Below are 72,089 nucleotides of genomic sequence, written 5' to 3'. Positions count from 1 at the left end.
TGCCTCCTCCGCATTTGGTTGAGTTGCGGTGGCAACTTGATCAGTTGCTAGATTCTGGATTGCTAAGGCCAAGCAAGGCACTGTATGGGGCGCCTGTGCTGTTCCAGAAAAAGCAAGATGGATCCCTTCGAATGTGCGTAGATTATCGTGCCCTCAATAAGGTAACCATCAAAAATAAGTATCTGGTGCCTAACGTTGAAGATTTGTTTGATCGCTTGGGGAAGGCACGATACTTTTCAAAGATGGATTTGCGGTCAGGATATTATCAAGTCAGAATAGCCGAGGGGGATGAACCAAAGACTATCTGTGTGACTCGGTATGGGTCTTTTGAGTTCCTTGTAATGCCCTTTGGGCTAACAAATGCTCCTGCAACTTTCTGCACTCTAATGAACAATGTCTTTCGGGAGTACCTTGATTTGTCTGTAGTAGTGTATCTTGATGATATTGTGGTTTATAGCCAATCTCTTGAGATGCATAAGATGCACTTGAAAATGTAACTGCGGGAGAATGAACTCTATCTCAAGCGGGAGAAATGTGAGTTCGCAAGGAAGGAAATTCACTTTCTTTGGCACATTATCGGAGAAGGCGCAATAAAGATGGATCCGCAGAAGATTCAGGCCATTACGGACTAGCCAAAACCAAAGAAGGTCTCGGAGCTGCGGTCGTTCCTTGGCCTTACGAACTATTATCGTAAGTTCGTGAAGAGTTACTCTAAAAAGACAGTGGCGCTTACTGAGTTGCTCAGAAAAGACAAGGCCTGTGATTGGTCTGCTGAATGCCAGAAGGCATTCACTAAGTTGAAGAGGGTGGTAACATCAGAACCCATCCTTCGTCTGCCGGATTTTAGGAAGGCATTTAAGGTCCATACCGATGCATCAGACTTTGCAATAGGAGGGGTGTTGGTCCAGGAGGGACACCCAGTTGCCTTTGAAAGTCAGAAACTCAATGATACAGAGAGAATGTACTTTGTTCATGAGAAGGAGATGACGATGGTGGTACCTTGCCTACGAACATGGATGCACTACTTGTTGGGCTCCAAGTTCATAGTTCAGACAGACAATGTTGCTACAAGTTGCTTTGCGAATCAAAAAAAGTTGACGCCTAAACAGGCTAGGTGGCAAGACTTCTTGGCAGAGTTCGACTTTGAGTTACAGTATAAGCCAGGGAAAGAAAACTTGGTTGCTGATGCCTTAAGCCGCAAGGAAGAACCTGAGGTGGTTGTTGCTTCAATCACGCAAGTATCTAGAGATATCTTGCAGAGTTTAAAGGAAGAAACCCAAAAGGATCCAGTCACTGTCCGCTTGTTGAAGCAAGTGAAAGAGGGGGGTGACAAGGCAGTTTTGGATAGAGGATGGTGTTCTTTATGCTAAAGGAAGGTGACCCTCTGTGCCTAACGGTGGCGGCTTGCATAAGTTGTTGCTAAAGGAGGCACATGATACCCCATGGGCGGGGCATCCCGGACAGGAGCGCACGATGGCTCTCCTATCATCCAGTTATTACTGGCCGAGGATGGAAGAAGACATTGACTTATATGTTAGAACTTGTCTTGTATGTCAGCACGACAAGACGGAGAGGAGAAAGGTTGTTGGGTTGCTGGAGCCCCTACCAACGCCGACCAAACCATGGGAAAGATATCGATGGATTTCATCTCTGGATTGCCCAAGGTGGAAGGGTTTACATCGATTATGGTCGTGGTGGACATGTTTTCAAAGTATGCAATGTTCATTCCTGCTCCAAAGGAATGCACAACGGAGATTACTGCATAATTGTTTTTGAAACAGATTGTGAAGTATTGGGGATTGTTGCTGAACATTATGAGTGATCGTGATGTACGATTCACAGGGAAGTTTTGGACCACCTTGTTTGAGTTGATGAGCTCTACGCTTAACTTCTTGACAAGCAATCATCCACAAACAGATGGTCAGACGAAACACGTTAATGCTTTGTTGGAGGAATATCTCAGGCATTATGTGCTGACCAACCAGCAAAACTGGGTGGATTTGCTGGATATTGCTCAATTCTGCTACAATCTGCAACAGACCTTAACGACAGGTCAGAGTCCCTTCGAGTTGGCAACGGGGCAACAACCCTTCACTTCACATGAGGTAGTGAAGCAGAAGGACCAAGGTCGCTGTCCTGCGACATACCAGTTCGCATGAACGCGACATGAGAGGATAGAAGAGGCGCATGATTGTTTGGAAAGAGCCAAGCGGCAGATGAAAAAGTGGGCAGACGAGAAGCGTCGACCACTTGAGTTCCAAGTTGGGGTTAGAGTATGGCTGGAACTCACTCCCCAGATTTGGAAAAAGATCTTAAGAAAGACAGCACAAAAGGGGTTCATTCCTCGATATGACGGACCTTTTAAGGTAGCCAAACGGATTGGATGCTCGGCTTATAAGCTGGAACTTCTAGAAAGGATTAAGGTACATCCAGTGTTCAATGTTAGTTTTCTCAAGGAGTACCATGAAGACTTGGAGGAACTCTCACGGATGGTGCCATGGCGTGCTCCACCAAATATACGAACACAGTTTCAGAAGCAAGCTGAGTTCATCATGGACCGAAGGGTGGAGGGCCAAAGCAAGAAGAACCGGAGAACCTACTTTCTAGTCAAATGGAAAGGATTGCTGATAGATGAAGCAACGTGGGAGAATGACACTACTTTATGGCAATTTGAGGATTTGATCCAAGCCTACTTAAAGAAGATGAACCCGACGAGGACGTTAGATTCATCTGGTGGGGAAGGCCTGTTAGACCCTCAATAATCTAGGCGGCACACGCGGCATGTGCGGCGCACGGGGCATGAGCGGCGCACGTGGCATGCGCAGCGCGTTGCGGGCACGACAGGCGCGGCGTGCATAACACATATTACGAGGCGGCATGAGGCACGACATTCGAATGACTGGTGGCGTGCGGCGAGGAGGCGCCTGCACTCTCCAAGATGTGCGACCCAAGTGACTGTTGGTGGCAATGGGTGAGAAGGCACTTGTGTTCGTTAAGGGGTGCAACCTAAAGGATGCGATGATTGACATGTGCCTTGAAAGTTTTAAAGATGTAACGCATGGGCATTGCAAGGCATGCAAGCCAGACCAGTGTGATTGTATTTTATGTGAATAATACAAGTGTTGGTATTCTTTGCATTCAGCTTGTGTCAAAGAAAATCTTCCGTTGCTGTGAGGCTGAACGAGGTCGTGGTGATCTCGTGCTGGCGCAAGGCTAACTTCAAAGGTGAAGTTTGAGCTTGTGACACTTGCCATGGTGTCTAACCTAGTGCCGTGTGAAGCTCAAAAATGAAAGTGCTGAAAAAGCATTTTAAGTGTATTAACATGCTTCTTGATTCTTGTCTCTATCGGGTGCCTTTAAAGAGAAACATTACTCATCTGAGCAATTTGGAAAGACAGTGCTTGACAAAGTTGACTATCAGGGTGAATTAAGAGTACCTTTGATAAAGCTGGCTGTCAAAAAAAAAAATAACCAGAGAGAGAGACCTTATCTACAAACGCCTGGATTTCCCCATTTTGTGGAATTTTCTCTTTGTGCGTATGAGAATTTGCAGTTCAACAATACTTCCATTGATGAAAGTTCATTTGTTCGTTCTGATGTTACCACTGGTAAGATGTTACATGACCACACGTTCATAAGCTGCTGACTCACACTCTTCCCACTATTGATGATATATCATTTATTTTTTTATTATGTTTGAACCATCAGATTGATGCTCATTTGTATTTTAGTCAGTGACACTATCATAGTTACTAAAAGTTTCTTGCTATATGGGAAATCTCATTTTCTTGGAAGCTCGCTTTGGATGTGAAAAACTCCCCACTTTCCTGAAAGAATAAGAGAAAGCTTTGAGAAACCAGTTTTCAAAATATGAGAAACTGGATTCCATTTAGTGGGAATCCCGCTTTCTCATCGTTTCCCAAATCGATTCTCTTTCACTTCATTAAAGTTTCCCTCTTGCTTCTTGTTACTTTCCACTCACTTTTCCCTCACTTTTTATGTTTTTCATTTTAGAAAATTATAATTTTTTTATAACAAGCTTTCATGTTATTTTATATTGTTTTATGTTTGCTTCTACCTGCGCTTCATATTGCTGGGTTTGCTTTTCATTTTTTATGCACTTACATAATTGCTGCATAACCGTATCCAACTTCGCTTCATGCTACTTTATAACACTTGCTTCTCACTTCCACTTCATGCATCGCTTCTCGTGTCCATTTCATTTCCTGGTAACTATGGTTAGGACTAGTAATTACCTTTTTCTGGATGCTATTTTAATCTGCCATTGCATCTTTAGCTAGTTGATACTAACAGTTGGGACTAATTACTTTTTCTGCATGCTGCTCTTTAATTGTCATTGCACCTTTATCATAAAATGTTGCATATGTTTTCACACTCTCTGCTCTATATGTTTTCCTTAAATCTTATTCCACACACAATAGCAACAACCATGTTTTAGTTAACAATGTAAAATTTAAGAACACAATCTCAGAAGTGCACAAATACGTACACACAATTGTAGAGTGATTCGGTCCAAATATGGCCTATGTCCACTATAGGGCTCTCTCACTCTCTCTGGGTTTCACGCTCCCATAGAGGAAGTCCCTTCTTTTATATAAAACCTGAAGTGTTAACACATTTTTTGGTGTTCCTTCACATACGAGATGCCCAATTACAATATGACTCATCTTCTTTACTAATTTGTTTACATTCATTTAAAGTCTTTTTATTGAATGATGAGTCATTTTCCTTCTTTGTCTTCGGACTCCTTATGAAAAAAAAGTTCTTGTTCTTCGTAGAATCTCTTATATAAAATATGAATCATATTCTCAACGTGAGGCCCAGTAAGATTCTTTTCAACATGTGAGCAATGCTTATGGGAGCCCTCTCTGTTGTGTTGATCTGGGTCTGGACTTGAATTTGTCTTCATACGCCTCTTCAAGTCAATCTCTCTAAGATTGAGCTTGTCTCAAAAGTACTGAAATTTTGGTGGAAGCAATGCTTTGGTAATGATGTCTGATATCGAATCTTAGAATCAAATAAACCATACTTTTAAATCACCTTGAACAACCTTTTCTCTATCAAAGTGGTAATCAATTTCTATGTGTTTCATTATGGCATGAATCATTGGATTAACAATTAAATAAGTAGCTCTTAAATTATCACACCAAAGAATTGGAGCTTAATTTGACTTGAATCCTAGATCTTGTAAGAGTTGTTCAAGCCACATTGACTCAGAGGTCACACCAACTATGGCTTTATATTTGGCTTCTGTACTAGATCGTGTCTAAGTTTGTTGTTTAGGGAATCTCCATAACAGTAAATTAGATCCCAGATAAGTTAGATATCTACTAGTGGATTTTTTATCATATGGACAAACTACCCAATCTATATATATATAAGAAAACCTTGCAAGCCTTCTGATTGTGCGATTTGGAGCCCATAATTAAGAGTCCCTTTGAGATACGGTAGGTGTGACATCCCAGATTTTCTAACCCAAAAATTTACCAAAATTTATATATATTTTGAATTTATGTAATGGAAGGATGATGTTTTCGACCTTGGGGTTAAACAAATTCTAAGTGGGTCACAGGTGAGAATCATCGACAAAAAAATCAAAAGTTCTAAAACAAAAAACACTTATATTCATATTAGATCTTATAATACAAGAATATATAGTTTGTAGAATACTTAAAATCAAAACAATATATGAACAAAATATCCTAAGTTGGCCCCTGATATTTGGAAATCTGGTTCAAGATGTTGCCACTACCTCACACCATCCACTTTTAGCAATAGATCACCTGAAATTCCCTTTAAAAGGCCAAGACTTGTGAAAGTCTGATAGGTAATTATACCAATTCCAAATAAATGCATCAACCAATCACCTGAAATTCTCTTTGAAGAATCAGACTTATGAAAGCCGGACAGGTAATTATACCAATTTCAGGTAAATACATAATATTAAAATATATTATATCAATTTAGGTATCACAATTCAAAACATAGTTATTGTCATTCAAATACCATAATTAAAGCAGAGTTTTGTAAACCAGATATCACAATTAAGGCATGATTATGTAACTCATATGTCACAATTCATCAAGTAGATATTCATAAACTACTTCAGCGGAAAGCACATGTTTCAAGGATATTCATACAGTGGTAAACACAAAAAGAATTATATTGCAGTTATCAAGGCATTTTTCAAGAAAATCAGTATAAGAAAGTCTTTGTTTCAATATTTACTTCCATTGTGGGTACTCACAGGAGTAACTCTGTGTCATAGTCGAGATTGCACGGGGGTTATTTTAGTACCTTATACGACTGACCTGCCACAAAAACCATCAGAAATAGTATAATGATTGAGAGATATTTTCCTAGAGCATGTTTTAGTAAAGATGCATCATCTCCTTCTACAAAAGTTGTGAAAACTACTCTCCTAAGATAAATTATGGTAGATTCAGTCTCTTACCTCCAATGACCAGGGACATTGAGTTATTGCCACTCATAGAACATATTTCATTAACAATAATGTTGATCGTGTACCACTTACCCTTTCTAAGGTAAACAAAGTTCTGAATGGGTAACATGGATCTTTCTTTATTAAAAGAAACATATTATTATGTGTGCCTCCTATGGCATTTCATGACATTAATAGCCCGCATACTCCTTCTGGGTAGCCAAATATTTTATGAGATGATTCTATGTACTCACCCATTCAATATTGCTCTGACACTTATGAACACTTTGCATGTGAAGACATATCGTATTGCTCTTATGGGCACTTCAACTGTGAAGGCATATCTCTTTGAGTATATGTGCATGCATGTATCATTCATCATTCAAGATTACTTTATCGCTTTTAGGCTTTAAGAGTACTTCGCCTATAAAGGCAGATCCCTTTGTATTATGAGTACTTTGCCTATGAAGGCGGGTTTCTTTGCCCTTACCAGTACTTTGCCTGTGAAGGCGGATTCTTAACATCACATCTTTCATGCATACGAGCGAACATAGTTAAATTCATGCTTTGCAATACAAATCACATGTTATACACAACATGGTACTCAATTGCACCATAGGGGTTCCTCGAACCTGGACTCTGTCTTGAGTCAATTTTTTTTCATGCATGCACATCATAATTTATGAGCTTTTATGTATTTACGTATAAAGATGGCCCATAAGGTTTCGCAAACCCTAACTCTATGGTTGAGCTAAACATTTATGTGAGTATGAAATAACACCTATGAAGCTTGTTAACAATTGCATACAAATCATAATTTTATGTAGGCTATTGCATGCGAGCATCAAATAATACATGCAAGCGATCATTCTATTCATACTCAACTTCCAGGAAAAAGAACATGCTGCACTAAATTTCATTCACTTATATTATCCAAAAATAAAGCCAAATATGCATGAGTTGACTTTTGCATGACAAGGGTCAACCTTGACCATTTACTGAATTCAAACATATAAGCAGGGTCCACTCATTATTCTAGGGGTCGACCCTTGCTTCACAACATGGAATCTGAAACATGACGGGTAGACTCTTGCATAGGCAGGTCGCCCCTTACAGCTCACTGTATAAGCAGGGGTCGACTCATTATTCCAAGGAAGGATTCGACCCTTGCTTTTATCAAAACAGTGGCTGCAAAATGGCAAGGGTCGACTCTCTGTAGCGCATGAGTCGACCCTTCCAGATTACAAAAAATTATGAACATTACATGCATAGGTCAACTTATCAGAGCAAGAATTGACCCTGACAGTTTACAAAAAAAGTATTCTTAGCAGGGGTCGACCCTTGTACATAATACTCAAGAGTCAACTGTTGCGAGATAGAATGAAACCTTTTTAAAAAAGATCAGGAGTCTACTCATTGCAAATAAGAATCGACCTATTTAGATTTTTGAATAGAAACTTAACAACAGGGGTCGACTCTTGTAAAGCATGAGTCTACCCTCAAACGAGAGAATCTAATTTAATTCTTTAATTCACATATGTAAATCAGTTTAAACATATTTCGTAAAATAACACACAAAGTTTACTAGCATTTGGCATAAAATCCTACCTCTAGTAGGCATGCATTTGTCGACGATTCGAACGTTATGTGAAGGTGTTGTGCTAATGATGGTGCTGTGTAGTTGCAGTGAGTGACAGAAATCCGACAAGGATGAGCGGGGGGTAAAAGGGCGATCGATGAATGGTGGTTGTGAGGGTGCAGTGTTGACAGTGGTAAAATACAACAAGGTAGTGGCATCAAGAGAGAGGAGTGGTGGTAGTATGAGAGGCAGGTGACTACGTGGGATGGTGACAAACAGGGTGGTTTGGCAATGGTGGAGATGAGGGTACTCGGGAGGTGTAGGAGGCACTCGGCTGGTAAACACGGGTGAGGTAAAGAGGGAGTAGAGTGGTGCAGTGCGGGTGAGTAGCATGCAAAGAAGGCGTCAGCTGGTGGTGGTATTTGAGGGTGGATGAAAGTGGTGAGGGTGGTGGTCTGTCAAGCTTAAGAAGCAAGAGGGAGAAGAAGTCGGGTGAAGGGGGAGAGATGAACTGACGAGAGAGAGACCAGTCGAGAGTGAAGAGTGGTGTAATAGAGCAAGAGAGAACAGCCAAGAGAATGTATTCTCAATGGAAGGCTTGCCCTATTTATAAGGGTGGGGCTTGAGAGGGTTGTGTATGTTCGCCCCCGATGATTCACTGAATCCCACGTCTGTGTTCGGGGCTTTGAATGAGCACCACGTATACAAGCACATGGGGCTCGTATTCCCGTGTATGTTGACATAACTTTGCATCGGACTCTGGTGTTGTTGCAAAGACTTAAGTACCCTTTCTTGCTATTCTTCTCATAAAGTGATGGTTTGAGAAAATGACAAAAATGCCCTTCATTCAAAAAAGAAAAAACAAACAGTTCAAAAAAAGGACAAACATGTCCTCCATCCAGAAAGTCGAGGATGATGTTGACTCTTCAAAGTCTTCTTCTTTTTCTGTTCAAAAAAAGGACAAACATGTCTTCTTCTTCTTTCTCCGTAAAACACTGTAAAACCCTCTCTCTCTCTAGAGAAGAAATCAAGGGAAACAAAGAGTTCTTCCTGGAGAAGGCCATGAACAACAACCCTCTCACTCTCTCTCTCTTCTCTCTCTACTTCTGTGCACATCCAACAGACGATCCTACATTACTCCATCGTCATCTTCTTCTTCTTCCTTCTTCGTAAAACACTGTAAAACCCTCTCTCTCTCTAGATAAGAAATCAAGGGAGGTAAAGGGTTCCTCCTGGAGAAGGCCATGAACACCAACCCTCTCACTCTCTCTCCCTTCTCTCTCTACTTATGTGCCTGATTTAGAGTTTTTGCCCTTACAGGAGGGGGGTCCGGGGGTTCATCCCAGCGTGGGTAGCATCATTCAACTAAATGAGTTGTAGATCCTGATTCAGAGTTTTTACCCTTATAGGAGAGGGGTCTGGGGGCTCCTCCCAACGTGGGTAGCATCATTCAACTTGAAGAGTTGTGGAGTCTGATTCAAAGTTTTTACCCATTCATATTTTAAGGCATTAGATCTCATGTTTGAACATCCACGCATGTGCAGTTTGCTTTCATCATATTCAGTTGCTTTCTAGATTATACTTTGAATTCTTGTGCATTTTAGATCTATCGATTTGTATGTAACCAGAGCTCATTTTAATTTTAAATTTTTACTGCAACTTCATGCATATGTCTTCATGCTCTTCACCAAAAATCAGATCATTCTGAGTTTGTTTGACCCACTTTAAAAATCGAGATTCAAAACCTGTTATTTTGCACCGTCAGGATTTTAGCAGAATCAGGACCAACTTGCAGAAGTGATTTCTCCCTAACCAGAGATGATCTTTCTGATCCGTAAAAAGGGTTCTTTTCTAAATTGAATCTAGTTTGCTCATACTAAATATTAGCGATTTCTATGGTGTTTTCATACCAGTTTCGGGTCAAAAACCATAACCCTATCACCCTATGTCATTTTAATGGCTCAGATTTTGATCCATTTTGTTTGAATTTTATTTTCCTAATGAAAGATCATTTTTCAATTCTGTAAAACGGGTTCTCTTTTTTTATGTGTCTAGTTCATCCCTGTAAATTTTCAGAATTTTTCATGGTCAATTACTATTTTATTTTGATTAAATACCAGAACCTTGTATCCAGATTTTATAAATGTTCTGATTTTAGCCCTCATATAATGACGGTTGTAGCACTTCTTCAATAAATCGTTATTTGATTGAAAATATTCTTCAGCAAATTATTGTTATGATTTTTTTGAGTCTCTAATGAGTCTTTATTATGATTTGTAGTATTTTTGGGTCTCCAACGAGCCTCACAATGATTTATAGTGTTGTTCGATCTTTTAACTATGATTTATAGTGCTTTGGGGTCTCTAACGAGCCCCACAACGATTTGTAGTGTTTTTTGGTCTTTTAACTATGATTTATAGTATTTTTGGGTCTCTAACGAGACCCAGAGTGATTTATAGTGTTGTTGGACCTCGCAATAGCGATTTGTAGTGTTTCTCGCTAAACACTACAGCGATTTGTGATACAAATTGCTATCAGAATCATGACCAACTTGTCAGGGTCATATCTCCCTAACCAGAGATCGGATTTCAAATCCGTAAAAAGTGGTGTCTTCGTTATGAAGTCTAGTTTATTCCTGTAAATTTTCAGCGATTTCTACGGTCATTTGATATCCCATTTGGATCTAAAACTAGACCCCTACCAGTCTGCCTTATTTGAGTGACATAGGTTTTTATTTCATTTTGTAAGAGTCATATCTCCCCAACGGAAGATCATTTTTCAAATCCGTAAAAAGGGTTTTCTTCCTCTATGTGTCTAGTTTATATCTGAAAAGTTTTATAACTTTTTATGCTCATTTGATATTTCGAACCTGTTAAAAACCAAGACATGTTATAAAATGTTATAAAACTTAAAAAGTTTGAAACTTCCTCTATGTGTCTCGATTTTTAACAGGTTTGAAATATCAAATGAGCATAAAAAGTTATAAAACTTTCTAGATATAAACTAGACACATAGAGGAAGAAAACCCTTTTTATGGATTTGGAAAATGATCTTCCGTTGGGGAGATATGACTCTTACAAAATGAAATAAAAACCTATGACACTCAAATAAGGCAGACTGATAGGGGTCTGGTTTTAGATCCAAATGAGATACAAATGATTATAGAAATCGCTGAAAATTTATAGGAATAAACTAGACTTCATAACGAAGACACCACTTTTTACGGATTTGAAATCCGATCTCTGGTTAGGGAGATATGACCCTAACAAGTTGGTCCTGATTCGGATAGCGATTTGTATCACAAATCGCTGTAGTGTTTAGCGATTTGTAGTGTTTCTCGCTAAACACTACAGCGATTTGTGATACAAATCGTTATCCGAATCATGACCAACTTGTCAGGATCATATCTCCCTAACCAGAGATTGGATTTCAAATCCGTAAAAAATAGTGTCTTCGTTATGAAGTCTAGTTTATTCCTGTAAATTTTTAGCGATTTCTATGGTCATTTGATACCCCAATTGGATCTAAAACCAGAACCCTATCAGTCTGCCTTATTTGAGTGACATAGGTTTTTATTTCATTTTGTAAGAGTCATATCTCCCCAACAGAAGATCATTTTTCAAATCCGTAAAAAGGGTTTTCTTCCTCTATGTGTCTAGTTTATATCTGGAAAGTTTTATAACTTTTTATGCTCATTTGATATTTCGAACCTGTTAAAAACCGAGACATGTTATAAAATGTTATAAAACTTAAAAAGTTTGAAACTTCCTCTATGTGTCTCGATTTTTAACAGGTTTGAAATATCAAATGAGCATAAAAAGTTATAAAACTTTTCAGATATAAACTAGACACATAGAGGAAGAAACCCCTTTTTACGGATTTGGAAAATGATCTTCCGTTGGGGAGATATGACTCTTACAAAATGAAATAAAAACCTATGTCACTCAAATAAGGCAGACTGATAGGGGTCTGGTTTTAGATCCAAATGAGGTATCAAATGATCATAGAAATCGCTGAAAATTTACAGGAATAAACTAGACTTCATAACAAAGACACCACTTTTTACGGATTTGAAATCCGATCTCTGGTTAGGGAGATATGACCCTGACAAGCTGGTCCTGATTCGGATAGCGATTTGTATCACAAATCGCTGTAGTGTTTAGCGATTTGTAGTGTTTCTCGCTAAACACTACAGCGATTTGTGATACAAATCGCTATCCGAATCAGGACCAACTTGTCAGGGTCATATCTCCCTAACCAGAGATCGGATTTCAAATCCGTAAAAAGTGGTGTCTTCGTTATGAAGTCTAGTTTATTCCTATAAATTTTCAGCGATTTCTATAATCATTTGTATCTCATTTGGATCTAAAACCAGACCCCTATCAGTCTGCCTTATTTGAGTGACATAGGTTTTTATTTCATTTTGTAAGAGTCATATCTCCCCAACGGAAGATCATTTTCCAAATCCATAAAAAGGGTTTTCTTCCTCTATGTGTCTAGTTTATATCTAGAAAGTTTTATAACTTTTTATGCTCATTTGATATTTCAAAATTGTTAAAAATCGAGACACATAGAGGAAGTTTCAAACTTTTTAAGTTTTATAACATTTTATAACATGTCTTGGTTTTTAACATGTTCGAAATATCAAATGAGCATAAAAAGTTATAAAACTTTTCAGATATAAACTAGACACATAGAGGAAGAAAACCCTTTTTACGGATTTGAAAAATGATCTTCCGTTGGGGAGATATGACTCTTACAAAATGAAATAAAAACCTATGTCACTCAAATAAGGCAGACTGGTAGGGGTCTAGTTTTAGATCCAAATGGGATATCAAATGACCATAGAAATCGCTGAAAATTTACAGGAATAAACTAGACTTCATAACGAAGACACCACTTTTTACGGATTTGAAATCCGATCTCTGGTTAGGGAGATATGACCCTGACAAGTTGGTCATGATTCAGATAGCAATTTGTATCACAAATCGCTGTAGTGTTTAGCGAGAAACACTACAAATCGCTATTGCGAGGTCCAACAACACTATAAATCACTCTGGGTCTCGTTAGAGACCCAAAAATACTATAAATCATAGTTAAAAGACCGAAAAACACTACAAATCGTTGTGGGGCTCGTTGGAGACCCCAAAGCACTATAAATCATAGTTAAAAGATCGAACAACACTATAAATCATTGTGAGGCTCGTTGGAGACCCAAAAATACTACAAATCATAATAAAGACTCATTAGAGACTCAAAAAAATCATAACAATAATTTGCTGAAGAATATTTCCAATCAAATAACGATTTATTGAAGAAGTGCTACAACCGTCATGATATGGGGGCCAAAATCAGAACATTTATAAAATCTGGATACAAGGTTCTGGTATTTAATCAAAATAAAATAGTAATTGACCATGAAAAATTTTGAAAATTTACAGGGATGAACTATACACATAAACCAAGAGAACCCGTTTTACAGAATTGAAAAATGATCTTGCATTAGGAAAATAAAATTCAAACAAAATGGATCAAAATCTGAGCCGTTAAAATGATACAGGGTGACAGGGTTATGGTTTTTGACCCGAAACTGGTACTAAAACACCATAGAAATCGCTGAAATTTGGTATGAACAAACTAGATTTAATTTAAAAAACAACCTTTTTTACGGATTGGAAAAATCATCTCTGGTTAGGGAGAAATCACTTTCGCAAGTTGGTTCTGATTCTGCTAAAATCCTTACGGTGCAAAATAATAGGTTTTGAATCTCGATTTTTAAAGTAGGTCAAACAAACTCAGAATGATCTGATTTTTGGTGGAGAGCATGAAGACATATGCATGAAGTTGCAGTAAAAAATTCAAATTAAAATGAGCTCTGGTTATATACAAATCGATAGATCTAAAATGCACAAGAATTCAAAGTATAATCTAGAAAGCAACTGAATATGATGAAAGCAAACTGCACATGCGTGGATGTTCAAAAATGAGATCTAATGCCTTAAAATATGAATGGATAAAAACTTTGAATCAGACTCCACAACTCTTCAAGTTGAATGATGCTACCCACGCTGGGAGGAGCCCCCAAACCCCCCTCCTGTAAGGGCAAAAACTCTAAATCAGGTTCCACAACTCATCAAGTTGAACGATGCTACAGTTAGTGTGCAGGTCAGTCGGTGTTTGATGGAGAAATGTTGGATCGTTTGTTGGATGTGCACAGAAGTAGAGAGAGAAGGGAGAGAGAGTGATATAAGGTTTTACCCCTCTCTTGTAAGGGTAAAAACTCTGAATCAGGATCTACAACTCATTTAGTTGAATGATGATACCCACGCTGGGAGGAGCCCCCAAACCCTCCTCCTGTAAGGGTAAAAACTCTGAATCAGGCTTCACAAGAGTCAATGTATAGGTCAGTCGGTGCTTAATGGAGCAATGTATGATCTTCTAATGGATGTGCACAGAAGCAGAAATAGAAGGGAGAGAGAGAGTGAGAGGGTTGATGTTCATGGCCTCCTCCAGGGGAGATTTCTTTCTCGGATAATCCTGCAGTGCAGAGACTGGGTCTTAAATAATCATCTTCGGGGCACTTAAGTCTTTACAACCACTCCTTTTCAAGAACCGTCATTTTTTTTTGCACCAATGGAGGAGAGGGTACTTAAGTCTTTGCAATCTTATCAAACTCCAACGCTAATTAATGCTGACAAACATGGGGATACGAGACGCACATGCTTACATACGTGGTGCTCTTTGGGACCCTCGATCATGAGATGTAGCTAACTGCCCTGTTCGGGGGGGGGAACATATAACTTGCTTTGGTGGGGCTTTGGTGGGGCTTCGGTGGGTTGCCACAGCTGCTCCATAGATAATTTACCAACATGCCCTTGGTATGTTGGTAAATAACCTAATTGCCTAATGTTCCCAAAAATGCCCCTAACACTATTTTAAAACACCATGGTATCCCTTGTACCATTTTACCCTTACTTTTTTTTTTTAATTATAAACCTATCCTACTATTTAAATAATCCTATTACTAAAGTGAGTTGGGTTTGGATCTAATTGATCCAAATCCAAATATATATATATATATATACAATATAGGTATATAGTTAGGATATCCGTTTTAGATCCAAATTGATCCAAACCCCTTTTATTTTAAGTATTTATTCTTAGTATGTGTTTAATTCTCTTTATGTTGAGGATCCGAAAGGTGGATCCATTCAAATCCAAGTGGCATAGTTTTTCTAGTTTGCATCCTGAATTCAATCGATTTTCCCATTTGGATTGGAACCTAAAAGTAAATTAAATAACTTAGGTTTCTTTCTACATTCATAACTAATTATCATCTCCAGAATTCAAGTATATATATATATATATATATATATATTTTTATTATCAGGGTGACTACTTCATTATAAAAAGAAATTCCTCGTTTATATATTAAAAAAGTACATAAATTTATGGTTGTTATTGTAGGATACGCTTCACACGAGTCCAATGATTTTGTGTGGGCTCATGCATGAATTGGCAAGTTTTGTTGACAGAAAAAGCAATATTTGGTTGGGTAAATGTTGCATACTGAAGGCCCCCACAATACTTCTGTACTGAGTAGGATTGTCCAAAAGTTCTACATCAAAATTGGACAACTGTACGTTTGTAGCAGGTGTAACTACACTTTTACAGTCTATCATGCTTGCTTTCAATAACAAATATGTAATATGCTTCCTCTTGGTCATGACAATATTTGACGAGTCATGAATCACTTGAACACCCGGAAAATAGTGTAGAGATCCCAAGTCCTTTATTGAGAATTCTTGACCAAATGCCTGGATGACTTTTTTGACTTCTTGGTGAGAGCTTTCTGTTATAGTTATGTCCTCTACATATCAAGATATGTATTTGTACATCATGGGCATGGCGGATGCACAACGATGAGTCAATACCAGATTCAATAAACTTTTGTTTTTCCAAGTATATTTTTAACCTTTCAAACCATGCATGTGGAGCCTATTTTAACTCATACAAGGGTCGATTGAGTTTGCATACATGATGGGGTTTGTGCTTGTCTTCAAATCATGAAGGTTGTTTCATATAGGTTTTTTCTTTCAGAAAACTATGAAGAAATACATTTTTCACATCTAACTGATGAGTATGCCAACCACAACTAACAATAATAGACATAACGGTCCTGGTAGAAGTGAGTTTAATAACAAGACTAAAGGTTTTAAAATAATCTAAACATTTTTGCTGATTGTACCCCTTGACAACTAGTCTGACCTTATATCTGACAATAGACCATATGATGTTTAATCTTATATATCCATTTGCAACCAACCAAGTTATGAGCACTTGTAGGTGGCAAGGGTCCATGTTTGGTTTACATGCAAGGCATCTATTTCTTTTTTCATATCATATTTTCACCTTAGATCCTGAACATTCTGGTCAAACGTGTATGGTTCATTTTCTTCTTGTAATACATCAGACAAGAATCCTGCATATATAGGATATTTCATAGCTAAAAATAGTTGTGACTTTAACGTTCCATCCTGAGACCTGGTTACCATGTGACGGGTTCTAACAAGACTCTATGTAATAGGATTTTCCTCAGTAACTTGGTGACTTGGGCTAGGATTTAATTCATAACTAGGCACATCCTGAAACTCTGTAGAAGACGTGGATAATTCTGAGTCAGAATTCAAATTCTCTTGGTTTTCATGGGAGATATCTAATTGTTGAGGGGGACTATAGCACAATCTAGGTAGAACAACACAAGAATTTATTTTACCGGGGATGTCCATGAGTAACTCTAACTGAATTGATGTTTAATTGAACCCAAGAGGCTATTTTTTTTGTCTTGGATAGGTACTCTACCTTTTGTTCCAACATACAAAAAATTTGACTCATAAAAAGCATGTTTGTAATTGGTATCATACCCAATGAACACACGCTTTGGACCTTGGAGATGGTCACATTTTTACAAACACTCGTATGGGGGTTTTGTTGCCCAGATTTGATCTTGAGAGTCCATTAATCAAATATAAGCAGTATGAAAAGCATCGACCCAGTACTTATTATCCAAAGACACATGCACTAAGAGACTCATCCTAGTCTCATGGATATGCCTATGTTTAAGTTCAACAATGTCATTTTGTTGAGGTGTATGAGAACAAGTGAACCACTTCTTTATCCCATGTTTATTTAACAATTTAGAGAAGATGCCACTTACAAATTCACCATTGCCATCACTATGAAAATTTTAATTTTTTTTTCTCAACTGATTCTCAACTATGGCTTTGAAAATTTCAAAACATGACAGTGCATCAATTTTTTTAAGCAATAGAAAAATCCATGAAAAATAAGAGAAATTCTCTACCAGAAGCAAGTATTACACATATCCTTCTCTATAAGGAGAGAGAGAGTAGGCTCCCATAGGTCGACATGAACAATTTTCAATTACGAGTTGACAGAAAATTCTGCTATTTCAAAAGAAAGTTTATGGATCTTATTTATAATGCAACTTGAGCATTAATAATCATCACATGACTTATGTTTATCATATGAAACCAACCCATTATTTTCAAGCCAATTTAAAGTTTTAAAATTAACATGAGTCATTCGACAATGCCAAACATCCTTAAAAAACTTATGCGGGCTATGAGCAAAATTGGCTTCACCTACAACAACTCTATTATTCTCCTTCTTACTCTGAGTCAGTTAGGGGTATAATCCTCCTCTACTCGATCTACTTAAAAGAATAGTCTCGTTCCTCCGTTCATTAATGTAGAAACCATCATTATTGAATTTAAAAGCATAATTATTATCAAGAGAATCTAAAAACTAACAACATATTTTTCTTTATGGATGGAACATGTAAAACATCTAGAACCTCAAACTGATTAATATGAGAAGGTAAAACAATATTACATATGCTTGATATTGGGAGCACACTATTACCTACCACAACTCCATCACGCCCTTGATATTTTGACTTACTTCCCATAGACTGATCATCAGAAGCCATATGGTGAGTAGCTCCCGTGAAGAGTTCTGGCTTGACCCTGATTATTTTGATAATTTTGAAAGAAGGGGTTAAAATGGTGAACCCCTCTTCCACGACCTCTACGGCCATCACAACCTCTTTGAGTAAACAAAGTGGTCGTAGACGTTTCAGGTTGTTGGAGAGGTTTAGGATTCAACATATGCAATATCTTCTCTTGATTCAATAAGAGATCAAAAATTTCACTGAATCTGGGAAGCTTATTTAGCGAAGCAGGTTATATGTCCCCCCCCCCCCCGAACAGGGCAGTTAGCTACATCTCATGATCGGGGTCCCAAAGAGCACCACGTATATAAGCATGTGCGTCTCGTATCCCCATGTTTGTCAGCATTAATTAGCGTTAGAGTTTGATGCGATTGCAAAGACTTAAGTACCCTCTCCTCCATTGGTGCAAAAAAAATGACGGTTCTTGAAAAGGAGTGGTTGTAAAGACTTAAGTGCCCCGAAGATGATTATTTAAGACCCAGTCTCTGCACTGCAGGATTATCCGAGAAAGAAATCTCCCCTGGAGGAGGCCATGAACATCAACCCTCTTACTCTCTCTCTCTCTCCCTTCTATTTCTGCTTCTGTGCACATCCATTAGAAGATCATACATTGCTCCATCAAACACCGACTGACCTGCACATTGATTGTTGTGGAGCCTGATTCAAAGTTTTTACCCTTACAGGAGGAGGGTTTGGGGGCTCATCCCAGCGTGGGTAGCATCATTCAACTCTCACTCTCTCTCTCCCTTCTATTTCTGCTTCTGTGCACATCCATTAGAAGATCATACATTGCTCCATCAAGCATCGACTGACCTGCACATTTACTGTTGTGGAGCCTGATTCAGAGTTTTTACCCTTACAGGAGAAGGGTCTGGGGGCTCCTCTCAGCGTGGGTAGCATCATTCAACTTGAAGAGTTGTGGAGTCTGATTTAGAGTTTTTACCCTTACAGAAAGGGAGGTCTGAGAGCTCCTCCCAGTGTGGGTAGCATCATTCAACTTGAAGAGTTATGGAGTCTGATTCAGAGCTTTTACCCTTACAGAAGGGGGGTCTGAGGGCTCCTCTCAGCGTGTTCATGACCTTTTGCCCTTACAGGAGGGGGGTTCGGGGGCTCATCAACCCTCTCTCGCTCTCTCTCCCTTCTATTTCTGCTTCTGTGCACATCCATCAGAAGATCCTACATTGCTCCATCAAGCACCGACTGACCTGCACATTGACTGTTGTGGGTCCTTACTGATGAGCTGCCTCTAAATTTATTCGACTCTGGGTCCTTACTGCACTTGAAGTTGAGTCGTTGTATTTTTTGTTATTCGGTGGGTGGTGAGGCCCTCCTCTACTCTCTCAAGACTCTTAGCTTGGGCAATCTTTTTTTTGATGATTGTGGTTGTAATATATCATTGAAGTTAAAATGGGGAATGAAATGACAATAGAAATCGCTGAAAATTTACAGAAATAAATGCCCTCCTTCTAGAAAACTGAATCGTCGGTTTCTCTTCCTCGGACGGACATAAATGTCCTCCTTCTAGAAAACTGAATCGTCGGTTCGTAAAAATGACAAAACTGTCCTTCATCGATATCGCGGGAAAACGTTCCGCAGGTGGTTGTAATGTATCGTTGAAGTTAAAATGGGGAATGAAATGACAATAGAAATTGTTAAAAATTTACAGAAATAAATGCCCTCCTTCTAGAAAACTGAATCGTCGGTTCCTCTTTCTCGGACGGACATAAACGCCCTCCTTCTAGAAAACTGAATCGTCGGTTCGTGAAAATGACAAAACTGCCCTCCATCGATATCGCGGGAAAACGTTCCGCAGGTGGTTGTAAGGTATCGTTGAAGTTAAAATGGAGAATGAAATGACAATAGAAATCGCTGAAAATTTACAAAAATAAATGCCCTCCTTCTAGAAAACTGAATCGTCAGTTCGTGAAAATGACAAAACTGCCCTCCATCGATATCGCGGGAAAACGTTCCGCAGAGTTTGCGTATGTATCAAGCGTTATGTTGTATGATACAAATAGTTCAAAAAAATCCTTTCTCGCTCTAAGCACTCTACCGGAGATTCTTTGCTTTCATCTCGAGTTATCGGAGCATCCTTTCCTTTTTACCAGAGCATCTGTTTCCGTCTTACGCGCAGTCGCAACATCGTTGTCACCTTCTGTTGCGTATTAGTTGTTACTGTTGCTTACTCTACAGTTGGAATATCTAAATTCCCATCGTTTCGGTGAGTTTCGTGTAAGTTTTCTTTCTTCAATCTGAAGATTGGTTCTTATACAAGGATTTTTATTATGAACCCAAATATTCCGACGATTTTTAATGATGATGATCATGTATTGTGTTGTGCAGGTTAGCAATGTCTGCGCCTCATCAGATTAGAGATACCCCGTCGTTCTATGGGTTGTCTATTAGAGAAGTGATCCGCCAGTCCCATCTATCTAAAGTTTTTGAAAGATACCGAAATATACTTAAGATTGAGAACGATGAAGACAGGGAAAAAGCCTTGGAATTGTATTTTGTGGAGGATTATCCATCAGATATCGAGGCTGCGGACCAAAGGAAGAACTCTGAAGAACGAAAGATGCAAAACAAGGATGACGAAGAGAAGGCAAAGGCCAGAAATATTGATGAGAATATAAATAGAAGGCGGAGGATTAACGCACAACAGATGGAAAAGAGGAAGAAGAAGGCGGAGGAGTGGGAAAGGGATGTTAGCAATATGATGGTGGAGGCTCATAGGAGAAACTTGGAGAGTAGAGCAATGCGACACAAGGCAAGGCTACTGAAGGAGGCAGAGGAGAGGCGAAGGCAAATGAATAAGGAGGAGGAAGAGAAGGAACAGAATATTCCTCAGTTTGAGGAAGAAAAGGAAAGGCGAAGGAGGGAGTTGGAGTTCGAGGAAGCTAAGGAAATGCAAAGGCAGCAGAAGGAGAATGAGGAAAAGAAGGAAAGGCAACGGAAGGAGAAGGAGGAGGAGGTAGAGAAGGAAAAAGAAAAGAAGAAGCAGGAGGAAGAATTGCAGGAAAGAAGGAAACAATAACTGCAAGAGAAAGAAAGGCGGCAGAAGGAGAAGGAGGAAGAAAAGGAAAGGGAAAGGAAGAAGCAGGTGGAAGAACTGCGGCAAAGAAGGAAACAAGAAATCGAAGAGAAAGAAAGGCGGCTGAAGGAGAAAGAGGAGGAAGAAAAGGAAAGGGAAAGGGAAAGGGAAAGGGAAAGGAAGAAGCAGGAGGAAGAGGCGAAAAGGGAGAGACAAAGGAAGCAGAAGGAGGAGGAGATAAAGGAGAGAGAAAGGAAGGAGAAGGAGGAGGATGCGAAAAAGGAGAGAGAAAGGATGCAGAAGGAGAAAAGGGAGAGAGAAAGGAAGGAGAAGGAGGAGGAGAAAAGGCAGAGAGAAAGGAAGGAGAAGGAGGAGGAGAAAAGGCAGAGAGAAAGGAAACAGAAGGAGGAGGAGGAGAAAAGGGAGAGAGAAAGGAAGGAGAAGGAGGAGGAGGAGAAAAGGGAGAGAGAAAGGAAGGAGAAGGAGAAGGAGGAGGAGAAACGCGAGAGAGAAAGGAATCAGAAGGAGCAAGCGGAAAAGGAGAGAGAAAGGAAGCAGAAGGAGGATGAGGAGAATAGGGACAGAGAAAGGAAGCAGAAGGAGGATGAGAAAAGGAATGCGAGAGAAAGGAAGGCGAGAGAAAGGCATGCGACGGTGGAGCCGGTAGAGATGGAGATTGAAAGGCAGTTGGAGGCAGTGGACCCACCAGAAAGTCCCAGGTTGTAGGGAGAACAGCAGAAAATAGCGACCAATGTAAATATATTCGTCCTGTCTGCGAAGATTTAATAATATGTTTAGCGATTACTATGTTAGGTATTGATATTTATAGCGATTACTGCGATAGTATGTCTGCAACTGATATTTTTATAGCGGTTAGTAGAATAGTATTTATAAGTACAAATGGAAGTAATTTATAATTTGTAGGAATAATATATTATTTTGTGTTATAGGGAGGTCACAGGAGAAGTAGAGCACCAGGTGAAAAGCTCGGAGATCGCTGTCAATGGCCTGTAGTTCTGTCTTGGTATGGTCAACTGAGTGCATATCAGAAGGACCGACTACGAAATATGCACTTCGGTGGCCTTTTGGACCAGCAATATTTTGAAACTTGCTGGAATACCATGACTCACCTGGTAAATAAGTGGAATGATAAGACTAACACATTCCAGTTTGATTCTTTTGAGATCACCATGACTCTAGAAGATATGGCGAGGATCACTGGCCTTAAGTGCGATGGCAATGCTGTCCTATTACGGCATTCAAACTATAACGCAAGGAAAAACTGCACTGCCCTTCTAGGAATGTCGATGAACGAATGGAGTCAATGTATTTCTGGTGGAAGCAATTCCACATCAATGAAGGTCTTAGTTTTTCGTAATAAATGGGAAGGCCACTCCGCTACTTGTGCATCTGAAACAGCTGACCAAGAGTTGCGCGGCTTCCTTCTATATTTTTTTGCTCTTATATTATTTTCCGATTGTTCTGGTTCGAGAATAAGTTCCATGTGGCTGCAGTACCTGGCAGACTTAGACGAAGTCGACAACTATGCCTGGGGTGCCGCTATGCTCGCACACCTGTACAGTCAACTCCACCGTGCGAGTAATGGTACGAAAACAGTTGGCGGATTTTGGCCATTTGTTCAGGTATTTGTTGATTACATACTTAGTATTTGTAGACAAATCTCATTGCAGTCTGTAGCGTTGCTAATAATATTTTTTTTGTTAGGCCTGGGCGTTGGAACATATTATCCCATTGCGTCCACGGTGTGGCCCTCCGATTTGTGGTTTTCCAAAAATCGGTTGCTGGGCCAGAATAAATGTCGCAGTTTATAATGCTAAGTCCATTTTAGATGGGCTGCAATTAAACGAGGTAAACGTTCTAAAATTGTTTATAATCGCGTCAGTATTTACCATTGAGTATTGTAAATCGTTGTAATGTTCAGCATTCTTAAGTATACATCGCTGCAGGATTGTCTTCCGTAGTGCATATCGTTGTTGCCATATCATGCGTAAATAAATTTAATATATTTGTCATTCGTTATTAAAAAGAATTACCAATGTACAGGTTTTGTGGAGACCTTATGGAGATGGGGGCGATGATGAAGACGTTGTTGCGGAGGCTGCCAGATTGTCTGACCGCGATTTGTGGTTATTCTACAATTTTGAAGCCGAGTCGCAGCAAGGTAGTCGAGTTCTCCTACAATCTGGCTTGGGGCAGTCTATCCCAAATAAGCTTTGGTGAGAAGGAAGATGAATATTGGTGGGGGCAGGCACGTGAATTGGAGCGATCGCTACAGGGACGAATTATTAAATTGGAACTCAGGTGGTTTCCCTGCCGTACCGTATGATCATGAAGGACGACAATTTGATCCCTTCTATTTCGAAAGCTATTGGGAACCAATGCGGCAAAATCGGAAGATTGAGAAAATTGTCAACCCATGCCTCCCAACTGTCCCTTCTCATGTTGTAGCCCAGCCTCTACAACCAAAATGTCGTCTCGCTCTGGTTAATACGACTAGTCCATCAGTAACAAATCACGAGGAACACCGAACACTTGCTCCAAAAGAGAAGACTGTCTCTGCCGCAAGGTTCGAACTTATTGAGAGGGAGAATAAGAAATTAAGGACAGAAGTAAGCACTATGGGCAATCAATTGAATGTAGTGGTGGACATGATGATCAGTCTTCTTAGGCAAGGTTTCGCAATGAAGAGGCCACCCAGGATAGACAGTCCACCAATAAAAAGTGAGAGACAAGTCTATGAAATTTCATCAGATTCGTCCAGTGACTCGGAATAAATCCTAGATTTTCATTTTTATCACGCTATACATTTGTTGTAATTGTATAATGAGTTGCGGTAACGTGAAATTCTTTTACTGTTTAATTCTTTATTATTACATCTTCTCGACTTTGGGTCTCGGTAATAAATAAACTTTAAACGAAAATAGATGTTTCTTCAGAAATCGTGGCATTGCCTAACCTCTTTGGCATCGCTAAGATATAGCATTTCTGTTTAGCAATCGCTGTATTTGTCTTCGCCTCGAAAGAATAGCGCACAAAGTATTGGCGATCTAAGCCATGAACAATAATTTAACGAGTTCTGACGGCACAAAGGTTTGTATCCATATACGATAATCGTGAAAAGGTATTTGTGTTAAATAATCAATAGATAAGGAAAGGATTTGTTGCCATCGCTGGATACTTCGTGCTTTGAGTCGGAGAGCGATCTGTGGCATCACAGCATAGTGATTTGTGGGTATTGTTCGAATGTCAAATCACACGTGGAAAACGTATTTTTGAATATTTAAAACTTAATGAGCGGCATGGAAAGACGTATTTTTGAATACTTCGAACGCAAGCATTTAATTTGGCGTCGGTTATCAAAAAAAGGCGGCATGCGAAAAGCCGTATTTATATTTTTTTTAAACGCAATCAATTAATTAGCTTCGTGCTTTGAGTCAGAGAGCGATCTGTGGCATCGCAGCATAGTGATTTGTGGGTATTGTTCGAATGTCTAATCACATGTGAAAAACATATTTTTGAATATTTAAAACTTAATGAGCGGCATGGAAAGACGTATTTTTGAATACTTCGAACACAAGCATTTAATTTGGCGGCGGTTATCAAAAAAAGGCGGCATGCGAAAAGCCGTATTTATATTTTTTTTAAACGCAATCAATTAATTAGCGGGCTGTTTTCAAAAAATGGCTGCACGTTAAAGGATTTTACCTTTGTAGCTGAGGATGGCGTTTCAGTATCTCCGTTGCAAAGGTGCCATCGATATCTCTGTCCAGGCATGGCGCCGAAGAAGGGGACAATCAGAGCAGTACGACCAGCCATGGCGGACAAGAAGAGGACGAGTGGAGCAATACGACCCGACACGATGCCAAAGACGATGGAAGCACTACGACCGGGCACGGCGGCAACGGAGAGGACGATGGTAGCAAAACGACCAGGCACGGCGCCAGAGGAGTGGACGAGGGGAGAAAAACGACCAGGCACGGAGCAAACGGATAGGAGGATGGGAGCTAAACGACCAGGCACGTTTCCAATGGAGTGGACGATGGGAGCAAAACGGCCACGCACGGCTCTGAACAAGAAGACAACCACATCCACAGTACCAAGACTAGCGCTTAAGAGGTATATTTTTTGAAACGCCTGAGCGGTTTAGTGAACATTTGGCTTTTCATGTCGTATTTGGACTAGTGTTGTTTACTGTAGACAATAATTTCAATGTCCAATCCTGAATACCATGCTCATGGTGCACTCAGTGCAACATCCACAGTCTCGGGTGGGCGGCAACGCCCTGACGAGTTCGTATATGACATCGAGCAGATGCAAGATGAATTTGCAGATGGGAACACTATCAGTAATTTTGTAAGTATTTGTCCACTATCAATTTCTAGGTCATCGGTTTGCATGTTCTGAAGTTCGTAACTTTGTGCAACCAGACAATGTATGATTTTGTCAATTACATTCAGAGCAACCCAACGAGCAATACAGTACGCATCATCAGCCCGTATTTCATGGTATGTTTGTGCCGCTGTTGTTCTGTTTGCTTTCATGACGTACTCACGTTTCTTGGTGGTTAAACCTTGCTATTTCGTGCAACAGATGTACATCCGGCGAAAGCCATACGGCATAGGATTCGAAGATGCACTACCTTGTTGGAACATCGATGATGAGTGCATAGACATTTCGAAATTTGGAAAAGTAAGTGAACAAACCTCTTATCCAAGGTTTATTCGTAACATCCCCATCACGATAAGTCTCTGGAACGAAAAATGATTTTATCGATTCGCAGATTTTACTTCCTACACTCTGGCAACATCCAGACCATTGGGTCCTATACGAGATGAATTTTCAGCTAAAACAACTATGGTGCTACAACTCATTGGACTGCCACAGTGGCGTAGAACGCGATGCTATGCATTTGGTAAGCTTGTATCCAAAGGTAAAGTAGCTATTCGAGGTGGACCGGACTGTAATATATTATCCCTTTTTCACAGGCGGGATTCCTTAACGGGCAAATGGGTGTCGACATTGGTGAGTGGATGTTGCTCTGTGCTGACGATGCTCCGTTACAAAGTAATGGGGTCGATTATGGCATATTCGTAATGAAGCATATTGAAGCAATACACAATGGAGAAGAACCTTGTTTCCACGCTGTATGAGCTTCGTATCCGATGTTATTGGGTATTCCTGTTATATATTGGTTTCACATTACCTGTTTTGTTGCAGGAACATATGCCGGTAATACGCGACGAAATATGCGGAAAATTGATTGAGTTTAAAACGAACGGCAGACAGAATAGTATAAAGTGAAACCTATCGATTGCTCTGTCTGTACAACCTAACGAGGCCCTCCATCACCGTTCTCGCCGTCCTCCTCGACAGCAACCCAGTCGGTGCAATCGCGCTGAGGGTGGCCAGCAGGAGCTCCGCCAAGTCCTCTTCCTCTCCCTAGCGAGGTCTAAGCGGATTTGTCGTTCCGGTGACGGGTGTTCATCTCGTTCCGTTGACGGGTGTTCTATGAAAAGTAAATTGTATTCAGAAATAGTTTTGTGTTGTATACGCATAACCAATGCTGGTAAAGTTGTTCTTAAGCAATGAAGAATATTGTACGGCGAAAGATATTTCTAAATATCGCATTACGTGAACTTATCAATAAAAAAGGTGTGTTCTTAGAAATCGCTGTATTGATAAACCGACGGTAATGTACACCTAAGGCAATTTCTTTAGACGTACTTGTGGATTTATTTGAGACCCAAAGATTCGGTCCAATCGCATTGACTACCATTCAGAATAGCCCTCTGGCATGACATTGTTTTCATTAATGCGGAGTGCTTTTTTATTTAAGATTTGCTTTTGGTTTAATGAAACTGACGTATATACTCGAAAACTGACGGAGGGTGATAGGACGTTTCATTAATATTTGAATGACACAACACACAGTTCCACTTTGCTTCGCGAATAAGGAACCGACATAATCGACAATTCCTGCATAAACGACTTATTCTTGAATCAAGTGCATAGGCGGCTTCGACGCAGTTGTCGTATCCGTCTATACCTTTTTCATAGGTCTGTAAGATCATAATTGAAGAAACCGTCGTTTAAAATTCAAGCAATTTTCAAATGCTGGCACAGGTTTTCATGGTCGTAGCAGTGTAGTTTGACGTTAGACCACCAAGCGTATCGCTTTGTACTATTCGTAAAATACGAACGCGACATTAAAGCGATGTTTAAGCATACAACATTTCATAGCGATGTTGAATATTATCATTTCGAACATTAGAAGTCTTTGTTCATTGCACACATCGCAGTCTCACCCTGCGACTGTCAATCACGCGGGTTGAGCGCACATCTTTTATCAATTACAAGCCTTTTAGATCCTCGCCTCCGTCAGTTTCTCCTCCGAAATTAGAAAGGACGTCAACTTTTTGCAGAGTTCTTCGCGGAATCCGGGTATATCAACCTGCAAAAACAGATTGTAAACTAGAAGCAATAGACATGCCCTTAATTCCCAATAACAGAGGCCAAGAAATGGCATACAGCGTCGAAACAGGGTTCTGCACCATTGTATATCGCTTCAATGTACTTCATTACAAATATGTCGCAATCAACGCCATTATCTTGTAAAGGAGCATGGTATGCCGTGCGATAGATCCACTCGCTGACATCGACTCCCAAAATGGCTATGAGGAAACCAATCTGAGAATAATGCGACCGAAAGTAAATTCATGACCCCAGTACACTACACGATACTCATATAGATGGAATCTTACGAGATGGGAAATGTCTAGCCGTAAACCACTGTCAACTTCCAACGAATTGTAACACCATAGTTGTTTTTCGCGTAAATCCATCACGTATAAGACCCAATGCTTTTCAGACTGCCAGAGTGTAGGAATCAGTATCTGCAAATAGATCGAAAAAATGTTGTTACCACTGTCACGCTGTAATATTGCACTGTAGGTTTGTTTGCTTACCTTTTCACTTGTCATAAGGTCTCTGCAGTGATTACCGTTAAGCCAATAAGGTTTGCCGTCTTGAAATCCACTGGAGTATGGCAAACGGCGTAATATAGTCTGCAAACCGAAAGAAACATTGCTAACACCAACGTTAACATACGAATCAATTGGACTAAATCAATAATGAAAAGCAACATAAAATACAACCGATATACCATGAAATATGGGCTGACGACGCTCACAGTCTGGCTTGGTGCGTTGCTTTTAATATAATTTACGAAATCGGATATAGTCTGTTTGCAGCAAATATGGTGTTGTATTGATCATACGTACACATGGCTTATGTTTATAGACAACTACTACTAGTTTCATACTAACAAAATTACTGATCATGTTGCATTGTGCGAATTCACTGCGCATTCGGTTGATGTCCTCCAGAAGTGATTGACTAAGTTTTCGCCCAACTTCGTCGGTGGATGTTCGACTGAAATGAATGCGGACATTGCAACGACCGATATTTAAATTACATTATATAGTACACAAAAACAAATCGCAAAAAATGCATGAAAGAGACGGATTTTGCTGAACATGTAGACTATGTGTAGACAATATACCCATGATTCGCCATTGTTGGTCGTGTAGCTGTCTTCGTCTGCCTCACCGACTATAATTTTCTATGTTCGAGGGCGGATCTCCAGGTTTATGAAGGAACCGTCGGTTTGGTTGTTGCTGGTTCACGAAGTAGAAGACAAACACACCTTCCAGTGCTTGTGCGACTATTTATGACCTAAAAGATGTACTGCTCAACCAACATGATCAATGAATACTGTACGACAACTCAAACATTTATGGGTATCCGTTGGAAAATACACATTGAGTAGCCTTTTATTTATAATATATAGATACAACTTTTCACAAGATAACAATAATGATTTCAAAAGGCAAGTGGAGGTGTCGAGAACGCGAAAGATTTGCTGGAGAAGTTGACTGGAGGTGTATGGCGATTTGTGGTTATCGTTGAATAGCGATCTGTGGCATCGCAGCACAGTGATTGACAGTCCTACGCTGCGATGCCACACATCGCAGCACACTTGAACAATCCTTCACATCACGCTAAGATTGACAGACCAACAATAATCAACAACGTTCTACGCTGCGATGCCATATATCGCTATTCAACGATAACCACAAATCGCCATACAGTGATGACATCAAAATCAGAATCATTATTGAATTGCATTTCTTCTCCTGGAACATTGAAGTCAGGTGTACTTCCGTATACATTCCCGGTGCATACACTTTTATTATGTGCGCTGTCATGGTAGTCTACCTCATCATTGAATTGCATTTCTTCCACTGGAACATTCAAGTCAATAGTGGGTCTAATGCCTGCACCCTTCTTTTCATGTGCATCGTCAGTGCAGATGTTCAATTCTTCAGTTGGGTCATAAGTATAGATATTTAATTCTCCAGATCTTTCTATTGATTGAGCTACATCGTCTTTATTACAACCTGATGATAAGCTCAATAATGTTTTAAGCAATATATCAATTTGTGTTTGCAGTAACATGGCAAACAAGTCGATATTATCTCACAAAAATGAGAGTCTGTTACTAATAGAGCGGTTTGAGATACAATGCATATGATGAGTGAATGTAGGATACCTGATGGGGTAGAGGCCCTTCCTAGCATCTGCAAACAAGCATTCCTGTCAACAGGTCCCAGCGTCTTACAAATATCGATAAGTTTCCAACCTTCGTAAGAACAAGATCTACCTGCAATAACCAAACAAAGCCTTAATGACACACAAGACGACATGCCTTCTTCATCGATAGCATGATGCTGGGAAGCTACTCACGCCGCCTTGATGGAACTGGTTGGAATGTTTGTGCATCATTGCTTTCTTCCTTAATGCCTAACAACAACGACAAATAAAAGAAGACAGTGAAATGTTTTGTAAGCAATATATCAATTTCCGTTAGCAAGCGGCATAGGTTTACTACGATTTAATCAGGATGCATATAAGAACGGATACCACTAGGGTTACGCAAGTCAAAGCAACGATTTAATGAATGAAAGTATCAAAGCAAGTGCGGTTTGATGTTTGCTTATGCTGAGCATCGACGTGTCGCTTACCATGCCAATAAAATAAACATGTCGTACATGTGTGTTGCCGATAACGCTCTCATAATATCCACGAGGCTCTAAAGCGAGTTCAATAGAAGTCGCTGAGAGAGCAACGATATGCATGCGAAAATCGCCCCGCCATGCGTGTCAAGATGTGTTTCTGCACCCAAACGTTTTCAAAGTCTGTGTACAAATATCTTACAAATACATATTACAAAACATATAATATCTTACAAAACGATATGTATAGCGATTTGTCAGATATTGAAAATCGATACGGCAGTTCAGTATTTATAACTTATAACTCGACGATACAAAAACATACTATCTAAAAGGTCGATAAATATAACGCACAATAAATTACAAATCGATAAGGAAGAACTTGAACATAATAGCAAACAAATCGATATTAACTAACAAAAATGTATCTCACAAAAATGAGAGTCTGTTACTAATACAGCGGTTTGAGATACAATGCATATGATGAGTGACTGTAGGATACCTGATGGGGTAGAGGCCCTTCCTAGCATCTGCAAACAAGCGTTCTTGTCAACAGGTCCCAGCGTCTTACAAATATCGATAAGTTTCCAACCTTCGTAATAACAAGATCTACCTGCAATAACCAAACAATGCCTTAATGGCACACAAGACGACATGCCTTCTTCATCGATAGCATGATGAGATGAAAAGCTACTCACGGTGCCTTAATGGCACTGGTTGGAATGTTTGTGAATCATTGTTTTCTTCCATGATGCCTAACGACAGCAGAAATGAAGAGAAGACACTGGAATGTTTTGTAACACAAGGCAGGCACGAGAAGGTGACAGTGTGTTGTACAACAAGATAAAAAACAAGGCGGAAAGCTCGACTGGAGACGAAGGCAAAGTTTGCGTTGATAATGGGAGCACTGTTACAGCAGATGGCGCAGGCGAACGTCTCCACTTTAAATGGTTAACATCAAACTTTCTGGAAGGAGGACTTTTTTGTCCTTTTCCCCACCCGTCGTTTCACAACTTTTGAATGGAGGATATTTTTGTCATTTCCTCGAACCGTCATTTCAGGGCAAGAAAAGCAAGTAAGGGTGATTAAGTCTTTGCAACAGCACCAGAGTCCGATGCAAAGTTATGTCAACATACACGGGAATACGAGCCCCATGTGCATGAATACGTGGCGCTCATTCGATCCCCCGAACACGGACGTGGGATTCAGTGAATCATCGGGGGCGAACATACACAACCCTCTCCTTATTTAGCGAGGATGTTGTAACAGTAGTAATAAAGCTATCATATTCTCGAGATAGGCTATTCAAAGTATATCGAACCAAATCAACATCAGAAACTGGTTCTTCAACATTACAAAGGGAGTCGATAAGGAACTTGTTTAAATATTCAAGTATACTCTTGTCCTCTTTCTTAACATTTTGAAACCACATTTTAGTTGGATATTCTTGAGACTGGAGTGTGATGTGTGGGATTGTTCCAAAGCAATCCACGCATCTCGGGCAGTAAGAATACAAATAATTTTGACAAAAACAACTTCAATAACGGTAGTTTTGATCCAACTCAATGCAAATTGATTTGCACATTTTTATGTAAGAAATTCATGATTGATTTTAAGTTGTTGAGAAGTGAACGATCCATTCACATACTTGATGAGATCTTGACTGTACATCATTGATTATATTTGTGAATGAGTTCAGTTTGATGGACACCAGAGAAGAGAACACATTTCATTGAATAACAAGGTTGATCACCAGTGAGGACGAATTTGATGCTATCTCTTATGGGAAACGAGGTGCACCTAATGATAATATTGACTTGAAGGCGATGACATACTCTTGTACCATGTAAAATTTAGGAATGCACAATCTCACAAAAACACACACAAACACGTACACACGACTTTAGAGTGGTTCGATCCAATATGACCTATGTCTACTGTAGGGCTCTCTTACTCTTTCTAGGTTTCATGCCCTAGAGAGGAGGTCCCTTCTCTTTTTATAGATAACATGAAATGTTACACATTTTTGGGGTTCTTTCATATACGAGGTGACCCAATTACAACATGACTCCTCTTGTTTACTAATTTGTTTATATTCATTTGAAGTCTTCTTGGATGAGGAGTCATTTTCCTTTTTGGCTTTTGGCTTTATGAGAAAGGAGTCCTTGTTCTCGAGTCCTCGATCTCTGGAATTTTGGAATCTCTGGAATATGAATCCCTCTCAACATGAGGCCCAATAGGACTCTTTTCAATGTGTGGGCCCTACTGATGGGAGCCCTCTATGCCGTGTGGATCTGGGGCTGGACCTGACACAAACAGCACTTGGGAGTTCATCACGTTGGCCCAACCCCTCTGTCGCTGCACTGAATGACATTTCATGCATATATATTCATCCTCATCTATATCTACACTTGCACTTTCCTATCTATGTTCACCCACCCACTATGCCTATACCTATTATGTTGCCAACATCCACAATACTTTTGAGTGTAATCGCAACCATCCTATTCCTAGGTCAATATTTTTGCCAACAAATTGGCATGCGTTATTATGAGCCCTAGATCTGTGTCATTCCCACCACCATTACCTTGCAACATCTTAGACTTTAACCTGCAATAGCTCAATCACCTTTAATTAGGTAGGAAAGCTTTACTGGTAGGGCTCCCCAAGAAAAGCTCTCCATTGATTATAAAGACAAATTGGCCAACAACATAAACAGCCTTGCAATATAATCAAGGTTGTACAGTTAAATGAACAGAAGCCATTTATATTGGATTTGAGTATTCAACAACGCCATGCTTTGACCATTGTTGATTCACCATTTGACTCGAACACAATGGACTGTGATTGGTTTACTGAAGCGCACAAAGCAAATGATGCTATTTACTGATTCAAGACTCGTCTACTTGCAAAGAGTTACATACAAGAGCATAGCTCTGTCTATTGCTAGTCTTCTTTCCATTATTTGCCAGCTAAGTAATGAAGTGATTCTAGAATGGTTTCAGTTGTTCCATTTATCAGAATATCAACCATAGGCCTACTTCAGTTTTCACCACGATTTAGTAGATGAATTTCATTTTCTCTAGAGAGCCAAAATACTCTGATTCTATTATATGTGGATAATGTGATTCAGGCGAACTGAACATTAAGTGGTCCTGTATTAAAGAGCTCGGCATTAAGATTGCTTCTGATCATGAAAATTGATTTCACCTGGTAAGCGCATGCTTCTCGTAGTGTTGTCAGCTATGGGGCTATACTTAACACCAGCTGCCATTAATAAGCATCTTCTTCCTGGTACTAATTTTTTCCCGATTATGAAATGTTGCCCAGAACTTAGAGACCTATAGCATCAATTTTTAACTTGATGGATGTTTATTCAGCTAAAAAAAAATCTCAATTCTTGAATTCTTGCTTAGACTTACATGGAAGTGTTGTAATGTAATGTTTTCTCTACTGCTTCAAAGCTGACATCTTCTAGTCCATTGCATATTTGAAATTACAGTTATTCCCTATGTCACTTGTAGCGGATATTGATGTTGACCAAGATACCTGAATGTTTGCAGTCTAGTCCATAACTATTGTATTTAACTACTCAAGTACCTCTTCTCTTGAAGCATTCACAACCATGGCACTGTTCTGTAATCTATAAACAGATGTTTAAAATCATTCTACAGCATTAATTACCACAAAGGTTAGCAACTATGCAAATTTCTTCACTCTTTATGAAACACTCTCCCTCCTTTGCCATAGTGCTATGCTAGGCCATTTTCTTCAATCTAGTTCTCCATAATAGAACAAAATATGAGAAGCTTGATCAGCACTTTGTGTTATGAAAAACCAGGAAAAGAACTTTAAAAGGAATCTCTTCTCTCTGCTAGCTAAAGGAAACTGCCCTAGGTGCTGCAATGGATATGCGATAAGGAGAGAGACCTCCACTTGCACCAGCCTTTCACATTTCTCTTTTAAATCAAGCCAATGATTTGCTTCCTTGGGTTTCTCAGTTTCATATTTTTTCACAGAATCCAGGTCTCCTATTCTTTACACACTATAGTTTGAGTAGGAAATGTAGGAATAACTTACGATTGTGCTCTTATGACACCCATTATTTTTTTATTATAAATGTCATGTTATTGTAGAAATATACCCAAGAAGGCCATTATGTATGATTTACAAACTCATAAGACGTGCATATATCTTGTAATATATGATTAATGAAATGGGATGTCAGCCTGCAAATCTTTAGCCTTCTTATTGATAGTGCCGGCATTTTTTTGGGGGACAAAGGTCAATCTCCATTCTCTTATATGGCTCATCATTGGATAATTTCCAATATCGGACATCTTGATGAGCATAGAAGATAAAACACAGCACCCTACCCTAGATCATATTTGGGAAATACTCTCATAAGTATGTGTCCTCACTTTTTTCTTTTTCTTATTTTTTTGCAATCAATCATTCATTTTTTTATGCATTATCTATTGCAGAGGAACTGATAGAGCAAGAGTGTGGTTATTTGACAAAGGAGTTAGTTATGCCACTAGCCCAGTGTTGAAGTTATTGAGAGGTCTTATCTCTGTAAACTTGTAGTTTAGTACCATGAGACCATGTAGGACAAATATCAACTAAAATTGTTCACTGATTTCTTGCTGGCATGCAAACATTAATTCATCATGTTAGAATAAGTCAATCATATGCTCAGTTGTTTGCTTTCCTTTTATGTTTTAAAGTGTGTGCATGTATTATGCAAATATCCACTAAAACTGTTCATTGATTTCTTGCTGACATGCAAACATTAATTCATCATGTTAGAATAAGTCAATAATGTGCCAAGTTGTTTGCTTTCCTTTAATGTTTTAATGTGCGTGCATGTGTTTATGCATGTATACACACACATATATATCAAGTATGTACATAAGTGAGTACAATTGTATGCTCCCTTTCTCTCTCTCTTATGTCCATAAAGGTTTTGACATGAAGTTTATTTAGCTCATATAGCCCAAGTTTCAGAAGGCACTAACATGGAATGGCTAATTGGGTGAGAGCTCCAGCTGACAAGATTGAGGCAATAGATACATGCAAGTGCAGCTAATTTTGTCATGATTTATCATAATGTTTATCTACATTTGATTAAGAAAATCAAGGTACTAGAAAAATCTAGAAATACAGACAACAAAATATCTATTTGAAGAATATCATGATGACCTTGATGAGACTGATGGTTGGAAGAGTGAAATTTAATACTGGTTATGCTAAGTGCTACAGGTATATGCACGTGCTGACTAGAAGAATCAGCATTGAGATTTATTGCAAACATTGGCTATTCTATAGGCCCTTCCTAAATTAATCAAGAAATATTGACGTGGTGTTGGATCATCATGCAATAAACCTATCTTAGAAGACATAAAAAGGTCAAATTGTTCATATGGGTCTGTATGATTGGCAAGTCTATGGATATGATTTTCAAATTCACTGATATCAAATTGCTGGGAGAATTTAAAGATGGTCTCGATCCATCAAGAAAGCCATTCGTGTAAAGAAGAAAGCTTGAGCACAGAAATCGAGCAGTTAAACTAGATGATGAGGATTCTAAAACTCTGCAATTAGAAAGTGAAATACATGTTATATAATCTCCTACCCATTCAATGCAACTGTCGAGATGAAAAGCCTTTTAGATACCTTGAAAATGTCAAAGAAGTGAGCTAGGTCATGGTCGAAGAGCACAAGGAAGAGGACTCTTTTAAAGAGTAAAATACTATGGATAAAATCGGGGAATCAAAACAAAGTGAAAGACCATGTAATGACTATTATGCCAAATAAGAAACTTGGTTGCATCTAATGCTCTCATTCTACCGAAGAAGAGAAAGTAAGAGTTGGAAGATTTAAGGAATCTGTCATCGTGTAGGAAAAATCAAGATAGAGGAAACTTGGCAGGATGTCATCAAACAGCGTGCACCGAAAGATCAACTCCTTGGTGGGATTTATAGTTAGAGATCTGTTTTAGAGAGAAGCATGGAAAGAGAAGGAACAAGCTCATGGATGAGGTGGGGGTGATGAGAATGATGAGCTTTGTTTTACTAAATTGCAATGAAATAAAGTGTATTTTCTAGTTAGTGACGATCAGATCAAACTCCATCACTAAAATTAACTATGTTTAAGTGAGCATTGTGAAGAAACAGATATTAGATTGGACAAACATATCATTCGTCAAAAGAAAAAAAAATTATTGGACAAACATGTCATTAGCTCACTAAAATAAAGAAAATTGTAAGTTTGCAGCATTCCATCATCATTTACTTCACCATCCCATTCATTTTATGCATAATATAGTACTGATGGTTATCCTTATTTGGCCTTTATTTCTTGGATCAAGATTAGGAGATACAGGTGATAAGGTTGTTTACAAACTAGATAAGTTCATCTATGGTTTTGAAACAATCCTAAAAGGCAAGGTTGATTCTGCCATTCTATAAGTACAAAAATTGGAATCATGCAAGACATACATATCTGTTCCACATATATAGCAGCTATATGAAATTGTCTAAAAATGTCACCATTTATTAATTAGCATTGACTCTAATATCTACAGTATAGAAACCTAGAATTACACTTCATTATCATCATATCCCTCTTTTTCTTTTTTATGTAAATCGTATACCATGTTTGTTTGACTATGGTTTTTTGACTTTCTTAAATCATATATTATCATTCTCTTTGCCCACGAGGGCCTACTCACCTGGTAGGAGTGACTTGTAAACGTTCTCAAGCTGAAGGGACATCATGAATTCAAAACCCACAGATGCAAGTCCCTTGCTGCAAGGACGAAGCTGGGCATACTCCTTGGTAGGCAAAGGAGACATAGGGTTTTCACACCAATGAGCTCCTGAGTGAGTGAAGTGGTTTCCCCCTCCAAAAAAAAAGCTCTCTTTCTTTGTCATGTTCTTAACAAATTATGAGTATAAAACAAGGTTGTCAAACTAGAAAGTGGAAGCGAAAAACGATACGGAAAGCGGAAGCGAGAAGCGAGGCATTTTAAAATTTATACGAATCGGGAAGCGAAGTTTCAATTTAAAAGCGAAATATGAATAAAAAATGAAGTAATATGAAATCAAACAAGAAACAAATAAAAACTAAAATAAAATTGATCATTCTTATATTTCATGATTTTTCTATAAAAGAGTTAAATTTTTGTTAAAATCTAACAATGATGGTTACCAATTTAAAGAAAGTACATGAAAAGTGAGTGAAAGCATGAGAGAAAATACATGAAAAAGATTAAAAAGAAACGTGAGAAAAGTATATAGTATGCTAGACCATGTGTATGAGAAGCATAGAAGAAGTGTGGGGGAATCGAGCTTCCCATAAAGTTTTGGAAGCGAGGAGTATCACACTTTCAAAGCGAGTTTCCGAGAAGCGAGCTTCCCACCTACCTAAGAAGCTTCCGGTAACTCTGGTATAAAACAAACTCAAAAAGTTCACTGATTGGTAAAAGAAGAAAATTAAAAAGTGTTGAAATAATAATGAAAAAGAATGAATTCATATTAAAATATGATAAATAATGACAAATCATAGTATGTGCACGCACACACACACACAATCTTATGAACTTTGAATGTCTTGAAAACATAAGTGCTAAAACCCTCACCGTTTTGGATCATTGATATCTGCCCATTGAGGCAGGGTTGCATAGTGTCACAATGATCAAGACCAAATAACAAAATGAACCTGATCTCTGGTTTATCATTCTTGCATATACTTGGAGACAAAAGACTCGTCGCGGAAGTGTGAAACTTTCATGTGGGAGACAAGAAGACTAAATAAGATGTCTAGTCTGGATAAGCATTTTTAAACTATAGCCGTGGAAGATAATGCTGTAATATTTTAACTGCTTAATTTTCTTGTTTTAACCTCAATCACCCGGAGACCATTTGGTACATTGGCTAAGCTCCCAAAACTTGACATCAGACAAGGATTATATCACAAATTCAACTCCCAAGGTTGCAACCAGGAGGAGGAGCTACCTTTAAAAACAAAAAAAGCTGGAAACTTGCCAACACTGAAATAGATTTCCCATTGTTACCTTACCAAAGCATAAATAAAAAAAGCAGCAGCAAATAGCAAGGTCAGAACGCACTGCCGGCGATCCTCTTCGTGAAAACAACATCTGACTCATGGCACATGACCAAGATTATGGCATAATCAAGGCTACATGAAGAACACCAAACTTTGTTGAACTAAAAAGAGAAGGCTAGATTATGAATAGAGAAAAGGAATACATGGAAAACTAATTGCACATATCTGAATCCATTCTGTTGCCCTAAACGTTGATATTGTGCTTGGCAAAAAAAAATCGGTTTCAGAAGACAATCAAACACTTCACTCATATCGACAAAAATGGGTTTTATAAGAAAATTTCTAGCTCATCGGTTCCTTACCTTCTTTAGTAGCAAATATATATATATATATATATATATATATATATATATATAGGGAGAGAGAGAAATGGAATGCTATTGGATTTTCGTTTTTTTTTAATTCTGATGATACATATAGAAATAATTTCTCGGAGCATTTGATTCGGATGCATTGATAGGTTTCAAAAATTAATGGCCTACAATTTTCACACAATTTTTAGGCTCTAAATACTATTTTTTATCCAAAAAGCATAATCCAAGTATATATATATATATATATATATATATAGAGAGAGAGAGAGAGAGGGAAGAGGGACTATCCAACCAAAGAAAGATAAAAAATCTAAAACTAATGACGATCAAACCGTTTTCCTTCTCTAATCTTTAATCTTTGAGTGTTTTATCAATATTTGTACTTTATAATCTATTTAGTAAGAAATATGCTTTAGGTTACGACATCTAGACATTAAAAACGTGAAAATTTGATGGTCAACAATGCATTTAATACAAAGTACTGTGTCGATGAAAAACTTCATAGTTGGGTTGGAGATTTTGGATTTTTCTTTTGGTTGGAGTGTCTTTTATATATATATATATATATATATATATATATATATATATATATAGAGAGAGAGAGAGAGAGAGAGAGAGAGAGAGAGAGAGAGAGAGGTGGTCCTCAAAACCTCTTGATTCAGGAATTTGAATGGAGAACCTTGTTCTTTCAAGAATGGAGCTTTGGGCAGCAGGAGGTTGGGATTTTCAGTTTTTCTTGCTTTTCTGACGTGTTCCCTCATCTTCATCGATCTGGGAAAGTCTTGTTTTTTCTTTTTGTGCAGGTTTCCTCCCAACAGTTTTTGGCTCTGACCCATGGTCTTCCCCTTTCACAAGTTTCGTCCTTTCGTTTTCATTTCCCAATGACCTGACCAAAGGTTCCATTCCACCTTTACGCCCAATTGGTCTTCGTTGCCTACCGCCCCTTCATTCCGAAAGGCTATTGGGAAGGAGCAAGAGAGGATTAGAGGATTTAGGGTTTCTTGGTTTCTCACGAGCCGGTTCTGCTAAGTGAAGTTTCGGATTGCATGATTGGGCGGATAGAGAGGAGATGGATGTGGATGGTGATTTGATACAGTCCGCTTCTTGCTCGGAGAATGGGGTCTCCCTTTCTGTTATCTCAGAGCCCCCGGCAAGCATTGGCAAGGAGGCGGCTTCGGCAGATGGTGGGTTATCCTCTTCCAAGCAGCTTGCTTTCCAATGCTTCAAGAAAACTTACCAGAGGAGGAAGAAGAATCGTAAGGGTAGCTGCAATGATGGACTCCATTTGCTTGCTACCGCTGCTGTTACTGCTGATGGGGCCTTGTTTAATGAGAAGGCAAACCCCTCCTCCTCCTCTGTAGCAGTGCTAGTCGGTGTGAGAGAGGGATTGCTCAGTGATGAGCCGGTTCTTCCGGATGACAGGATGCCACCCGTGCTGAATTTGCACGACCCTGTTAACTTCAAGCTCATGGACAAACTGAAGCTATACGTCAGCGTGCACGACGATATGGAACTCGGCCATGGCTGGAGGGTGCGGCACAAGGCATGTAGTGGCTACGGGACTCATTCCTACATTTCGCCGAGGGGTGCGAAATTTACCTCCATGCTTGCAGTTCTGAACCATCTGAGGGAACTGAAAGATGGTTGCCTCTCCATGACAATGGTGAGTGATTCAGATAAACCGGAAGAGTTAGGTCGGTTGAGCAGTGTTTCTTCTTGCCCACACCCTAGTTCCCTCGTTGCCAAGGTTGTGACAACTCCATCCTTTGCAAAAAAAAGGCAAGTTGCTGATAATAGGGAGGCTAAAGAGCACAATCTTCATCAGAAACCCAACGCTAAAAACGTTGTCTTGCGAGAAAGAAATGGCTTTATGGAATCTGAGAAACAGGTGGACCAGGTATCATCTATTCCTTTTCCTTCTTAAGAGTCAGAGAGTTACAGATTTAAGCCTGTTCTTGTCTAGAATATGCCTCTTTGTCGATGCTTTAAATTCTTATGTATTTTGGTGCTTATGCATGTACTTGAACTTCAGATGGATCTTGCCAGTTTCTTTTGGTACTTACTTCACCTTGTTTAGCTTGTGGATTATAGGATTGTTTCATAGACTAGTGTTCATTTTTTGCTTTCCTAGGTGTCTGACTCATTGTAAGGATATTAACTTAGTTGGCATATGAGATGTGAACGTAAAAGAAAGAGGTTGAGAACAATGTAAGAGTAAGAATTTCGAAATGGCCTCCAAATCAAGCCATGAAAGCAAACAAACTAAAATTAATAAAATCGCTTCCTGCTCCAAATGTATTACTGTTCCAAGATGAAACTGATCCCAAAAATAAAAACAGTCAAACTCCACTTCACAGTGTCTTAGTCACGGAGCAGATAAAGAAAGGATGAAAGATTGATCTCTCTTGTCTTGTGATTCCCAATTAGCATCTGAATCGCCACAATAGTAATCTTGGCTGATTTGTAGACTGCATTAAGGAGAATCTTTTCTATATGAGCCCTTCAGGGGAGTCCCTTTAGTATAACACAAAATTCTCTCAGCTGTTTCTAGATGGGATGTTTCAGTGAATGCATGAACTATGATACCTGATTCACGGAGTATACTATGTCAGGTCTTGGGGAGGTTGGTACTGTAGGTGACAACTCTCCATCATCATCTCTTAGTTGAGTCTCTAAGGCCATGTGTCATTAATTTGCAGTCAATCATGCATGTTCATTGAGTAGATCAAGCACATATTTATACCCTTCTATCAACTTTGATGCCCAAAAAATAATGTAATGACCCCAAACTATTCATTTAGAACCATCTTTCAAAATTTCCTTACATGACCAAAATGAACTGAGAGAAATCCAGATATGAGAGGAATGGTTATAAATGCTCTCCTTTCCCTAAAAGGATATTTTTGTTTGGTGGATGGTCAATGAGAACTGTAGATGTTCGATAGCTGTATCAGTTATATTGTGTGAATAAACAATTGCTAATTAAATATCAAATATTACCTCAGTGCCAAGTGCCCAACTATGAAATTTAAGAGAAGCAACTGTCTACTATGTGTTAGTAAATTACTTGATAATCTATGACTGACAAAGAAATAACAACCATCGAGTAACATCCCAACTGCCGAGAAGTAGTAAGCTTGCAGCTCACAACCAATTTCATTTAAAATTTTGAACGTACCAACTGAATATAAATGATAAAGAGCGACAAAATTTCTAGCTGCATAGAACTACCAAAAGTGAAGAAAATATGGCATAGATGAGTTTCATAATAATGTTGAATACATAGTTTCATGAAATGTCTGAGATGCATATATTTTGCAGACAATAAACAATTGCAAGTTTGTCTGTATTAACTGTCTTGAACCATATCAAAAATCACCAAAACTGTGGCCATTTGGATGCTTATGAAACTTGGTAACCTTTCTGAAACCCTATTATGTGATGATAAACTTTGTAATTTCAGGCTCATGAATTAATGAAAATGGATAATATTCTTAAAATCTGTTTTCAGTCATCACAGTTTGTAAGGTATCAGCAAGGTTGTCCATGCTTTTCATATTGCAGCCTTAGTAGAATGATCATCCTATGAAATGAATCATGTTCATGCTCCATGGGGCATTTTCTATTGTCACTCTTAAAATTGGCATATATGCATGCTCATGTGAAGCATCTGTCAAACATTGTGCTTCTGATAAGCAAGGGGCTGTTAATTCTGCATTTGTTTCTCTTTTATCCACATAGTTTCATTTTCCCAGATACTGCACAAGCTTCCCTAGTTCATCTTCTGATCCCACATTTCCAATGTCTGTACTAAGGACCACAGCTATTTGCATCAGCTCTTTCATGGATACTACAATGGAAAAGGATATCCAGGGACCCAGCAGTTAATTTTATTTTTCCTAAAAATTGTTTAACAGTTGCTCAAGTTGGTAACCATGTCAGCCATATTCTGGAGCAACTGCATAAATGTATGATTTAGAATCTGGAAATCAGTAACCAGAGTGTGCTGATTTGGTCTGCATTTTTTAATTCGCTCATCTCCTGCTGGCTATGACTCAGCTAACTGTGTTTGTTGAGATGCCAAAGTGCTATAATGTTCTCAGTTTCACAAATCCATTTCTTCTCCAAGCCGTTCCAAGCAAAAGTTCAAACTTCCTGCAAATTTGCTGTTACATGTTAATCTGAAGCTACATTGAATTTTATGGACTGAATTTCCATGAATTTATTAATTTATTCACTGGATATATCGATTGCTCTAGGCGTTCATCCTTAATTATAGTAATTATGGTTATTTTGTGGATTTTTGCTGAATTTGTTTGAGCAATTTGCACTCAAGCCTTATGCATTATCGTTCTTAAATCAGTACATTGTAATTTTAGTTTACTTGGCACTAACTTTGTTTGAGAATGAAATAGTTGCTTGATGGATCACATCAGCTATCCCAGCCAGAGCAGAATGTTGCTTGTGGATCATTCAAAGCGTACTCTTGCAGTCAAGGTGGAACAGATGAAAATGCTGATAAATTCCTTGTCTGTCATGGATGTGAGGCAGCTTACCATTTGCACTGTCTGTCATCCAATCTCCAGGATATCCCTACTGGGAATTGGTATTGCACATCCTGCACCGCAACTCAAAAGGAAAAGTCAGACAGCATCCTAAGTGGAGGTGACCATGAATGCAACCATGACCACCGGGTAACGTGCAAGAGACCTGATAATCTTATCCTCCCCAGAAAATGGGGGCAGGTTGAACATCAATGTGTGGTATGCAAGAGACCTTGTGAGCTCAAACGCCGAAAGCACCAGCAAATAAAGCACCATTGCTTTGTTTGTAAGAGGCTCTACAAGCTCATCCTTGAGAAGCACATGAACATGCAAGCTAAGAGAAAGAGGAGTGAAATTGCGATGATCACCAAGATGTGTTCCAAAGATACGGATTCTCAGGAAGTTGGACAAAAGTCAGGGGTGTGCAAAGTTTGCAGGACTGGCAAGGAAAATGATGAAGGGATAGCTACATGCGGCAATGCCCATTGCCTTTCAAAACACTACCACATCGGTTGCCTGAGCCCACCACTTAGAGAAGTGCCGCCTCCTGGGTGGTACTGCCCATCTTGCCTCTGTAGGGCATGCCTTATCGATGAGAATGACGACCTAATCGTCCTCTGTGATGGCTGTGATGATGGGTATCACACTTACTGCATGAAACCTTCACGGCTCTGGATTCCAAGAGGGAAGTGGTACTGTTCATCCTGTCAAGAAAAACAGACGGGGGTATCTCCCATGGTTCTACTACCAGCTGAAGGATCCCGAATTACACCAAAAATCAGACACTTCAAGCGACTCTTACCAAAAAGGGTGCGCAACCAAGTTGTCCTCACAGAGCAGCAACCTAACCTAGCCTGACCTAAACTACTAGAAAGGAGCGGAATGGAGCAAGAGAGCATGTACAACATTGGGTGAGGCCCAGGAAGGGATATCAGTAAGTCTCGTGGGAGTCCCACCTAAGACCCCTACATGTGGTAAGCCTGACAAAATTTAAGTGTACAAGAGATCTTTTTTATGCTTTTATGAATTTTCTTATATTCTCAATTTCCATTGATGATGCGTGAAATTGCTGCTGTTCCACTGGCACAAACAAATCTCGAGAAGAAGCTTCTGTCGAAGGGAATTTATAACAAAAAAAGCTTCGTCACATTAAAACTTGTGTAGGCCTGTGCACATGTTGGAAACCAACCAACCGGATGCTGTTTTCTCTCTGGCATGCAGTCAATGTAACATAAAAATTTCAGTCTTAAATTCACCTATTCAGAATACTGGAAAACATAAACCACAACTCATTTGCTCATAAATTTACAAGAGTATGACATCATACAAAGGACATCTACCGTCTGCCCTGCATCTATAAAATCCCCATTCGTAGCATGAATGAAGTGCATCCTTTATTGGCTCCTTGGCTGTATGCACTAGAACAATCTTGATATGGTTACCCTCCTAAAAACTCTAAATAAAGCTTTACAGAGCAGCTTCATGATTCTAATCTAAAGTGGAAGCTTACCAAATGCTATCTGCTTTATTAATAGTCTTGCTGCCTTTAATCGATCCACGGAGCTGGAAAGAAAGCATCTAAAAGTTATCTGGAATGGAATCTTCAATCATTTATGTCCATTCCCTGGCATTTTTATCAGCTTATTCTTCCTGACTGATCTATCAAAGTACCTACGTGGTCCCCACACAAAGCTCTTGATATATTCCCCGGTTCAAGCATATTGAAAACTACAACTGCAAAGGCACAAAAAATCAACACTGAGAAATGAGAATCCCATGAATTTACTTTTGAAATTAGATGGCAAGCAAGTCTCAATGACTAACCAGGTATTCCATTATCTTCACACAATGTAAGAGCAGTCATGTCCATGATGGCAGTGAGACCCCTGGATATCAGCTCCCTATATGAAATATGCTCGAAGGCAACACTGCTGCCATTTCGGGCATTGCAATCATAAACTCCATTCACGGTAGTACCCTTTAGAACTGCCTCAGCATTTACTACAAACAATTGAAAAAGAAGAGCTAAAATCAGAACCCATACCCGGTCCAGCATACACGCCAAATGTGTAATAGATAATGAAGACTAAAAAACAAGAAATGCATTCCTTGAGTTTGACTGGTATACAATGGATCTCAGGCTAATCATATAGTTCATGATAATTTACACGGGAAAATTGTCCACGATTCTAATGTATAAGCATTACTTTCAGAAGCTCTAAGAGCAGCTGTTGTATCTGTTGTGAAGAGCGGAATTCCAGTTCCAGCACAAAAAATAACCACACGGCCTTTCTCAAGATGCTGGATTGCACGGCGCCTAATGTATGGCTCTGCAATCTCTGTCATTGTGAAAGCCGTTTGAAGACGAGTTTGCACACCAAAGTTCTCTAAAGATGCCTGAAGCAAAAGTGAGTTCATCACAGTTGCCATCATCCTGAAACCAATAATGCATGTTACTCGATTGTGCATATAGTTGTTTCGAGTACCAGACTAGAAGAAATAAAGGGGTACCACATCAGCAGGATAAAAGAAAAGTCAGTGATCTCACTAGTGCAAGACCAACTTGAAAAGAAAAATAATCAGAAAAAATAAAACGCAAAAAAGAGATGGTCATTTATTCAAGTTATCATTTCCTTTCATGATAAATTACTTAATTTCTTTTATCATAAGATGCACAGACCTTTGCCCAAAGACCTGCAGAAATCAAAGATGGAGATGAGAAACTTCAAGAATTAGTCTTTTCCAATATTTGAAAACAGCGATAAATGATAGCCTGCTGAAGAATGCAGTGAGATGAAATTCACTGTTAACCCACACCGGTTTAGAGAAGACTATTCGCTCGCTAGTAATATATATATATATATATATATATATATATATATATATATATATAGTAATATATATATATATATATATATATGAATCAGACCCTATCAGAAATACGTTTTTGGACAATATCAGCCCATCTTCCCTCTTAGCATCAACATCAGAAATTGGTTGTTTGATGACCTTTGGCTATGCAATCCATACCTCCCTTGTGGTCCAATGACATTGATTTTGCTGCTGCTAAAATCAGAACCAAACATCAGGAGAAGTATTTAAGCTCTATCTTGATGCAGGCAGTAAAGAAACCTAATGAAGCATTATACCTAAACGTGGATAGCACTAGCGGCGAATGACAAACTCAGCAAACAAGAGGAGAGATCCTTTTACATGGTAATTTAATTGTCATTTCAGACACTTGAGACATGAAGTGATGATGGAGGAAACTGAGTTCTGCCAGTTTACTAGGAGGCCAAATCATCAACTCAGTAAGATATCAATCATATAGATTGGGTAAAAAAAAAAGAGTGACAAAATAAACAGAGATGGAAGACAACATAACAATGCTGCTAATATAGCAATAAACCCTAAGAAAGATGCACATCACAAACGCAGTGCAACTTCTCAACATGAAACATCCACTGAGTGGTCACGGTGGTCAATATAAGATACACAAATCAAGTGTGAATGCTAAGGATCAGTTAGCATCGTGTATATGTAGAAAACTAATATACTAATTTGCAAAGGATAATGCGTGGTGCTAGTATTACCATCATGCTCTTGCATATGACAAAGCACACATCAAAGAATACTTCATAATAAAAACTAGTAAAATGACATAATCAGTTAAACAATAGTAAGAAGAACATTTAGGGTTTGTCGTATAAAATTCCACACCACGATCCCTGATCCAGTCCAGAGAGAGAGAGAGACCCCATAATACTGGGTTTTTTCCTTGCACAGGAGACATTTGAAAAAGGTAATGGGAATCCAGCTGAACAATCATTCGGAGAAAGATAAAATTCATGGTGCAAATGTCAACGAAACTAGAAAGAAGTTTAATACTTGAACATGAAGAATGAAAATATAAGAGAAAACGTTGCAATCATCAGCAAAAATGTTTCTTCTCCATCAATAAGACAAGTGGCATGTTTACATTACCCTATCTGGTAAGCAGCAGCTCTATCAAGGCCTGTCTCAGCAACCCATGAGTCTCCACAAAAGAAATTACGGCCTCCAACAACAATTGCCACCTGAACAATATAATCAAAGTGATCATCCAGCAAACAAGCAATATAAATGCATTCAAATCTGAATACTCCACCATTGAACTAGTTTAAATGAAAAAAGGCAATGAGACAAATAAAGAAATGTCTTATGGTTGAAAAGAAGTTTGCATATGCCCAACACACCTCAACACCAACTTGGTTAGCAGCAGCAACTTCTCCAGCAATCAGAGAGGTCACCTACGAAAGAAGAAAGATATTCATCTAATAAATACATACAGCTACATATACATGTTTTAAACGGCTACTATTGTACAAAAATCATAAAAAATGCCGAATAAAAAACCTTGGGGTCGACATTCTGTGGACTGTTTCCAGCAAGTGCCGCTCCACTAATTCTGAAAACTACTCTCCGCCATCTTGGACTTGCTAAAGACTTGGTCTTCAAGTTATTTGGTAAGCCAACAGGCATAGGCGTGGAAGCAGCATATCTAATGATACCAACATCAAAAAATTGATAGAGTGAAAAGTCATACTATAACTCGACGAACTGAAAATAGCAGTCATCGTATGATTCTATGCATTAAACAGTTGCACCAAAGCAGACCAGCATCATCAAGTAAAGCCTTCTCGGCATAATAATAAATTACATACAGAGAAGCAGAGTCGTTTACTTCTCCCCTTTTGCGGTTGACATACAGTTAGAAATGGATGCTAGAATGCAGTAAAAGAAATAAACGAAGCACTGTCCAAGAACCAGCTCTCCGGCAGTCCTCTTTGAGGTTTACCATTTACCAAAACCAAAGCATATGGATTATGGACAGCCCTATAATGAATCTTGAGCAGGTAGCAACACCAGCATTCTCTTCATGAACGTGCCAAGACATATAATGCACCCTTTTGTTCCAAGACAGATAAGAACAGGTGATAGATACCTCTTGGACAGCCTGGGAGTGTTGGCGGAGTTGGTGCCTCCGCTGCCAGCAACAGGCTTATCCTCATCCGAGACGGCCTTGGAAGAGGAAGAAGAAGAACCGACTATCTGCTCCATCTTCTTGAACCAGGGCCAGTGGCTGACGGACAAGCTGCCGTTGTTCAAGCGGTGGCGCTCCGCCTTGTACCTCTTCTTCAGGTTGTCCACCTTGTTCTTGCACTGCTCGATGCTCTTGCAAGACTTCTGCTTGTTGCATCGCTCGCTCACGATCGAGGCCACCTCGTCCCAATCCCTCCCCCGGAGGTTCCCCCGATTCAATTGTATGTACTTCTCGGTGTAAGCATCCAGCAGGCACGAGATCGCGGAATCGCTCCATTCCTCTCTGTCCTTCTTGTAATCGCCTCCGCCGGGCTTCGATCTCTTGTAGCAGTAGGTGGTTCCTCCGTCGCTCAGCTCGTCGCGATCCTTGCGCTTCTCAGGACGAGCCCTCGACTTCTGATCGTCATCGTCGTCGTCTTCGCCTGCGCCGGGAAAGGGATTGCCGTCTTCCTGGAAGCAGTGGGCGCCGACGATGGCGTTGTGGAAGGAGAGGCCGCATTTTGAGTCGGCCTGAGGGCAGAATCCACTGTCGCCGTAGTCGTCGGGATCGTCGGATGCGGCGGGGACCTTCTTGGCGGTGGTGGAGGCGCCGGCGGAGGATGAGGCGTCGAGAGGGTTGAGGGAGGCGTGGGGAGGAGGCGGCAGTGGCTGAGGCTTTGGGCCGAATCTGGAGGGGAAGGGCTGGGGATGGTGGTGGTGGTGCTGAGGGGTAGCGCGGTGGTCCTCTAGGAGCACGTATTCGTCATCGCAGGCCATCTGTGTGAGGGAAAAGGATCGGAATTTCAGGCTTTCCGCCTCAACCAGCGACGCCAGACGACGACGATTGCGATGACGATGGGGGAGACGGAAACGGGGAAGGCAGGAGACGACGTTAAAATGCTAACGGAGGTTACCGGCCGTGACCTGCTCTCTCTAGACCGTCACGGCTCCGTTGAGAAAGAACCCATCCGCGAGGGTCGGTGTTGGACCCGTCGCACCACATTCCACGGCCACCACCACCATCCCATCTCAGGGCACGTTTGTAAGAGAAAAACTCCCGTAGAAAAAAGAAAGTTGTAGCGAGAAAATCAAAGTGAGAAAATACGAAAAAGTGAGAGAGGAAGAGGAGGATGGTGGTAAGGGTGATGGTTATGAGATGGATGGTGATGGTAAGATGTGGTGCGATGGGTGATGAAGAGTGTAAAAATAAATTTTTTTTTTCCTATTTCTCTTGGCTACGGATTTTTCATTTTGCATTACTTTTTTCTTTTTCTTATCTTTCTTGCTTTCAAACATTACGCGTTTGAGCTTCTTATGAACGAGTGAAACTTTTTTACTGAGAGAGTTTTGAAATCCTTACAGAGGAGAGACTTTTTTTTGCTGAGAGAGTTTTTGAAAAAAGAAAAAACACTTTTTGATAGTGGTGTCTGACCCAGCGCAAAGCAAGGCTAGTGGGGAGTCTCTCTCAATATATCAGTGGTGGGGGTTGGTTCTAACCGAATAGTCTCTCTTTTATTTGATGGGGAACTGCTTTGGGTAATTTTAATGCCATTATAAAATGTAAGAGCATCATCACTTGATTGCGCGTGTGTATATAAATGACTCCACAGTTGCGTGCTTTCAAAACATTTCCTTGGAAATATCCTTGTTCATACCGCTCATATCTCATCATGCCTTCCATGTGGCGGCCAACATCTACGAGACCCTCCCAAACTGAGTCCTATGATCCTAACCCGATCTTTCAATTTTTCCGGGATTATAATCAAATAAAAATATTAGTACCAGGAGGAGTAGAAGCCTATCATTTGAAATTCACACTCTAAACCATCAGTTCTTGTATTCTTCAATGTTGTTGTGATGCTACTCGTGTCAGAAATTAAGATGGAAACACCACCGTTCAATGCCATTGCTAATTTGCTTGTATCATCAGGTCCATGCTTGTATATGAAATTGGCGTCTTAGTGGTTCGTTAGATTTTTTTTTTTTTTTTGGATAATCCAAGGGACCCCCCTTCCCCCAATTGCAGACCGCACATCCCCCTGTACACTGGGAAGTACACACAGCTTGGACCTTGCCGCAAGGGATGCCACCCATGGGTTTCAAACTTGTGACGTCCCATCAACTTGGTGAAGTTCACAAGTCACCCCTACCAGATATTCTTATTAAGCCATGTGCCTAGCATGGCTGCAAGGTCGAAGTTGGGTGTATTTTCCGGTGACCAGAAAAGACCTCAAGGGTTTTACCAACTAGAGGCCATCCAATGTGTGGTTGGTGATGGAGGGGTTTTCCCTTGAATTATCCAAAAAAAAAAATTCTGCAGCATCCACAAGCAGTCTTTCAAGGATCATTATACAGGTTATTTGAGTGAGTGAGTGAGTGAGTGATCACGAAAAACCTGTCACATAGACACAGCTAAAAAGCATGTAAACGCGCTCCAACTAGAAAGTAGCTTAAGGGCAGGCATACAACAAGGGACCCTTTAAGCAAAAAGCGCCTTTTCTTCCTCCCCTCCAAAATGTAATGAATTCCAGAACTACTAGACTAAGGGAAACTGGCAAAAATGAGCTTTACATGCATGATACATACAAATACAAACAAGTGCCAACAAAAGAATTTATAAGACAAAACCCAACAAGAAGAAAAAGGGAAAAACTTGTGAGCTCTTGATCATGGAAGAATCTCCATGGTCCTGCTTATAACTCTTTATGCTGTTCAACTGCCTCTATGTTCAATGATAACCTCTTGATCAAGAACTGCACCATGAGCTATCTTTGACACAATCACTTGACTAAGAAAAACAAAACGAGAAAAGAGAAGGGAAACTGTTTGTCCTTGTGAAAGGTCCATGGTGCCAAAAAATGCAATGTTCCCCGAGCTGCATCATGTTCACAAATTCACAATTGACCAAAAAATGCCACTTCGGCAGATAGGAACTCCCTGCAGTCCCGATGCAGTTCTTCAGCTTCAGCAACAACAGCTGAATAAACCTCACACAAGAAGAAAGTCACCAACGACTAGAAGATATCAACAACTAGAAAAGGCATCAGCTTTTTTATCTTGTACATGAAGTTAACATGGAAATACAAACAGCCACATAGACTGATGAAACATTAGAAAGACAATGGCATTTGCACATGAAAGAAAGACGACGCCAAAGGAATGTATTTCCAGGCACTTCCCTAATCAATCATGTCTCTGGGATACTGCAGAGTGTGAACTTCAGAAGAAGCAACCACCTCCCACTTAAAAACATAATGAAAGAAGAGATGCCACAGCCCCAGCATCAGCAATAGCAATCCTGATTTTCCAGTCCTCCACAGCAAAAGCATATTCAAAACCTCCAATTCGAAGTAGGAACTGCTGTGATTAGCAGGTCATATCTTTTTTTATTATCAATAAACAATAAAAAATGTGTACTGAAAATTCCAGAAGGAGCCTTTTAGCCTTTTCTGCCATTCATCCAATGAAAAAACAAGCACTTCGATTTGTTCGTGAGATTTCTTTTTGTTTTTGCCTATCATGATTCTCTTAGCAATTAAAAAACCCATTTCCAGGAGATCCTGCAGTCGACAAGTTCTCTAGACAGCAGTTAGAGGCCTATGTCACATGGATACGGCTGCGGATACGGGGTTATGGCCATTTTTATGAAGTTTCCAGTATGACTTGTATATAAAGGGTTACAGAACGGCAGTCAAAATGGAGTATCAGTGTGACAGTCAGGGGCACAAAGCTAACTGTAAGCAGGGCAGCAGACAATCTGATCAAGTAGCAAAAAGAAGATTTAATGGAAATTTCTTATCTGAGATTCCAAGGCCCACAACACCATCACCTTGTATGAGAGTAGATGCAGAATAGCAAGCGGAAGACTCAGGTTGCAGCATTTGGAACATTTCTTGCTTCCCATTAATTTGTTGTTTCTCTGGGTTCAGACCTTCACTCAAAGATCAGTAGGCATTCCTAGTATTCACATCTTAAAGAAGAAGAATTTGCATTCAGAAAAAGGAAAAGCTCTTTCTCTGTCTAGAATGTCGGGATGGAAGCCCTTTCTCAATTGACTGACTTGGGCTGTGGATTGTGGTATCATGATTTGCACCTTCTTGCTGATTGTTTGGAATAGGCAGAAGATTACATCCAATTCCCCTTGGTACTAGCCGTGGTGTGCTAAATGAACTTCGTTTCCCCAATCTCGCAATTTCATGCCTTATGCTGCCAAACTCTTGTTCTAGCTCCCCAACTCTGGATCTCATCTTCTCCATGTCCGCTCTCAAGACATGGTTTTCTCGTACCACAGTTACCCAGCCATCTCTTTGCATGACCCGTCCAGCCATTGGATTAGCAGTGCTGCCAGCAGTGGTGCCTATGGTGGTGTCATTGTCAGGAGCATGGTAAGATGAAGCAATTGCATTTCTCAACTGCAACTGTTCAAAAAATAGAACTTGTACAACAACCCTGAGTGGCAACCGCTCGTTCTGTGCTGCATGTGCACATGCATCCATTGACAGCTTCCGGTAACTAATGACGTTACACAGTTGCTCTTGCTCTTTCTCTGAGATCCAAGGATGAGCCTGCACAGACATGGACAGCATGAGAATAGACGAAAAATATGAACCGGTATGCAGGCCTAAGGATTACTGTCTTACCTTCAAGTAAATGTCCACAGCTCTATAGAGTCCATCACCAATAATCCTCGAAGATTCTGGAAGAGACTCAGCAAGAGCACAAAATTTTGCAACTTTCAGGTTCACATCTGGTGCAATCTCTGCAAGATAGCCATCTAGCAGCTTTGCAACTCTTCTTAAAGGGGACGAAGCTGGAGTTTCTGCACCTGTTTCCTGTTCAAGCGATGATGGAGAGAATGCTGTTATACTGTCTTCCTCACTTGACAAAAAGTGTTGCACAATCCGCTCTACACAGTCAGCATCATACAAGTTATCAGAATCAGAGAAAGAAGGAATAAGAAGGCCATCGAGTGTTGCTAGGTCCAATTGCATCCCGATTCTCCTCTCTAAATTTTCTTTGCATGCTTGGCTGGCATGCAGTATGTTTGCAACTCTCAAAACTCCCATTAAGAACTGGCAAAAAGACTTTCCTTTCTTTTCAGGTAGCAACCGCCCCATGCTTTCTAGCAACTCTTTCTGATCAAATTCTGAAGATAAGCTAAAACTTGAAATGTTTCTGCAGGTATTACCTTGGCTAACATGCCAACGGCCGAGTCCAGGTAGGTATTTTCTTGCATAGTGCATCACAGCACCTGCTATGCTTTCCACCCTTACACCCCTTGCTTTCATTGCATCAATAAGCTTCTCGAACAAGGGGATACTGATGAATGAAATGTCATCAAACCACCAGTCAGATTGGGAGCTTCTTATTCTTGCTCCGGTGTTTATTCCATTCCAGAGGATGCTTCCTCCTGGACTCTGCAGACTGCCATACATCATCATTGGCCATCCAAACAAACTTGGATCTGTACATGCCATCATAGATAGAGTATTAACACATTTGTTCACAATTTGAAGTTCTTCAGCCTTTGTGAAAACAGCTTCACAATTTTGCAGGCACAACAGACAATCTTTCCAGCTACGAAGGATGGTCCTGTGAAAGAAAGCTTCAGCCTTGGCCAGCAAATTATCTTCCCCATATCCCTCTGTCATTTCAAGATAGTCTGCTGCACAATACACCACTGCAAAAGTTTTTGGTGTCAGTTCAATCCTGATTCCATAGCAGAACTTTGCAGCAATGATAAAAGCCTTAGCCTCCCCTGGAAATGCAAATAAGTTTATATGAGAAGTCTCCCCTGGATGATCCTGAGATTCTTTTAGCATCTGTGCAACCTTTCCACATCTTGACAGAAGAGGGAACTGAACAGACAAAAACAGTAGAAATTAACCCAAGAATATCTCGAAATAAACATATTCACTTCAGATAATGAGCATAATAGAAACAGAAGAACAAAGCTGGCCACACTAGAATTGTTTTCCAAGAATTTAAACATCTGCCAGTAGTGTCAAAGAGAAAAAGCAAAATCCTGAAGAGAACATATCATTAATATGTCAGAATAATATAATAAAACTGAAGGACAAAAGGGCAGCAAAGCAAGTATCATGATCCAACAAAAAACACAATGCAGACGACTTTGCCTTAAGTCTTTTACACATCAGCAAGAGCTAAAAGATATGTATAATGATATTATGCAAAAAAGACAACCAGATGAGCCACTCAGTACCCAGCCTGAGATAGGCCAGGTTTAGGCTGCATGTGCAACACAAAACCAACTTAGGCCTGGGCCTAGCCTTAACTGTCCAGTCTCATGTCTTAACATAAAATAAAGAAGCATGCATCATGCATGTGGGCACATGAATGTGCAAAAAGACACAAACACAATGTGACTACCCTGAGATAGTTAAGAGCCAGACAGACTATCAGCATGTTATACTTCCCCACAGCCAACTGGAATCTAATGGGTCTGACCCGACCCAACCAGACCCAGCTAAATGCATTCTTACTCCGGAAAAATAAGTGGATATAGGAAGTGTTGTTCCCAGTATCAATCTATTTCTATATAGCCTTGCAATTTGTGATTCTCTCTCCTTCCATCAAACTAATTCATATTCTATGCATATTTACAAAAGAATGTGTATTGGAATAGCCAATTTTATAAAATCGAATTATATTACAAACAACTGATGCAGGATAAAGTCATGCAATGTGGTCAAAATGTTCACTTGTATTCTGAATGATAGACATTTAAAACCATGATAATGATAATGTTGATAAATGAACATAATCTACATATGCTTGTGTATGGTGTAGATCCTGTTCCTTCTACTTGTTTGGTCTTTGTGCATCTCATATAAGGGGTATCATTGTATGGCCTATCATTGTATAGTCTATTGTACATGAGCATTCTGGATTTTCTTTGTGTACATTGGTGAGACCAATTCTCACTTGACACTTCTATCTTATTCAGCATATGGTGACAGAGTTCTAAGATCAGTATAGAATTTTATCCATGGTTACCATAAGCTCATACATATTCTTACACGACTATTTCCTAATAAGCTGCTCCAAAAATTAGGATCTAGGAGCTTTTAAAGCTCACTTTCCATGCCAGTGATGCCATAAAAGCATGATTTCAAGGATATTGGATGTTGGAGTCTAACATTTTTGGACATGTTCTCTAAAAAAACATTTTTGGACATGAAAATTGTACATTAAGAGGCCAGATGCTTGTAAAAGTAAGGAATTGTGATTCTTATAAGTAAATAATAAACCATTCTTCTATGATTTGTTTAAAATACAAAAGACGCATTTGTCATTATAAAACTTAAAAGGCATTTCAAACAAAGGAAAAAATCTTCAAAACTTTTCCTCGTTACATGCACATTTACACTATTATATGCTCTTGTGAAGGTAAAATTCAGGTTGGGGCTTTTGGAAAAATTGGCTGTTCTAGATCCAACTGGATCCGACTCCCCAATGTATTTTCTGATCCGAAATCCAAACCATTTGCATCCCATATTTAAGATCCTCATTGCCTACTTTCATTTTCCACATAGCTTTTGATTATGTTTCTCTCTCTAGCAACTTTGGTTTATCTTCTTCTTTCTCCTAAACATACCTTCTGTGAGCTTAAAGTCTTGCACTTTTCTCTCAAAATTATACACCTAGCCTAAACTCAACATGGCTTTGTTTGATTTTAATTTGACTAAACTAAACCGTGCATTGACTTTAACTCTCTATGTACATGTCTTCTAAACTAGCCATTAGCTAGCTGTTAGATATATTTATTGTTGATTGTTGGATACTCCATGGAGCTAGCCATTATGTAACCATTGAAAACCAGCTGTCATGTACATAAGGTGGCCCAAAAAGATTGACAAATTCAAGATTTTGGGATCTGATAATAGTTCTTAAAGAAAATTTGTGGACCACAATTTTTGTGGGTATACCATTGTTAAAAATATAAAAATGTAATATATATAATAATATATTATTTATTTTAATTTTTATTCATTTCTTTTATTTTTATTTTCGTCTAGTTCATTTTGAACTAGACTATTTATCTAGTCAAGATTACATTAGATCTTGACTAGAGAAATAGTCGTTGGACCTAGTCCAACGGCTATAAATAGAGCTGTTGGACTAGGTCCAACGACTCTTTGAGAAGAGCTCCTTAAGAGCTCTTCTCCCCTCTCTCTATTCTTGTACAAATAGGGGTGATTCCCTCTCCTTTGTAATTTCAATGCTTCTTAAGCATTTTTCATGAGAAATAAAAGTTTATTATTTTATTTTGTGTTCTTCCATTTATAATTTTATACCCTTTTGTGGGGTTGTGCTTATAGTGTCTCCAATAGATACCTATTGTGAACTTTTGTGCTTTTGTGAAAGACCACCATTTCATTTATATGGTATCAGAGCTTGGAAGCTTCTACATCTTGGAGAGTTTTCATCTCGTTTCTCGTGCCTCCTTAGCAAAGGGCGATTCATCCTCTTGTTCGTGATTCAAGTGATTTTTGTACAACTCTCATTGAAGAAAGAAGACGTTTGGAGGATAGAGTGACTACACAAATTCGTGATTATACTCTTTTTCTTTTTCTCTTTCTCTCTTCTTTCTTTTTCTTTCTCTCTCTTCCAATCTTTTTTTTTCTTTCTTTTCTCACCCATGTAAAAGATGGATGACAATGATAAAGTTACCATCATGCCCATGAAATTAAATGACACCAACTGTGTGATGCGGGCTTCAATCATAAAACATCATATTTGGGAAAAAGGGTTGTGGGGTATAGTACATGGTTCCGATTCAGAACCAAAACTAGTTATCACAAAAATTGAGAATGTACCTCTCACGGAAAGAGAAAAAAATAAAGCCTTGGCCACTTATGAGAAAAAATAAAAAGAATGGAGGATAGGGCATGCCAAAATTATCTCATGGCTAATTAATAGTATTGACATCAAGAAATGCTCTAGTCTAACCAAATTTGAGCATACCAATAAAGCTTGGGAATATCTTAGGAATATGTATTCCCTTAAAGATATTGCACATGTGTGCAATTTGCAAGACAAAGTTCATACTTTGACTCAAAAAGATAAAAGTATTAGGGAATACTATAATGAGTTATCTGAACTTTGGGAAGAGTTGACCCTTCTTAAGCCAAAATGACATTGTTCTGAAGACATCGAGCTTCGCCAAAAGCAACTCGATATGGAATACTTTTAACAATTTGTAAATGGTCTAAGTTCGAAATTTGAAACTACCAAATTGACTCTCTTACATCGAGAAAATGTTTCTTCTATCATTGATACTATAGAAGAACTAACTATGGAGAAAAATAAACTAAAAAAGAATACTCCAAAGCACGAAGACGATTTTGTTATAGCTGTATCTAGACTGAGAAATTATGTATGTAATTATAAGCTACCTCACTTTGGTAGACAAATGGTGATTTTGATAAAAGAAAAGTTAATTACCACCATTGTCATGAACCGGGGCACTATAGGCCTCAGTGCCCTAAGTTAAAGAGAAGAAAAGAAAGTTGCATTAGTTGGTTCGGAATCAAATGATCAAATCAATCAAGATGCACATGTATCTATGGCTCAATTAATGAACATCCTTCAACCTTTTCTAAAAGAAGCATCCTTCTCAACTGAAGCCTCAACTAGAGCAGTTGTTTCATCCTTCTTCGATCCAGGTAACTTTCCTTGGCTTCTTAACTCTGGTGTTTCTTTTCATATGACCCCAAATATCAATAGTTTGTCAAAATGTCTTAACAATAACTCAAGTGTGTCAAAAGTTTTCACAGACGATGGTACATCTCTTGAAATTAAAGAAATAGAACATTTTGAAAATCTTCAAAAATCCAAAAAATTCTTTATTCCAAAAGTTAGATATATTCTTAAACTAAATCTAAATCTTTTATCTGGTTCTCAAATATATGATTACGGGTATAAGATCTCCTTCTCTTCTCATGGTTATTGGGTATACGATCGTCAGTCAGGGAAGCTGATTGGGGAAGGCTATAGAGAAGGAGGACTCTATTATATGAATTTTTTGAAATTGCCCAAGAATGCTTTTTGTTATAATGTTCAGAAACTAGAATTGGATTTATAGCACAAAAGACTTGGCCATCCTCATATGTCTAAATTCCAACATTTTCCAAGTTTAGGAAAATTTTGTAATTATGAAAGTTTTACTTGTAAAGATTATATTCTTGGCAAAATGAAAAGGTTATCATTTCATAATAGAACTTTTGTTTCTTTTAGACCACTTGAGTTAATACATTCGGATGTTTGGGGCCTTGCACCGGTCATATGAAAATGTGGATATGCATATTATGTAATTTTTGTTGATGACTTTTCTAGGCATACTTGAATTTACTTAAGCATAAATCTGAGGTTTTTTCACACTTTCAAACATTTCACAAAATGGCTAAAAATAAATTTAAAAATGATATTTCTATTTATCGCATTGATTCAGGAGGAGAATTTATGTCCAAAGAATTTAAAGACTCAATTTACATAGCATCACATCAAAGATCTTGTCTACACACACTACAACAAAATGGCCTGGCTGAATGAAAACATCGACACATTATGGAAAACATTGGGACTTTATTAATAGCAAATCAAGTTCCAAAAGGTTTTTGGGTAGAAGCTGCCCTAACTACTACCTATCTCATTAATCGAATGTCATTTTCTTCTTTGAAAAATATAACTCCAATTGAGAAACTTGTTAACTTATCTCCTAATTACTCGAGATTAAGAGTCTTTGGATGTAAATGTTTTGTTTTCACCAATAAGAACGATAAACTCTCCCCCATGCCATTCTTTGTGCCTTCTTAGGTTATGCACATAATCAATAAAGCTAAAAGTGTTTTGATTTTCAAAATGAAAAATTGTATGTATCAAGAAATGTATCCTTCTTGGAAAAAGAAAGTTTCTTTGAATTTGAAAAGCCCAAGGAGGTAGCCGAATATTTTTTTTATAGATTTGACTTCAAAATCTAATGAATGTGATCATGAATACGATTTAGACAATGATCAAGGTACTATTGATTCTGAACATAATGCTGATAATGAAGAGCAAACTCATAGGGACGTTAGTCTACAATATTCAAGACGTAGAGAATTCAATCTTCCATGTACACTAGAAAAATACTCCGAAGTACAAACCAAAAGGTCATCCAGAATTTCTAGACCTCCTGAAAAATTTGTGTCCTACGAATCTTTTTCACCCACGTATAAGGCATTTATTGCATTAATACAATCATATGTAGAACCGTCATCCTATTCTCAAGCCAAAAACCATACAAAATTGGTAGAAGCCATGAAGGCAGAATTGAAAGCATTAGAAAAGACTAACACTTGAACTATTCAAGATATTAGTGATGAAACTCTTGAAAGGTATAAAGCCAGATTAGTGGCCAAGGGGTATGCCCAAAAGTATGGCATCGATTACGAATAAACTTTTGCTCTACTTGCCCAAATGACTGTTGTTAGGATATTAATAGCTTTAGCCTGTATTAGAAATATCCTATATTTCAAATGGATGCCAAAAATGCTTTTCTCAATGAAAATCTAGTTCAAGAAGTTTATATGGAAGCCCCACTTGGTATTAGTATCCCTAAGGGTAAAGCTCTTCGTTTAGAAAATGCTCTTTACGGTCTTAAACAAGCACCAAAAGCCTGGTATAACGGGTTTAGTCATGTTATGCTTGATATTGGTTTTCAATCTTATTTGATTGAGACTGCTTTGTTTATTAAAAATTCTGATGCAGGGATTATTATTTTTCTTCTTTATGTGGATGACATGATCATCACCGGAGGTGACAAACATAGAGTTGAAAACATTAAAAAGCTTATTAAAACTCATTTTGAAATGACTGATTTAGGTTTATTGAGATATTTCTTAGGAATTGAAGTTGTTTATTCCCATCGTGGGTATTTATTATCTCAATCTAAATTTGTTTTTGATATTGTTTCCAGATCGTACAAAAATATCCAAATAGGGAAGGGCTCACATCGCATTTGGTTGGATGGGGTGGGGGTGTACATTAGCTGAACAAAATGATCCTGACCAACCAAATATTAGATCTCAATGACTTTTGACTTACCTAGGCAGAGCTAGGCCACCTTGACCACCTTTCTTGCATACTTTCTGTAGGCCTAGCAGGCGAACCCTAAAAATTACATCCCAACCATATGCCCAAGTTGAAGTTGACAAAGGCATGTCCAATGTTTGTTGCTTGACTTTTAACAAGTGTAAAGTGAACCTCATTTGACACATTAGTTAACCTCCTTCACGACCACAGATAGAGGCATATAGATCCGGTAATATATTTTAGAAATGTGACTCAAAGACTGATGAATTTGCCCCTGAAATATACAAGATCTAGTTCAATAGCTACATGAATTGGACTTCACTGCCTGGCAATTACAGAACTCATATAATCCATGGCATCATCTCTTTCCAGATGGCCTGTTGTGGACTTTAGCCTTTGTGATCTAGGAAATAGATCAATTCTTACTAACGACAAAATCTCTAAGAAGGAACATAAAACATAATCCATCACACAACAGATAATAGAACATGAACTAATTAACCACTCATAATATCAAATTTTGAAGGAGAAACATAGAATTGCTAGCATATCAAATTCAGGTATAACTTGAAAAAGCAAACCTTGTGAAGATGGAATAATGTCTCATCAACTTGGACTGTTATATCACTGGGCAAAGATGCATTGAAGAACCTGCCGAACATGTCCAACATTAATGTCTTTATCCATAATGTCCATTGCAAGATTAAATAGCTTTGTGCATGAGCATGAAAAGTTCAGTGCTACCATAATATTGAGACAAGTTTTGACATGAAGAAACACCAATTAGAAATTCAGCAAGCATCAAATAACATAAGAGGGAAAAGATGCAACATAAAGAAACAAAAATAACTACTTGCTGAACATAATTCACCAGTCTGGGCTTACAAAGGATTCATCAAATTTTATTGATAAATTTAGCTAGCCATTTTCCTAACCAACTCAACCAAAATTAAGTCCTTTTGACTGGCATCTACCCTTAATACCTGAAATGATAAAACAAAACAGAGAATCTACAACTGAAAAACAGAACAAGAAATAGCCTTTCAATTCTCAGATGACCATTGATAAAATTTATGGCTACATCACTTATGGGACATTTTGAAATTCATAGAAATTTCCAGGGAAGTGAGGTGCTAAATTGCTTAGATGCCATTTATTGAAATTAGAAAAATAAAAAAAAGACATGCAAAAGTAGTTTAAGTTGAAACACTCTATTCTTTGGTTTGTAAAAAATGAGAAGAAATATTAGAAAACATGAATCCTGACAAATATGAATACCACACATAGCACATATGTCAGATTTACCATTCAAAAGCATCACCACAGCAAGACAATCTTACATAAATCTATCCAATGATGTACTTTTGGATTGAATTTTGAAAAGATGGATTATAAACCTAAAACACTAAGATATGATTTATAGCAAACCACACTACTAAACAAGTCATAAAGATAATAGATTATTTGATCCATAGTGTAGCAGCCGAGATTTGGAAATACTATTATTCAGAAGATAATTGAAAAACACATATGAACAAAGATGCATAGATGATAATCTGTAGTTGGATAATATCAATGGTTGTTAGAACCCAGAGGCACTAGAAGAATATCAAGGATTGAAGATATGGTCGAACTTTGTCATAATAAGTTTATACAATATGGACAACATAACTGAGAAGATCCCAATGCCAGATAAGCTGGCCAACATTAATTTTTTTAGCATCATCGGAAGACTTTAGATTTACAAGAGAAGATAAGAGCAATAATGATTGCACCATGACAAAAAAGTACCCATAGTAGTACTGATCATATCCTTCTATATAACAAGTATTTGAAAATAATAAAGAATTTGGTTTGTTTGCTCAATTGTATCTCAAGATTTTCTTTAATACATCAAGTTCAAAGTGAGTCTGGAAAGTTCATAAGCTGAATTAGGCAGTTTAAAGAAGGATGCCTGGCCAGAGATATGTTTCAAAAATGTGGTGACAATTATACAGACCAGATAAGTCTCTTCTTTAGTATCTTGAACTTTCATCAGTGCAGTTTTTTTTTACGAACATTTGTATAGATTGGTATCCAACCATCTATAAGAGATTAAAGCATATAAGAGCATATCCACAAAAATTAAGAGAAACAATCTCTGCAGTAGCCATATGCAATTTCAGCTATGTGCCTTTTTGACTAGTTAATGATCACGTTATGAAAATTAATAATCTTTTTGCATGAGTCTGTTTGCTATACATTGAATGAAAAACAGAACTGTTTATATTACAGAAAAGGGGCTGCATATTTCGCGATACAAAAGTCATGTATTCTTGATTAAGAGAACATGGCCATGAGGTGTTAATGTGACTATTGAAAAATCCATTCTGACACTTCCACTTATTCTGAACATGGTGATGACGATGCTCGTGTTAAGTGCAAACATATTTGTGCTGTGATAGAAACAAATTCTCGTACAATTAAATATACACTGACAGCCTACACATAAAACCAGGGATTTTCAAGTGTTTATACAAAGAAAACGTGTTGAATGTCCTTACCCCTAAAAAAAGTCCTACAACTCTTAATCAGAAGACTGGTTAGAGTAAATCTCCCTAAAATATCAATGGATCTCTCAAGCGCAGACACGTGAAATGTCTGAAGATGGTTGAAGCAATTTCTAGCAATAACAACGCCATAGTACGGGGAAGGACACTGTGATGCGGATGGTTATGTAGCAGAAGCATTTCCAATGTACTTATTGCAAGTAACCACATGCTAGCGCATATTGACAACGAACAACCAACAATTCAAAGACGCCAACCGACAGGAACGGGGAAAAAAAGAAGGGTCATCATTTTGTATTGCAGAATCAATACTGAAACCCGCCAAACGATTTTGAATGTCCCATGGGTATAGGGAAAGATCAAAATTCATACCTTGAATCACCATCAGCCCCAAAAATATGGAAGTCCAAACACCCAAATCACAAAACTTTAGGAAAAAAAATAGAGAAAGGGGAAAAAAAAGAAGGAAGAAGAGGACTGACCACTCGTTGCCTTCTTGGTAGAACCCACAAGCCTTGTTCCTGGTCGGAGTCATCCTTCCAAATTCGCCAAACAAAAGCAGCGGAACGCGTGAAAGGAAGCATTTGAGTTCAGGAGCCCTCAGAGTCCTAAAGAGGTTGACTTAGCTTACACCCATAATTCCCCACGGAGAGAGAGAGAGAGAGGGTATGACGATGGACGCTTGCTTTACAGTTACGAATTTATGGGTGGTGCTGTCGAAGAAAAAGGTGTCATTGGAATTGGGAGAGGGAAAACCAGCGCAGTCTCCCGACAGTTGCGACAACAAAGTTAAAGCGACTCAGACAAGCTCTTCAGGCAACACTTCCTTCACTTGGCAAAAGCATATAATAGGCACGCCAACTGTCGTCACTCCTACCAACGCTTCTCATATTAGAAAAAGAAGAAGAATAAGAAGAAAACTCCTATCAACGCTTAGAAAAGAAAAAAGGAAAAACTTGAAAATTGTTCGTAAGTAGCGTCTTCGGATAAACTAATCCGATCTCGCTGCCTAACACCAAGAAAAAAGAAAAAGAAGAAAATTGCAGGTGAGGCTGGGGACCATCTGATGGCATCTACAGAAAACAAGCAATTAACAAAAGGAAGAAATGATGGCTATGGTTGGAAAGAAGGCGTGGGCAAACCCCCATAGGTGAGGCACATGGCAGTCGCCTCTCGTGTGTGTCGGCAGACAGAGCCAGAGAGAGAGGGAGGGAGGGGAATGGATGGACTTACAACCTATAACTGCAAGAAAGAAAAGAATAAGTGTTGGTGTTCGTGCGATTTCGTGTGGTAGGGGTCCACGAGGCACCACCGAAGGAAAGAATCTGATGGCTCACGAGAGTAAGGCGGGCAAGTCCATCTTGTTGTTAGGAGAGAGAGAGAGAGAGAGAGAGAGAGAGAGAGAGAGAGATTTTGAACAAGTTGAGAAGGCGCTACCAATTATCATTGTCTCTGGGGAAACATGATTCGTTTTTCTATGAGAAGGTGGTGGTGTGGTGTGGAATCACGACTGTCATACACTATCGACATGTCCACTTAGAACCAACCCCAGAAATGAGAAAAAGAAAAAGAGATGGGCATCAAAAAAAAGATGGAAGTAGCGCTAGGGAAGCAACCAACTTGAATGTTTGAGATTTTCAACGGCCTGAATCGCGTGATCGTGATGGTGGGCACTGGGCATATTGAGGGTACTTCCTTGATTAACATAAAAATATCTCCCACTCGTTTGTCGTGGGAGAGGCTGCCCCAGCCAGTCTCCAGTTTGTTAAAGTGGAGGAACTTCGCATGCATGATCCACCAACTCCCAACTGAGTTGTGTCCTAAAGCGGTTTGGCGCAGTGGGAGCTCAGGAGTGCTAGCTAGGCCGCTAAACGGGCATTAGCCAAAGCAAGACAACTCCTTGGAAGCGAGGACTACTCACGGAGTTTTACACTTATCAGTATACGACCGTAAGTCTGTCTCGGGGGAGTTTTTTCCTGTCATTAAAAAAAAACAGTCCCAGTAAGGTAACCTGACTGGATCCAACACTGACAAAACTAGACCTAGATCTACATACGGATAACATAGATCAGATCCAGGAAAACAATTACTCTTTATGTTTTTTCACATTTAAAACTTGCGGATGTAATTAGAAGTCATGCTGAACCTGTGTGCTGTGTCTGACAGAATTTCATGAACCATACTCCAATCCATATGTTACTCTTACCTATTTCATTGTTACCAAACCTCAATCCTATTCTTATCAAATTTGATTCAGGATCAAAATCAGGCCATACCCGACCCCTTAAACAGACCTACACAGAACTTAGCTGGGGCACGGTGGTTCTGCTGATCACCTGTCCCGCCAACTCCTTCACGCCCATCACCATCCACTAGTTTTCCTTTTTCCTTAATATTAGTTCCACACAGTAATCTCTCTCTCTCTCTCTCTCTCTCTCTCTCTCTCTCTCTCTCTTAGGTAGCATGTCCACACTGGTATCGCAAGTAGAACATCAGCAATCGCACAGCAAACCTTAAAACATGTGCCCTTCCATGTTAGGTGGTGATGATGGGGTGTCCCAATTTCTTAATGAAGGTCAATGGCTGCATACAACCCACAGCCACCAACAACAACAAATCTCTTTCTCGGGAGTTTCTTGACACTTAGAAGGCTCACCTCTTTTTTCCGGGGCAACAAACTACAAAAAAAAAAATCTCACGATAAAATCACGATGAAACTCATTTGGGTAAGTTTGGCTTGCTTGATTTGGAGTCATATGAATGAAAATCACAAAGAGTAGGCCCCTTTTTATTCTGATTCTTAGTAGATGAGAAAACCAGTTGGTTTCTCACCACTCATTTTTTAATGCTTGGTTAGCTAATGCTGATGAGATTCATTCTCTCATCTTCATGAGAATCCAAGTCTCATGTGATGTTACCAAACATGACCAAATGTCACTGATTTTGATTTTGAGAGGTACGACAACTAATAGCAATCAATATCCACATCTTTTCATCTGTTTAGATGCCCCCAAAAAGAACAAAACAAGTGGACTAATGCTATTATCTTGCCCTTCCACGGTTTGGATTTCTAGTTTACCAACACCAGAGCAGCCGCCCTCACCTTCCTGGTGCTCAGGGGTCATAACACACTCTTTTCACGATAGATCCACTTTGAAGTTGACGAGTTCACTCGTCCAATCGTAGATGGCAGGTGAGATTCACATCATCCTTTTTGCTCTGCACAACTCTCTTTTTTTTGACAGAGAAAGCTGGGGTTAAGCAGGCCTTACCAGTTATACAATCGTACCATTTGGGGTTCGAACTTGCAACGTCCCAACACATGGTGACGTGCACAAACTGCTCCTGCTAGACAAGTTGAGCACCCTTGTTGGGTTCAGTTCAGTTCGGGTTTTATCAGATTATATTCCGAATCAGGTCAAAAAGTAAGACCCAAATCCCACCCAATCTAATACAAGTTTGGCTGGAAATTATGGACCTACACAGGTTAAAGGGTTTGGGTATGTATAGGTCGAGTATAATCAGGTTGGGTCTTTAATAGACCTGTTTTGATTGAGGTCGGGTTCGGTCTAGGTACGGCTGAAAAAAGTAGAGCCATATGGGTTAACGGGTTCAAGTGTGATCGGTTCAGGTCTTAATAGATTCGGGTTTCATCTTGGGTCTTCATGTGATTGGTAATATAAACCTAATTAATGAAATCAACTATTCATTAAGAAGATTATATGATAACAAATGAAAAGTCAATCAACTATTGTAAATAGTGCCAATATCTAAATATAAAAAATATTTTTATACCAGCCAATCATTTAAAGTTGAAATAATAAGACATCAATGATATATAATACTCATAATGTATCATAAGTTTGAGTTTGGTTCACATATAAAATGGGTTTGGATATATAATTTGGTCCGGTCAAGCACATAAACGGTTTGGCTTCGAGTCAGTTTGGTTTTACTCTATGGACAATAATTTGGATCGGGTATAAAGGCAGGTCGGACCCAAACAGGTTCGAGTCCTCATTTGCAATACCCAAGATTTGACCCACTTTCTTTATGGGTCTATATTTTGAACCCAACCTGATCCATGGGTCTACTAAAATTGGGTTGGGACGGGTATAATCAGTTTGGGTCCGGTCGGGTATAACCCACCCATTAAACTCCTAGTTATAGAAAGTTAAAAGTGAAAAAAAAAATCAACATCAGCCCCCTCACCAGCACTGCACACATTAATGAATGGCTCTTGGTACAACTAACCCAACTAATTCTACTGACGGGGCCTCCGCTTGTCCGGTAGGAGCAAGCTAGTGCAAGTGACCTTTTGTTGGGACGTTGCAGGTTCAAAACCCATTTGTATAATTGTTTGACTGGTAGGGGTCTGCCTAATCCCAGCTTGCCTTTCAAAAAAAACAACTAATTCTACTCATGCTTTATGACAACTACAAATAGGGCAGGCTGATGTTCCTCCGGATGACATGCCTTCCTTGGCTTTTCTTTCCCTCCACCGAGCCCATATCCACCACAGAGCCATGAAACCCACAAACAACATTCCAAATAATGAATTCGGCCATAATGCAGCACCACTGGCAGCACTACCACAAGTGATGAATGTTCTCACAAATGCAATAGCAAAGCTGTTAGACCTTAGATGCCCGGAAGGGGGGAGACCCGGGTCAAAGGGCATGGGCTGTTACCCAAGAAATTACCGCGGACCAACGAAGAAGTGTTCCTTCAACTCAAGGGTTGCATCCCTTGGATTCAAAGTAAACCAACATTATATCCTCCTAAGTAGGGGTGGCAATCGGGTCGGGTTGGCGGGTCAGCATACCTCAACCCGAACCCAACCCGTTTATTAAACGGGTTGGCTGTGGCAAACACAAACCTGACCCGTTTATTAAACAGGTAACCCGACACGACCCGTCAACCCATTTAATAAACGGGTTGGATCGGGTAAACGGGTTGGCGGGTCGGTTGGTGGGTGGGTGGGTTGGCATAGCCCTAACACGAACCCGACCCATTTAATAAACGGGTTAGGCGGGCCGGCCCATTTATGACAAGAACCCATTTATAGCCAAACCCGAACCCGCCTAAGAGGCAGGTTGGCGGGTCGTGTCAGAAATTGCCACCCCTGCTCCTAAGTAATCTTTAATGACTTTCAGACTCATTTGGAAATTAGGAGTCTAGAACCACCCGTTCCAGAATAGAAACTTATCCCCAATAATCATTTCAGCTTCTAATAGTAAACTTTGCCATTGCCACATAATTTGCACCTTTTTTTTCTTTTTTCTTTTTTTGGAAGAGAAAGGCATCATAAAAATATTAGCCAATGGAAATACAATGCAGTACAATGAAGTATGGCAAGGCATCACTAAAACATGGTTACTTGTTTATAAAAATATTTATTCGGTCTATTTTTTCCACCAAGATACCTAAGTAAAATACTTAGCAAAGAAAGTGAATTGCTGATGCTCAAGGGTAATATTTTATTATGTAACAAGAATCTTACGCAGTGTTCCCCTTAGGTTCTATACCCGACCCATAACGGTTACAAGTATGGAGCACGTTGTGGCATGCTATATTCTGGATCCCTCTCATCTGCATATAACAGTTTCAAGTTGTACACATGAAACACCGAGTGTACCTTGAAGTTTGGGAGCAGGTCCAACTTCTACGTTAGGTTGCCCACTTTCTTGGTGATGGTGAATGGTCCCTTGTACTTTCTGATCAATCTGAGGTACCATCCATGGAAGATGCGTGTGCGATCTAGGTAAAGTTTTACCAACACTTGGTACCCAACATGGAACCCAGCAGGTTGGTAGTGCTTGTCTGCCCACTTCTTCATCATCTTGGTTGCCTTGTGCAGAAACGCCTTCGTCAGTTCAGTCTGCTCGTGTCAATCTCAAACAAATTAATAGGTAAATGATGACCTTCTCTTCTCCTACGTAGCTAGAGTGTGCAAGGTCAGCAGTTGTTGTCCCGTGGCTATTTCAAACGGATTGTGGCCTGAAGACTTGCTCTTCTAAAGATTATAGCAGAATTGGGTCACGTACAAGAGCTTCACTCAGTCCTTCTGATTGGCACTAACAAAGTGCCTGAGGTACTGCTCCAATAGTCCGTTGATGATCTATGTCTGCTCATCTGCCGGTGGGTGAAAACTTGTTGAAAATAGTAGATCAGAGTCAAGTAGCTAAAACACTTTACGCTAGAATTTTCCCGTGAAGCGAGCATCGTGAACGCTCATAATGCTTCTTGGTACACCCCAGTGCTTCACTACATGCATTACGAATAGCTTTGCAGTCTTCTCTGCAGGACACTTCTTGAAAGCTAGGATGAAAGTGACATATTTAGAGAAACGATCCACCACCACCATGATGGAGCTGAAGTTATCTACCTTTGGTAGGCTAACAATGAAGTCCATGAAAAACTTTCTTAAGGACGTTCTGGAATAGGTAGAGGCTTAAGGAGTGCCATGATACTTTGATACCAAATTGTCATGGGCCTATTTCTTCAATAAGTCAGTGCGGTGTGATGGTCATTTCTTACTGCAGCAAGCCTTCAAGTTGTTCACTTGCAACTAATTTGTCACGGGCATAGAATGCTTCACAAACTCGTGACGTGCAAGACTGCTCAATTTTGTCAGCCTAACGGCCAAAAGTCGTGTACCAATACTTTTCCATATGTTGAATCATTTCATTAGCCCTGCGCACTACCTCATGCGCAGCTGCCTAGCATAAACCAATCAAGCGTATTTTTAAATATGTATTTTATATAGTTCATGTCACTTAGTGCATAGCTGTCTCATACCAGCTATCACTTTCGAAAAGGGCACAAACCTATCTTAGCCCTGCATGCCATGGAGTGTATTGCGACTCCATGTGCATGCCACAACAAAACCTCGCTACTGGAGGAATAATACCTTGAGGCCCTCCAGTCCGAAGACCAGTTGATGATTGAACACCATAGCAAAGAGCACCACCCAAACTCATTCGATGATGCCTAGGCATTCACTCACCTAGCCCCGAGTCACTATACTTAGTTGGAATTACCTAATATGATTCTTGAGAGAATTAGTTCTAACCCACATAAACCCCCATGCATCCAACCACTATGCGTGAGACATCATGCAAGTCGAGAGGTTCTTAACCAAATCTCCAAAGACCATATTCTCTGATCCGTTTGCACTGCTTAACCAAATAACGCTCCACGTCTGTGCCGCCATACAACAATGCACTAACGACGATACCGCTGCCTAGCGCGTGTCATACTATCACCGCACATTACCGATCAAGCCAACGCACACCGCATGTTCCTACACTCGATGCATTTTCTATTCAGTAGAGCTCCACACTGCTCAACTATCCCATTCTGAAGGATTCGTCTGAGACAATACGAGTGTTTAATATTAAAATAAGAATGTTTCAGGGTATGATAGGTGTATAAAATACAACTGTTAAAACAAAATTCTTATCAACCATGATGTATCATGTTCATAGTATATTCTTTTATATTTAATTGTAGTCAAGTGTTTTCCCTCAAAGGAATGCCAAAGAAAATATATTGAAAAGATAACTAAACTCAGAAAAGATAAAAGTAGAAACCACGAGTGTTAATGTGATGATGACATCTGTAACCCTCACTTTAAATTGCAGGGTAGTGGTCTACTCCCTGCTGAGGATAACAAAAATGGACATGCAGATATGCAATGCACCTTATTTTTTGACATTTAGCAGCAGTCATGAATGCATACAAAGAACATGTTTTTACCTATAGAAAGTACAAGCATATATTGAGGTTCACCCAATCGGGGTAGACAACTACCCATCCTCTCTCTCACTCTCTCTTTACACACACACACACACACACACACACACATATATATATATATATATATATATATATATATATATATAAGAAATTAACGAGTAGAAATCTAGAAAATCACTTGTTTTTTTAAAATTTAAATTTGTTATAGACCAAATGTTGATGAATGTGATCTACATGGTTTGGGAACTTGTTTTGAATTATGCTATTATGACAAGTAATTAAGTTTTTAAAGGGGTCTAAAAATCAATGGCCCACAATGTGCCAAAATTTCATAACTCAAAAAATCATATTTTAACATTAAAAAAATACTATTCAAGCCTTGATCCTTAGCAAACAAACCATGTTGAACACATCTATGTAATTAGATTGAATCAATATAACTTTCACCTATGATTTTTAGCTCATTAGTTCCTTACCTTCATTAGCAGAAAATATTTTCCCTCTCTCTCTCTCTCTCTCTCTCTCTCTCTCTCTCTCTCTCTCTCTATATATATATATATATATATATATATATATATATATATATATATATATATATAACCTGAGGTGATTTTTGTGGAATCCAAGAATGGGACGCCCACCTTGAAACCTTGTTTAATGCCCAGCTGCTTCCCTAACCCGGAACCTGCAGGGGGTTGACCCCCTGCCAGAAAACACTGGGAGTCGACCCCCAATCCATTTAACGAAATTTACTTGCGCTTCCTCCGGGCGGCGGCAAAAGGCTGACGGAGGTCGGCGGCCGGCGAACGGTGGGGACCAGAGATAGATCGACGAGACGGATAGGGCGGCCAGAGGAAGAGGGCGGCGGGTGGGAGCAGGAGCAGCGAAAGAAGAAAGGAAAAAAAAGGTTGGGATTAGGGGTTATGCGACATTTAGCGACGGCTTAGCGACATATTAATTCCGTCGCTAAGCCGTCGTAAATCAAAACACAAAAATGGCGACGGAATAGATTTCGTCATCCAGCCCGTCGCTAAATAGCGATGGATTATATTTCATCGCAAATCCGTTGCTAAATGTTGCGCCTATTACGACAAAATATTCTCTCACAAAATTCATCGCTACTTAGCTACGGATTGTGCGAGGGAATATAATCCATCGCTATTTTCATAAATTTCATTGATTATAGCGACAGATGCGTTTCGCTCGTTAATCTGTCGCTAAGTAGCGACAGAATAATTCTGTCGCTAAATGTCGTTGCTAATCAACTATTTTCTTGTAGTGTCATTTCTTCGAAAAGGGGGAAGAGGGTGACGATTGGACCAAGTACCTTGCAAGGTAAAATACTTGGTCCACTCATTCGATTCTTCTTTTGCAGGAGCATACATATAGTATGATTTAGCATTTGTTAAAAGACACACAAGTCTATCTCAGAC

At 39.2% G+C, this 72,089-nt stretch overlaps 5 protein-coding genes across 5 annotated transcripts in view; 3 read left to right on the top strand and 2 right to left on the bottom strand.

Moving 5' to 3' along the window:
- LOC149848464 (uncharacterized) overlaps positions 1-1,370 on the top strand; it is a 2,784-nt gene extending 1,414 nt beyond the window's left edge. The window contains exons 3-4 of the mRNA XM_090004392.1: positions 1-449; positions 648-1,370. The exon at positions 1-449 is cut by the window's left edge and continues 973 nt beyond it. Coding sequence (XP_089860518.1) covers positions 1-449; positions 648-1,370 — 1,172 coding nt within the window. The remainder of the gene's footprint in view (positions 450-647) is intronic.
- Positions 1,371-2,216: 846 nt separating this feature from the next.
- On the top strand, positions 2,217-2,762 carry LOC149848463 (uncharacterized). Its single transcript, XM_090004382.1, has one exon. The coding sequence runs from the start codon at positions 2,217-2,219 to the stop codon at positions 2,760-2,762; it is 546 nt and encodes a 181-aa protein (XP_089860508.1).
- Positions 2,763-39,276: 36,514 nt separating this feature from the next.
- LOC149848462 (uncharacterized) lies at positions 39,277-44,223 on the top strand. Its single transcript, XM_089995520.1, has 2 exons — positions 39,277-40,542; positions 43,061-44,223. The coding sequence occupies exons 1-2, from the start codon at positions 39,715-39,717 to the stop codon at positions 44,045-44,047; spliced, it is 1,815 nt and encodes a 604-aa protein (XP_089851646.1). The 5' UTR covers positions 39,277-39,714; the 3' UTR covers positions 44,048-44,223.
- Positions 44,224-44,418: 195 nt separating this feature from the next.
- Positions 44,419-49,340, bottom strand: LOC149848461 (uncharacterized). The gene is made up of 7 exons (XM_089995533.1): positions 48,174-49,340; positions 47,585-47,729; positions 47,425-47,478; positions 47,174-47,265; positions 45,397-45,623; positions 45,014-45,190; positions 44,419-44,923 (listed from the first exon to the last, which is right to left on the bottom strand). The coding sequence occupies exons 1-7, from the start codon at positions 49,025-49,027 to the stop codon at positions 44,826-44,828; spliced, it is 1,647 nt and encodes a 548-aa protein (XP_089851659.1). The 5' UTR covers positions 49,028-49,340; the 3' UTR covers positions 44,419-44,825.
- Positions 49,341-51,278: 1,938 nt separating this feature from the next.
- On the bottom strand, positions 51,279-63,785 carry LOC149848460 (BTB/POZ domain-containing protein At3g44820-like). Its single transcript, XM_090011609.1, has 4 exons — positions 63,378-63,785; positions 60,928-60,997; positions 52,891-54,108; positions 51,279-52,815 (listed from the first exon to the last, which is right to left on the bottom strand). Exons 1-4 carry the CDS (start codon positions 63,428-63,430, stop codon positions 52,243-52,245), a joined length of 1,914 nt encoding a protein of 637 aa, XP_089867735.1. The 5' UTR covers positions 63,431-63,785; the 3' UTR covers positions 51,279-52,242.
- Between the last annotated feature and the right edge of the window lie 8,304 nt (positions 63,786-72,089).

Source organism: Nuphar pumila, chromosome 1 (assembly GCF_984573655.1).
Source record: "Nuphar pumila chromosome 1, dmNupPumi1.hap1.1, whole genome shotgun sequence".
NCBI classification, from domain to species: Eukaryota; Viridiplantae; Streptophyta; class Magnoliopsida; order Nymphaeales; family Nymphaeaceae; genus Nuphar; species Nuphar pumila.
The sequence above is the reverse complement of the archived record's forward strand: the minus strand, read 5'-3'. Positions and strand labels throughout refer to the sequence as shown.

Bases quoted from the DNA above. Each gene is read 5' to 3' on its own strand.
- LOC149848463 (XM_090004382.1), top strand. From the start codon at position 2,217: ATGAAAAAGTGGGCAGACGAGAAGCGTCGACCACTTGAGTTCCAAGTT.
- LOC149848462 (XM_089995520.1), top strand. From the start codon at position 39,715: ATGGATGTGGATGGTGATTTGATACAGTCCGCTTCTTGCTCGGAGAAT. The intron at 40,543-43,060 runs GTATCATCTATT...AGAATGAAATAG, and splicing joins CTGAGAAACAGGTGGACCAG to TTGCTTGATGGATCACATCA.
- LOC149848461 (XM_089995533.1), bottom strand. From the start codon at position 49,027: ATGGCCTGCGATGACGAATACGTGCTCCTAGAGGACCACCGCGCTACC. The intron at 47,730-48,173 runs GTATCTATCACC...TGGTATCATTAG, and splicing joins ACTCCCAGGCTGTCCAAGAG to ATATGCTGCTTCCACGCCTA. The intron at 44,924-45,013 runs GTTAGTCATTGA...GTGCCTTTGCAG, and splicing joins TGAAGATAATGGAATACCTG to TTGTAGTTTTCAATATGCTT.
- LOC149848460 (XM_090011609.1), bottom strand. From the start codon at position 63,430: ATGACTCCGACCAGGAACAAGGCTTGTGGGTTCTACCAAGAAGGCAAC. The intron at 60,998-63,377 runs GTCAGTCCTCTT...CATGTTCGGCAG, and splicing joins TACCAAGAAGGCAACGAGTG to GTTCTTCAATGCATCTTTGC. The intron at 52,816-52,890 runs GTAAGACAGTAA...ATGTCTGTGCAG, and splicing joins CTGTGGACATTTACTTGAAG to GCTCATCCTTGGATCTCAGA.